Source organism: Miniopterus schreibersii, assembly GCF_964146895.1.
Source record: "Miniopterus schreibersii genome assembly, chromosome: 15".
Classification (NCBI taxonomy): Eukaryota; Metazoa; Chordata; class Mammalia; order Chiroptera; family Miniopteridae; genus Miniopterus; species Miniopterus schreibersii.
Genome location: NC_138115.1, coordinates 26,720,702 through 26,792,790, shown reverse-complemented (window position 1 = coordinate 26,792,790; position 72,089 = coordinate 26,720,702). Strand labels below are relative to the sequence as shown.

Genomic DNA, 72,089 nt, shown 5'->3' with positions numbered 1-72,089 from the left:
TGTGAAGAAATATAGTAATAACTGCCATTAGCTGAGTGCTTGCCACATGCTAAGTATGTTACATGAACATATGTAATCCTCAGACCCTTGCAAGGGATGCACTATGAGTGAGGAGACTGGCCCAGAGGACACACAGCAGATTCGTAAATATGGAAACATGAATCAGGACAAGGGTAGGTCTTCCTCCCAGTGACTGGAGCAGAGAGCTCTCAGCTGGGCAGTGCAAGGTCAACCAATCTGAACCCAGGGGATGAGTTTTAGAGGGCCACAGAGAGGCCTTCCTTACTCAGGGCCCAGGGACCAGGCCTCCACTTGAGGCATCAGTGTAACTGTAGAGTGGACCTGGGGCTGCCAGGTCTGAGCTGGTAGGGGTGCCCAGTGCATCTGATTAAGGAGGGCCCGTGTTTTCCCACAGCTGGCCCAGAAACATGTCAGCAATGTTGACCAAATGTTGGAGGCCTTTGGATCTGAGTATTGGAGGTTAAGTAGGGGTTCACCAAGGAGACCCCAGGGTAGGTGCCTATTCTCACCAAGCTCATCCTGCCTCTGAGTCACTGAGCAAGCAGTCTCCATCCACTTCCCAATTTTAGCCTTACCCATCCATCTGGGCTGAGTTTCAGGCCCACCTCCTCCAGGAAACCTTTCTTGTCTAGTCCAGCCATGTTGACCATACCCTCAGGGTGGCCCTGCCCCGGCCGGTGTGCAGGGTGATTGTGACCCAACCCAGGTGCTCCACTAGGTGGAAACACCACAAGATTAATCTCATGTTTGGCCATAACTTTATGCTGAAGGCATGGTATTCACCTGTGAGGTAATTCTTTTCTCTCTCAGAGAATTTACCATTTATCACTTAAAATCATTTTATCATTTTAAATACCCAAAAACAGAGACCTTTGAAGACAGTTACATGCCATTCCTTCCTCCCTTCAAGTGGAAAAGCCCTTGCTGCATTCTCTTAGTCTTCCACTCTAATTCCTGTGTACTCTCGAGTATGCTTCCCTTCTTCTGTGGGAGAGAGGGGAGAGACCAGGGAGGGGTTCTCCAGAAGGCCTAGTGTAGTTGATGTCCCATAGGGAGGGTACATGACCAGTGGAGTACAGATTGGTGCAAGGAGTGCCAGGTAGAGCTTTATAGACAGCCTACAATGATATTTGCTAACTTAGCTTTTGACTGTAAGTAACAACAAGGGTGACTTAGAAAATATAGATACCTAACAGGAAGACTGAAGAAAGGATATCCTAAGTCAGTTCAGTGGCTCAATGATGTCATCAAGGAGCAAGGCTCTTTCTAGCTCTCTATTTCCCTATCCTCAGCATGTCAGCATTTTTGTCCTCATCTGTGTTGCCTCAGAGTCACAATATAACTGCTATGACACCAGACATCACATTCTCATACAACTGTATTGAAGTCTAGCTCATGTGCCTCTCTTTTCTGGTAGGAAAACTTCTCCCAGAAGCTTGACCAGGGATGGCTCATGTGTCTACTCTCCAGACCAGGTTCTGCACTCACCTTCTCTAAGATCAAGACATCGGTTATCTGAAACTCAGGGTTCTATTAGCAGGGGAAAAGGTTGGGATGACTTTGGGCCAGGAAACCAACAGTATTTGTCAATGGTTCAAGTAAGACCAGGCAAGGAGAGGGAGCCAGGGTGGGAAGTTTCCTGTGGCAAAAGCTGAAGAGACAACAAATAGAATTTAAAGTGGGTAGATGCTGAACTGCAGTGTAGATGGTGACGATGGTGGTGGTGATGATGATGGTGGTGGTAACGGTGGTGGTGATGAGCTACAAGTTATGAAGCACTTACTATGTGCCACCCTTGATCCTTACTAAGCAATACACACTTAATCCTCACAAAATTCTGTTATTTTACTTACAAGGGAATTGAGACTCATTCCCACATGCTGGCAGGTGGTGGACTAAGGTCATTATGTCACCAACTTGGCTGCTGATGGGGGTTGCCGGGAGCATTTCAAAACAGCTGCTATGTGTAGATTTCTTCTTCCTTCGTCCATCACATAGTCAACGAATATTTAACAAAGTCTCCTCTGTTAGACTCATCAAATATCCTCACATTCCAGGATACAGTGTAGGGCAAAATAGACAAAGTCTCTGCCTGTATATTCTAGTGGGAAGTGTGGGAGATCATCCAGAAAGCAATCAGTCAATAGGAAAGATATTATGGCAAGGGTTAAGCAGGACATTGTGACCAGTTGGTGCCACCAGGAGTGCTTGGGGAGAGAGCCTCATTTACATGGAATGGTCTGGGAAGGGCTCTCAGGAGATGGCATTTGGGCTGAAACTTCAATGGTGAGATGGCACAGCTGTGTGACTATCTGGTGGAAGAGAATTCCAGGTAAAGGAACAGCAAGGATGCAGGCTTGGGGGGTTGTAGGTAGCATTTGAAAAGTAAAAGGAAACCATTCTGGCTGGAGCCTGGCTGGGCAGGGACTGGAGTGTCTTGGAGAAGAGTCTAGATTTTTTCCCAAGTGATGTGAGATGCAGTAGAGCATCTTCAGCAGGGAAATGCATAATCTGATTTATGCTTTTAGATGGGTATCTCTGTGCACAGAACTCCCTCTCTTCCATGGTTCATATTGACACTCCTGTTCTGTGGGCTTCCATCATGTCTCTTCAGGAGGACTGCAAGTTCTTGGAGGTGAGAACTGAACTCACCTCCTCTTGCGCCTGCCTGAAGCCATCAGCAGTGAACCAGCAACAGAGATGTCAATTGTCATGAATATATACTGAAAGTTCCTGTCTTTACCTGAAGGGGCCTGGGAAGCAGTTGTCCCAGGTGAAAATTGGAGCATGAAGGCATCTGCTTCTACAGTTCTGGACTCCACCGGTTCACCGAGCTGAGCAGGAGAGCATCTTTCTTCCCTTGGAGATATTTCTTCAGTTTGATGGGGGTTCCTCTCCATCCAGTCTCCTGCACAAGTTTGGGAGCAGCCCTGGGTCTCATTAGGAGGAAGCTGTCAGATGATCTCAGCATTCAGCAGATCATTCCTCCAATAAGATCTGATAGGTAGCAGACGTGTGTGCCGGGGGTGACCTGGTGAGCAGCTACCCCTTTGCCCCCGCCTGCCAGCCAGGGGGCTTCCCCCGCCCTCTCAAGGTGCTCTCAGAACTCGGCTCTAAATACACGAAACATGAGGCCATCCCCCTTAATCAGAGCTGACTTATGGGAAAATTAAACACAGAAGGACACACCAGCTCCAGGGACGGTTCCTTCCCTGCCTTCCTGGAGGCCCAGTCTGGCTCTGAGTACCTTCAGGGAGAAAGGCTGACCCTGCTGTCAGCCACTGAGCTGTGACCCCAAGGTGGCAGTTGCCTCCAGATGATACGTTCATATCGGTTGAACCAGGGGGAGTAATAAAAGAAAACTAAAAGGGCAAACTTTTTTTTCCTTTTGAATGATCTGTCTACCCTCCAAGTCCTCGTGGCTGGATATCATTGATTTTTCAGAAGTACTGAGTTAAAAAATCTCATTAAGTTTTTCCAGGTGTGTCAGTTACAAATTATCTAACTCCTTCTGGGGCCATTAGAAGGAATGCAGGTTCTGCTCAAGGCGGTTTATGATGGAGAGCCAAGGGGGGCCAGTTTAGAGGGATTGTTGGGTGGGTGGGCACAGGCACCTGGGAGAAAAGTGTTCAAGAGGTTGAACCCCGTGGAGGGGAGACTCAGCTAGGCTGTGACTTGATCCACGGGCACTGCTTAGACTGAAGGACAGGCCAGGAGTATCCTAAGTCTCCTCTCTTGAGCCACATTGAACTTGCACAGGGCAGCAGGGAGATGCAGAGCCAGGGGGCTTCTTTATCCAACCGAATTTGTCCAGAGACCCCTTTGAAGGCTGCCGTGGGCTCCCTCTCCATTCAAAAAGACCCTTTCTCATGACGATTTAAAGCATATGCTTGGCCAAGGCTGTCAAAATGCATCATAGAGATGGTCCCAAACCAACTGCTGAGCACCCCCCTGTCCTGATCAAAGCAGAGGAGGCAGACATCCCACTGCCTGTGGACGCTGGAGCAGAGCATGGGCGAGCCAGCTGGGGTACAGGCCAACAGCCCTGCTGCAGTGCTTTGGGGGTGCTGTCCGTGAGCTGCCCACCAGTTATGCCCCTGGACAACCCTGTGCCCAAGGTGTCAGAGATGAGTCAGTGACTCCTCTTGTCCAAAGCCAGGTCACAGCAGCTTGGGCCGGGCCAGGGAATCAGAGTCAGGTGCCCTAACTGGCAGAGCTGTGTGGGATAAGGCCATAGATGGGAGGGGGCAGGCCTGCCTGGCTAGGTGGAAAATTGGGAAGCATGGATGGTTCCTATGCCTGGGAGGTGGGTGGAGGACCAAAGGAGACCCTAGACGCCCCAAATCTGAAGCTAACTCTAATTACAACAGCTGCCTTGCTTGAGCACCAGCCATGTACCTGGCACTGTGCCAGAGTTGTCATACCTGGCCTCAGGAGGTCCTCCTAACAGGCCTCCGGGGTAGGCAAATGAGTGTTTCCCTGTTTAACAAATATCACAATAAAGTGCAGAGAGACAGAGTGCTGTGCCCAACTTATGGCACAGTTAGGGTTTGAACCCACAGCTGTGTGAGCCAAAAATTGGGACCCCCTAATTCTTGGGTGTACCACTGCTCAGAGATCAGATTGGGTGTGTCCTCAGAGACGAGAGGTGGTGATGGGGGGCCTGGGAGCTTGGGGCTCAGGACTGTGCCATGGGAGGCTGGCCCAGAGGAATTTCATGTGTGGGAAACCCTGGCTCAGCAGCTACACATCCAGGGAAAGATTGGCAGAGAGGAGTAGTCATTGTTGGTGACCACTCGGGCTGGACATGCCTGGGGACAACCTGGAGGTTTGGCAGGGCCAGGGAAGAGCAACCCACAGTCTCCATCTCATGAGTCTTCCCAACACCCTTGAATATGGGTTGTGACCTCATTCTCTAGCAACTTCTGGGTGAGAAAAAAGGACTCACAGAGATGGAGTGGTGGCTGGCTTGTGGTCATTACAACAAACAGGCTAATTTCAGAAGAAAATTGCAAATAATACAGATGTTCCATCTGGGATCCTAATGGCCTCGCCTTGGGAAGACTTCACCTGAGGAAGAGAGTGCTGTGTCTAGGAGAGAGGCACAATTGTCCAGATCCCTGGGTTCTGCTTTTCTGGTTCTTGGGAAGGAGCCCCTGGCTCAGGCAGCCAGGATGTTCTCAGGCAGGGCTGTTCGGGACCCACACATGGGTGTAGGACCCAGAGCCAGGACATCAGGTCACTCTGGATGCCTTGCTGCCCTGTGCAGGCTTCCTTCACTGTGCAAAATCATTTTAGTTTGATGTAGTCCCATTTGTTTATTGTTTTCTTTTGTTTCTCTTGCCCAAGGAGATGTATAAAAAAGATATTACTAGGAGCCATGTCAAAGAGTTTACTGCCAATGTTTTCTTTTAGGAGTTTTATGGTTTCATGTCTTACATTTATGTCTTTGAGTTTATTTTTGTATATTGTGTAAGAAAGTGGTCCCATTTTAATTTTTTTGCATGTATCTGTTCAGTTTCCTCAATACCACTTACTGAAGAGACTGTCTTACCCCCATTGTATATCCTTCCCTCCTTTGTCATAGATGAATTGACTGTATAAGTGAGGATATATTTCTGGGCTCTCTATTTTATTCCATTAATCTATATATCTGTTTTTATGCCAAAACCATATTGTTTTGATTATTGTAGCTTTACAGTACAGTTTGATATCAAGGAGCATGATACTTCCCACTATGTTCTTTCTCAAAATTTCTTTGGCTATTTGGGTCTATTGTGATTGCATACAATTTTAGGGTTTGCTTTTCTGAGAAGGCCATTGGTATTTTAATAAGATTGCACTGAATCTGTATATTGCTTTAGGTAATAAGGACATTTTAACAATACTAAATCCACGAGTCAGGTATAGCCGTTCATTTATTTGTATCTTCTCCACTTTTCTTTCTTCAGTGTCTTATAGTTTTCAGAGTACAGGTCTTTCATCTCCTTCATTGAATTTATTCCTAAGTATTTCATGCTTTTTGATGCAATTGTAAATGGGATTTTTTTCTTAATTTCTGTTTCTGATCATTATTGGTGCATAGAAATACAACAGATTTTTATATATTGATTCTGTGTCCTTCAACTTTACTGAATTCATTTATTACTTCTAATAGTTTTTTGGTGGCATCTTTAGGTTTTTCTGTATATAGTATCATGCCATCTGCAAATAATGAGAGTTTTACTTCTTCCTTTCTGATTCGGATCCTTTTATTTTTTTTCTTGTCTGACTGCTCTGGCTAGGATTTCCAATACTTTTGTTGAATAGAAGCGGTGATAGTGGCTATCCTTGTCTTATTCCTGATCTTAGAGGAAAAGATTTCAGCTTTTTACCATCAAGTATGGTACTAGCTGTGAGTTCATCATATATAGCCTTTGTTATGTTGAGATATCTTCTTTCCATGCACCCACTTTATTGTGAATTTTTTTTCTATAAAAGGATGTTAAATTATGTTAAATGCTTTTTCTGCATCTATTGAGATGACCAAGTGGCTTTTGGTCTTTATTTTGTTAATGTAACATATCATGTTGATTGATTTATGGGTGTTGAACCATCCTTGTGTCCTGGGGTGAATCCCACTTGGTCATGGTTTATAATCATTTTAATGTATTGTTGAATCTGGTTTGCTAATACTTTGTTGAGAAATTTTACATCTCTATTCGAGAAAGCACTGGTTCTCTTCCAAAGCCTTGGCTTAGGCCTGGGCCCAAATTCATTCTCTTGGTTCTGTAAAGGGGCTAATCGTTTTTTAATTTAGTTACTACCAAGGGACATTAGCAGGGAAACAGAGAGAACACAAGAGGCCTGAACCACTGCAGGTGACACAGATCAGGTCGGAGGGCCCATGGTAGCCACTGCCTGCCACACTATTCAGTATGGCTGGTGGTAGTGGTTCCTAGTTGCTACAGTCATGGCTACCACTTAACAGCTGCTACTATGCCCTCATGCTGGTCTGGCCATTTTATCTACATTATTTTATCTTATCCTCATGCCAACATCATGACTGAGACACCAATATTTTCATTTTTTAAACATGATGAAGCTGAGTTCAACAAAATTAAGTAACTTGTCCAAGGTCATATCACTTAAAACTGGCAATTCCAGATTTGAACCTGGGTCCTAGTCTGAATTCCAGTACAATATGCTGGTGTCCTTCCTTACTAATCTTTAGGTATAAAAGTTCAGAACTTGTCTGGGTGGTACCCCCACCTGTGGAATCCAAGGACCAAAAAGATCTATTTCCCAGCACCCCTAGATGCCTCAGAGATGCCCTGGACCCCAGGCCCTCCTAAGCAGAGAGGAGAGGTGGCAGCTGGCCAGGCCATCACTTCGCCTGGCCCCTAACTTTTTCTGTTCCACCTGTAAGTGGAATGGAGCCCAGAGAACTCACCTGGCTGGGCAGGGCACTTGTCCATGGCATGGGGAGCCCCTCCATGTTCCAGTTTCTTAGAGGGGTGTTGAGGGCATGTGTTGGGCTGCTTAGGTCTCTGAAATGCCATATAGTTATTTTTAGAATATATGAAACATGTAGAGTTTATGGGCTATATATAAAACGACCACCTGTGCTTGTTGCCAGGATCTTAGAAGTCCCATGTGAGCAGCCCCCTTGTCTTCTAGATCAGGGTGTGTCAAGAGTGGCACTATGACACTTGGGCAGGAAAATTCCTTGGGGTCTGTGTGGGGTGGTGGGGGAAGGATGTCTTGTTCATTGTAGGATGTTTAGTAGTGTCTGTGGCCAGTAGCACATTCCCCCATCCTCCCCAGTCATGACAATCAGATACTTCTCCAGACATTGCCAAATATCCCCTGGGGGCAGATGTACAGAATCACCCAGTGAAGAAGCTCTGTCATGGAGGAAACCACCATTCTTAGTGACAGTCAACATTTTGATTTTTAGCACTGTAACACCCATGTGCCTATCCCTAAAGCAACAGTTTTGTTTTGCTTGTTCTGAAACTTGGTAAAAGTGGAATCATGCATGTACTCTTGTGTCTGTGTATGTGAGATTCGTCCCTACTGCTGCGTGCAGTTACCTCATGTGCATTTCGTCGCTGTGTAGCGTTGTCTGTGAACAGGCCACATTCCAGGGCTGGTGGCCTTGGGGCCATTCCAGGCTGGGGCTGTGCTGAGCAGTCTGCTCCCCTGGTGTACCCATGCATGCATTTCTCCGGGAGTAGCATTTCCCTGGGGGTCTTAGGGAATGGGCATTTCCAGGGTGTGAACATTACTGTTGGTCCACATCTTTGCCAACATTTGAGACGGCCAACTTTAAAATCGTTGTCAATTGATGCATATGTGCATTTCATATTCTCCAGATCCCATTTGTCCACACACCACTGGGAGCCTGTACCCTATGCTATCCTGAGTGCCCCGAGCCTCCCTCCAGCCTGGAACTCCCTGTCTGCATCATATCTGCCTCATTTCTGTCCCTCTCTCGGGCCGAGGGGCCCCACAAAAGCAGGGATGTGTCCTTTATCTCTGTGTCCCCCACTTCCACCAGAAGACTGTGTGTTGGATGAATGAGTGAATAATTCATGAGTATTAGTCTCTCCTTCTGACAAGAGGAGAAACTGCAGCCCAGTGGGGGTAGGGATAGGCCCGGGCTCCTGACTCTAAACCCTGCCCTTCCCAGTGGGACACTCAGCCTAGACTGCTCCTCATTGTTCTCTATCCCCCAACCCCAAGCACACTTTGTCCTGACAGCCACAAGTTGTCCCAACAGGGAGGCAAAAGAGAGCTCCACTCAGGTACCTACCCTGCTTCCCTGAGGGGGCTGGGTTTCTGGAAGGTCTTGTTTGCAGAGGGAAGGAGATGGGCTGGTGCTGGGACAGAGACACACCTTCAGTGTAAGCTATGTTCGTCTGATTCTCTGCTGCATTTGGGGAACAGGGACAGTGACCAAATTCCTATCATAAGAGAGCATATCTGGGGAGGTTTGGGGAGGGAGGGACAGACAGATGGGCATTGGAGACACAGAAACTAGCAAGGTCAGTAGCCTGGAATCCTGAGTATGTGGAAATATAAGGTGGCGGGGGAGGCAGCAGGGAGGGAGAGCTTTCCCTCAGACAGAACACATCGGTGACTGCCAGTGGACCAGGCCGGCATGGCAGAGGTGGGTAAACAGGTGGTAGAGGTAACTAGCAGGTGCACTTACTTAGTGCCCACTGTGTGCCTGGCACCGTATTTGGTGCTTTATTGGCATCTCATTTCCCATCTTAAAGATGAGCTAGGGTTAGCATAGTTCCCATTGTACAGATGAGGACTCTGAGGCTCAGAGACCAGAAGCAGCTTGTCCAAGGTCTCTGCTTCCACACCAGAGCACACATTCCAGCAAGGGCTGTTGAATGGATTTTGAAACCTCCCACTGCATCACACACTCCATGAAGGCCAAAGCCATACCAAACTCACACTAAGCACGGTGGGCAGGACCCAGGGCAGAGAATGACTTCAGCAGAGACACATCGATCACTTGCCTCCTACTTGCACGCCAACCAGTGCTAGGGATTGAGCCTGCATCCAAGGTACGTGCCCTTGGCCTGAATTGAACCCGAGGCCCTTCAGTGTGAGGGCTGAACCACTGAGCAAAACTGGCTAGGGCTGGGTATCCTATATTTTTATTTGCTAAATTTGGCAACCCTAACAAGGAGGCCTGTGCTGGTATCATCCCCCTTCTACCCACAAAGGAGTAGAGGCACAGGTGACTTGTGTGGAGCATGGCTGGCACTGGCACCGTGTACCTGATCCCAAGCCCAGGCCCTTTCCACTCCACACAGCTGCCCCCTCTGAGAGCTAATTGCCAAATGGAGTTGCAACCTGACATCTGGGGCATGTGTTAAACCACAACAGAGCCCGTCTTCCCTTTCATCAAGCATGGCCGGGGGGAGCTGCCAGAGCCCTTGGAGGGAGGGAGAGTCCTCACTTCAAAGGCCTTGTCCCGAGGATTCCAGCCACAGTCTTCCAGGTTTGCTTTTGGCTTCATTTCTTGGACTCACTTGCCTCTGGGGACTGAGGTTTTACTTGTACGTAGTGAGAAGATACTGCTTCTTTTTTCCACTGGGAGGAAAATACCACCTTCACTAAGTGGTGCTTGGCACTTTTCCAAAATCTTTCACATCTATTCGTTAGTTCTCATTGCAGCTCCATGACATGCCTCCGTGTACTGTTGTTCCCATATAACAGATGGAAAAATTGAGCACAAGGCACTTCGGAGGCTGGCCAGGGCGCACAGAGGGGAGGGGGAGCTGGCTTCTCAGCTTCCTCTCTGGCTCAAAGCTTTTGCCAGGCTACCATGGGGAGGGGACAATTATGCGACACAGGGAGTTGCTCCTGGGTCTCAGAACATAAATTTCACTATGCCAGAACCCAGCAATCCAAGGCTCCCACTGTCCCAGATTCTGCTGCCTTCTTTGCCTTCTTCATGGAGGAGGCAGGCTCAGGATGCATGGAATTAAACAGATTCGAACTTTCCTCCAAAGAGGAAGCCCTCACATCCATCTTCAGGGCAACCCAACCCCTCCTGACGTCCTGCCCTTCTCCTTCTGCGGTCATTCTGTTGCCGGGGTTCAGCGTTAACATTCAGGGGACATTCCGTCCAAAGCCACCAGCAATGATAGGAACTGTGAACGCTGGTATTTCAGAAAGATTATCAGCCACAGGCAGGGAAAAGAAAGCAATTTCAGGTGCCCCCTTTACTCCCCAACAGAAGAGCCTACTGCCCCAGACCTCTGGCCAGCCAAGGTCTCCTGGCCAACAGTTCCAAGGCTTAGTGATAAGATTGCTGTGGAGGGAGACACTAAGGAAGCAGGTCCCACCACCCTGTGAGGGAGGGGCTGGCCGGCGGCAGCACCCTCTGCTCTGGTGTGTGGCAGAGGAGATAAAGCCCGGTGGCACACCACATGGCCCTGTGGTCTGTATGGCCTTCCTTCAGAGCGAAGCTGACCCTGTCCTCCATGCATTTCATTCCCCAAGGGCGTGTGTGTGTGCGTGTGTGTGTGCGTGTGTGTGTGCGTGTGTGTGTGTGTGTGTGGCGCTGCCATGGGTTCTGTAACCAGCTTCTCTCCTTGAGACAGTTCAGACTTCATCTGGGCTGCCTGCCTTGCTGGGGAGCTGGAGTTAAAGCCTTAGGGACACAACTCATGTTGTCAGTGCAGACAGGAACACGTGTGTGAACAGCTCTGGGTCATCTGTTAAGTGCTGCCTGCTGTGGCCTGGCCAGTTTTGCCCTCCAGAGACAGAACAGATGAGTGAGCCTCAACTGTCAAGCCCATTTCAATGGTCAGGAGAAGTCAGAGGACACTGTGCTTCCAAGATCGCAGTGAACCACACGGTGAAGTGCACACAGCCCACTCTAGCCTCCAGGCCGGCTCGCCAGCGCTCTCACCTCTCTGCCTCCAGGGGGTCTTGTCCAGGGCCGCCCTCCTTGCGCAGAAATGCCCTAATGCTGGAATACTGGTTCAGACACAGCAGCCAGGCACTCAGGTGCCCCCACCTAGCTCTGCCTGCTCCTGTGTAGCCTGTGGACCAGGCCCCGCTCACCCCCCACTTTCCAATCCCTGTCCTCCTGTGAACCCGGCCCCTTAATCCTCGCTGCCTGGCTCAAGGCCCATCTCTCCTTTTACCTTCCTCTGGCCTTTCTGGCCATGTTGCCCACACCAGTCATTTTGCACATGTCCCAAGGCTGTCCAAGTTTGCTATCATTTTGTGATAACCACCTCTCACAGGTGCCCAGAACTTTCCAGCGGACAAAGCACTTACACGAGACACACTCACGTAGTCCTCACTACAACCCTGTACGCGGGGACTGTGCTCCCCACTTTGCAGATGAACATCAGAGGAGTGAGCTGCCCACTCTGATTCCAAATCACCTGGTTTGTGGAGGCTGAGCCCGCCTTCCAGTTCTGCTGTTCCCTGACTCACACTCTCCTCCACCCCCCACTGAGAGGTTAGCCGCAAAGCCTGCTGGCACCAGCAGGGTTCCTAAGTGCCAGATGGGAGGAGAGTTGGTCTGCTGGCTCTATGAAACAGATCCTTTTAGAAAAGCAAGTCTTCCCAGAGACGAGGTTGCAGAGATTGATCTCCAAGCTTCCAGAATGAGAAAGAGGGGTTTGCATGCCTGGATGTGGGCTTTTGGCATTTAGGAGGGAGATGGGTCTTTGAGGCATGGCTACCCTCTCCCAGGACCCCGTCTCCTATCTGCTCCCCACCAACTCCTCTCTCCTGGGAGATTCCTTGCTTCTGGCTGGAAGGAGGGAGGGTGGAGGTTCTCTCTGTCTGCAGGGCTGGTGGAAAAGGACCTTAGAGGCTGCATGAAAACGAAGGACACAGTGTGTCATTCAGAGAAAAGCCGAAAACAGAGGCTGCTGCCCCACCTCCAGGAAGGCCAGGAGGGGAAGGCGCCTCTAGAGCCAAACTACCTGGGAGGATCTGATGCCCAAGGTCCGGGTCCTGACAGCGGTCGCACAGTGCCACCTAGTGCCATCCCGGGAGAACAGGCGTCCCTATCCCCGCAAAGTTGGGCACCAAACAGGAATGCAAAGCATCTCCTAAGGACCAGACAAAGTCTGCATCTACACAAACGAATGAAGAGCACTGGAAACGGCATACACTGGAAAAGAGATTTTAAAAATTCTTAAATTTATAGCATAAAACACCTATGTTGGCAAAAAAGATCTCAAAACAATAACCTCAGCTTCCACCTAAGAAACTAGAGAAATAAGCAGACTCTAGAGACTAAACAATAAAGGTCAGAATGGAAATCAATAGGAAACAGAAAAACAATAGAGAAAAAATCAAACTAAAAGCTAGTTCCCTGAGAACATCAATAAAATTGATAAACCTCCAGCTAAACTCATTAGAAAGAAGAGACTATACAAATTATTAATATTAGGAATAAGAGAAGCGATATCTTTAGGGAATCTACAGATGTTAAAAGGCTAGCTAGTTAGTACTATGGACAATGTTATGCTGATAAATTTGACATATTGGGTGAAATGGATAAATTTTTTGAAAGATACAAGCTACCAAAGCTCATTTAAAAAATAAAAATAAAAAGGTAACTTGAATAGCTCTATATCTACTAAAGAAATTAAAATAGATTCAAAAAACTTTCCACAGTGAAAACTCCAGGCACAGGTGGCTTTACTGGTGAATTCCACCAAACATTTAAGGAAGAAACAATACCAATTCTATTCAAACTCTTCAAGAAAATCAAAGAAAATAAAAGACTTCCCAATTTACTCTATGCAGCTAGGCACTAAAACCAGACAAAGACTACTAGAAAAGATAACAACAGGCCAACATCCTTCATGAACCTAGAGTAAAAATTCTAAACAAAATTTTATCAAATCAATCCAACAGTATATAAAAAAGTATTATGCATTCTTATCAAGTGGGGTTTATTCCAGGAATGCAGTGTTGGTATAACATACAAAATCAATTAGCGTAATCACCACATTAACAAAGTATATAAATAAAACCCTATGATCCTCTCAGCAGATTCTAAAAAAGCATTTGATAAAAATCCAAATTCCGTTCCTGAGAGAAATTCTCAGCAAGCTAGGAATAAAAAAGAACTTCTGCAACTTGCTTGACAAAAGCCATTCATGAGAAACCTGCAGCTAACATCACACTTAATATGAAAAACTGAATGCTTTTCCTCTAAGATCAGGAAGAAGACAAGGATGTCCTCTCTCACCACTGCTCTCCAGCATTGTACTGGAGGCATCTAACAAGTGCAATCAGGCAAAATGAATGAATGAATGAATGAATGAATGAACAAACGAAAAAAGTCCTCCAGACTGAAAAAGAAGAATTAAAGCTATCTCTATTCACAGACAATGTGATTGTTTCTGTAAAACATCTGATGGGATCTACAAAAAAACTCCCAGAACTAAAAAGTGGATTTAGCAAGTTTGCAGGATACAAGATCGATATACAAACATCAGTTGTATCTCCACAGACTAGCAACAATCATAAATTGAAAGTAATAATATTTACAATATCAAAAAATATGAAACTTTCAGGACAAATATGACAAAAGATATGATCTGTACGTTGAAGGCTACAAACCATTGCTGAGAGCAATTAAAGAAGACCTAACTAAGTAGAGAGAAACCTTGTTCATGGGTCAGAAGGCTTAATATTATTTAGATACCAGTTCTCTCCAAATTGATTCATTTAGAGAAAACAGATTTGATTTGATCTCAGATCTTAGATTTTTATCTGAGATTTTTAACTAATCTCAGTCAAAATTCCAGCAGGACTTTTGTAGAAATTGAAAACCTAATTCTAAAATTTATATGGAAATGCAAAAGACATAAAATAGCCAAAACAACTTTGAAAAAAAGAGAACAAAATTGGAGAACTAACATTGCCTGATATCAAGATTTATTATAAAGCCACAGTAATAAAAACAGTGTAGTGTTGGCATAAAGATATAAAAATAGATCAATGAGACAGAACAGGCTCCAGAAATAGACCCACACATGTATGCTAATGTTTTAAAAAGGTGCAAAGGCAATTCTGTGCAGAAAGGATAGTCTTTTCAGCAGATGATTCTGGAACAATTGGTATCCATATGCAAAAATATACTTCAACCCATACCTCATGTTATATAAAAAAATTAACTCAAAATGGACCATAGATCTAAATGTGAAATATAAAACTATGAAACTTTTAGAAGAAAACAGGAAAAATCTTTGGGATCTTGGGTTAGGCAAAGCACAACCCATAGAAGAACACAATGATAAATTGAACTTTATCAAGATTAACATGTTCTCTTTAAGAGATATTGTCAAGAGACTACAAAAGCAAGCCACAAACTGGGAAAAATATCTGGAAACATTTAAAATATAAGACTTGTATCCAGAATATACACGAATTCCTGAAATTCAATAATAAGAAAACAAACAGCCCAACTTCAAAAACAGGCAAAAGGTTTGCATGGACAACTTGCCAAAGAAGATCATGGATTCTAAACAAGCACATGAAATGATGCTCAACATCAGTAGGCATTAAGCTGGTGCAAATTGAAAACCACAATAAGATACCATAACGTACCTGTTAAAATGGCTAAAATTAAAAAGACTGACCATATCAAGTGTTGGTGAGGATGTTGAGGAAAAAAAACTTTCATACACTGCAGAGATATTAAACGGTATAATTACTTTAAAAGACAGTTTGGGAGTTTCTTTAAAAGTTAAATATAAACCTACCATATGACTCAACCATCCCACTTCTAGGTATTTCCCAAGAGAAATGAAAACGTACATCCAAAGACTTGTACACAAATGTTCTTAGGAGGTGTTTTTTTTTTTGTAATAGCTGAAGACTGGAAACAACCCAAAGCCCCTCAGTAGGTGAATGGATAACAGATTGTGGTATATCCATATAATGGAATATTATTCAGCAGTAAAAAGAATTGACACATGTCATAACATGGATGAATCTTAAAATAATCATGCTAAGTGAAAGAAACTAGACAAAAAAAGAAATACATGCTTATGATGTCTTTTTAATTAAAACTCTAGAAAATTCAAACTAATCTGTAGGGAAAGAAAGTAATGGTTGACTGGTAGAGGGAGTTGTGTGGGAAGAATAAGAGGAAGGGTCCAGGGGCACGAGGAAATGTTTGGGGTGATGGATGTGTTCATTATCTTAATTGTGGTGATGGTTATATGGTGTGTACATAGGTTAAAACATGAAATGATATGTTTTAAATATGTGGCATTTATTATATTCCAATTATACCCAAATAAGCCCGTTTGTTCTCTTGTTTATTTATTAAAAAACAAGTAAACTCTACTGGTAAATCCTCGAGGTCAGGGATATGTGTATTCTCTTCTATTTTCCACAAGCCTATGCGAGGCCTGGGTATGCAGAAGGTGGCCAGCAACCACTTGATTACTTTAATCTCCACAAGGCATACCAGTGTAGAAAGAAATGCACTGAGCAAGGATGTTTGCCTGTGCCTTTTAGCTGATGGGGAAATTGTGATTTCTTGATATAGCCAGATTCGCGGGGGGGGGGGGGGGGTTCGGTCTGGTCGCTCATTTCTCTGGACTGCTAGTTTAAGTCAATTCATTTCCATATGAAATGTCTTCAGCCCTGGAAGGGTTTTACAGGAGACAGAATGAATGCATGCCACGGCTCCAGGAAATAAGCCCTGGCTGCTCCGTGCCTGTTAGCCCTTACCCAGCCCAGCGTGGACGCCGTGTTCATCCCATCTCAGAGGAGAAGGCCAAGGTGGCGAGTAGCAAGGGCTCATATGCTTATAAATTGTGGAGTCAGAATTTGAACCCATGTCTGTCTGATTCCAAAGCTCTTACTATTAAACTGCCCCTGTTCCCAGGCCAGTATACATGTGTGAACACATGCATGTCCACCTGTACACACACAAGACCACACACGCACGCACACCTTACATATACATGTGTATACACATATTTGAACACACATGCACATTTACGTGCATACATATGGTCACCTATACATACATACATGCATGTATACACATATGCCACCCAAGACAAACAGAAACATATGCACATACATTTGCGTGACACAGCCACCTCCACACACACATTGCACATGCACATACACACAGGCACACACTTAGGACACCCTAAGAACATACCTTCTTCCCTTTGGTTCTGGCTTCCTATTAGTAGTGACCAGAGCATTCTGCTGCAGCCTCCCCCAGTCCAGGCCCCAGGAATCCTCAGGACCCTGCAGTCTGAAGTGAAGTTATGCTCGAGCCCTTGATCTGGGGACTGCATGCAAGTCAGGCAATCAGATGCATCACATTTTCTCATGAAAGAAATATCTGACAGGCTTATTAACCTTTGAAAATACCAGCTCTCACTCCGAAGGACTTCCTGAGTTCAGATCGAACTGAAAAATAACCTTGTGACAGACCACCCGGTTCTGAGCCGATGGGAATTACTTTTAACCCAGGCCAGCATGTCCCTCAGACAAAATGTTCCACATACCAATCCTGACAGCGGCCAGCTCTTGGGAGCAGGGGAGCCAAGTGTCGGCTGTTATAGATCATATCCACGATGGCTGTGACATGGGGTGACTGCTCTGGGTCTGCGTCATTGTGGGGGCATCTGGGATGGCAGGAGTGTCTGGAAGGAGCCGGCCTGAGTGCCTTTGACATTTATGTCCCTGTGCTGTAGGACAGAGGGTCTGCCTATCATCACTGACAGATGTAGCCTTGGCCTCTGGCAGTCATTTTCTGTTTCAAATGTTCAGTTTGGGGTAGAATTATAGTTTAGTAGGTGCTGTCAGAAGAAAAGAGACAGAGTGCCCTGTGGAAAACTGGAGATAAACTGATAACTTCAGGGTTGGAGGAGCTGACTCATCCACTCCCACCGTCTTGTGGTGGAGGACAGTCTCCCTTCCTGCTCTCTTTTGGGCCACATTCTGGGCTCAGAAGATGGCCTGTATCATTTCTGGAAGTCTCAGTGTTTTTCCTCACCCCATGAAACACATGTTTCCACCATAGCAGCTGTTAGCCTTGTCTTTGCATTGAATAAATTGGGTGGTTTTGGGCAAGACCCTTAACTTGGGAGCCTCACTTTATGCACATAGAAGATGGGAATATCAGTGCCTGACCTGACTACCTCACCAATTTGCCATGGAGAGCAACAAGACTAATGAGAAGACAGTGTGTCCTGAGTGAGAAGAAAGGTGACTGCCCCGTCACATCGTTCAACATCCTCACCATTGCTCAAGGTTTTTCTGTCCAGACACGGCTTTTCCCAGGCTTCCAGGCACACCTTCAAATGTTTCCATTTCCCTTCAAAGCTATCAGAAAAGGTTCCTGGCTTCCAGATCCTGGTTCCTCCCCCTGGCACTGCTGCAGATTGTCGCACCGCTCCATGGGCTGGCGATGCTTCAAGCCCCCAGCAGCTACTTCAGACTTCTTGCTCCTGCAGCTCCCAACACAGCCCTACCTTTTCTCAGCCAATGACTTTGGTCTCCATCGCTCAGAGACAAGAGGCAGAGAGGCAGGAAGGCGCTCTGATTCCCTCCTCAAAACCTGTCCACCCTCGACCCATCTTTTAGCTCCTTGCATCCTGGCACAAAGGCCCCTTCCCGTGCATGGCCAATGTCCCCACTTAGGATCTCATTCCCCGGAGCTTCCTTGGGAACCTCCCATCATCACTTGCCCCTTCTCACTTTACTCTTCCCCTTGCTACCCACCCCTTTTTGGAACATACAGGGGCTTTGGCCATGGGATTTGTGTCTGCAGGAACATGCTGCGCATTTGGATTCTGAACAGGGGCAAGGGGAACACACTCTGGGTAAGGATAGAAATGGGGCAGATGTGGCCCTTGGCGAAGGCTTCCAAGATAGGTTTTTGAAGACTGTCAAGGGCGTTGCTGAAGACTGCAAGGGTTCTTCCATAGTCCAGGCCGTTACCTTCTCCTCAGGTCCTGCCCTTTCTCTCTGCATCCCTCTCTCTCACTTCTACCCCCACACCCTCATTTGAAGAATTCTAAAAGCCCAGGGCAAAATCCTAGTCCCTTTGGGGAAACAATGAAGAGTTCAGACCCTGTAAAATTACTGACAGTTGGGTAATGGAAAAATCACTATATTTTTGTTTTACAAACAATAGGACCCATTCTTGCTCCACAGAGTTGGTGATCCCTCTCCCAGATTTGACCTGATGAGTCCTAGCAGTAGATGCTGGCAAGGTGTCTTTGGGACTGTCAGTCAGCGGGTCAGCTCTCCCCATTCCCCAAGGGTGAATAGAACCCCACCCAAGCCAATCATCTTCTCTCACAAGGAACTTGAATTTGATCGAAAGCTTGTAGTTGAAACCAAGTCACCCTGAAAGCAGCCTCCTGGAGAGATTTCTCTTGAGTTCCCGACTATAGGGAACCTGGAGCTTCTAGTCTTCAAGTACTTTCTGAGGCTTGGCTGCTCAACTTTCCCTTTAACTCTGTGAGATACTCAACATCTTTCCAATAACTTCCATCTGTTTTAGTCAGGAAATTTTTCTGTTGTTTACAAGAGAATATTACCTGATAAACATGTAACTCTCTAAAGGTCTCCCTCTGCAGATCTTCAAAAGCCACCAACTTGCTGCCACATGACCTTCTCTCACTCTTTTCTTGCTTCATGCATCAGATCCTGAAAGGACTTTATCTTCAAAGTCTGCAAGATAAGTACTACCATTATACCCACTTTGCAGGTGAGGGACTGAGGCTTTGAAAGATGTGGGCATCTGCCCAAGGTTACAGCTGGAACCAGGAATCTTGATTACTCTGTGTCAGTAAAACTTAGTGTAGCCCTAGTAAAGGAGTCTAACAAAAGGAAAGTGGGAGGGACTCTGGCCAAGATAGCACTTTCTTCTTTCTCAAACCTCATAGTTGGCCATCTCTGCTTCTGCTACATTTTCTTGTCTTTCTCTGCAGACTGGCTTCCTCTGCTCACTCATCAGAGAGCATATTGCTGAAAAAGGCTGCTACAAACCCAACTCTAAATAGTAGGTTATTCACTTCAAGCTTTTATCAACTACAGTTTCTTTGTTTGAAATATTGAGAGAAAATCTGCCTGGTGCCTGGACAGCTGCGTTAGGTTGAAAAATGTCCTCCCTTCCCAAAAGATATTTACCTCCTAATCCCTGGAATTTGTGAATGTTACCTTATATGGAAACGGGGTCTTTGCAGAAGTGATTAAGTTAAGGATTTTAAGGTGGGGAGATTATCCTGGATTATTCAGGTGGGCCCTAATAACAATCAGGTGTATTTGTATCAGAGTGAGGCAAAGAGAGACTGGACACAGACAGAAAAGAAGGTGATATGAAGATGGAAACAGAGATTGGAGTCATGCAGCCATGAGCCAGGGAATCCTTGCAGTCACAAGACGCTGGAAGAGATAAAGAACAGGTTCTCCCCTACAGCCTCTGAAGGGAGCACAATTCTGCTGATGCTTTGATTTCAGCCTAGTGATGCTGATTGCAGATCACTGGTATCAAGAGCTGTGAGGATAAATTTATGTTCTTTTAAGCCACTAAATTTGTTGTAATTTGTTACAGTGGCTACGGGGAACAAATACAGCAGCCAATAGATACATGCCTGCCGCATTAGGTGTCCCTTCATTATCCGACCAGTTCTGTCCCGGGGATGTTAATAGGAAAACAGCCACTGAGGCCTATCCTCTCATGAGTGGCTTTTGGGAAAGTAGGTGATTGGTTCTCAGAGAAAGGGCATGGCTGGGAAACACTGGGCATGCGTCCCGCTACCCTGACACCTGTTTTCACTTAGGTGTGAGAGGAAGTGTTGGGAAGCACAGCACAGCAGTCATGCCTGAATGCAGCACCAAGCCTGGGGCTCTCTCCTTCCCCACCCACACGGAATAAATTCATAAACAGAGCCAGCCCTTCCTGAGCAGTGGGAGAAAGGAGGTAAGATTAGAAGATGAGTCTACCTGTCCCACTAATTCAAACAAGTGTTTACTTAACGCCCTTCTTTAACCAGGCGGTGGGATAAGTTCTTAGCACAGGCAGCAACCTATAGTCCGAGGGAGAATAGGACCTGAATATCTTGGACAGCAGGAATGAAAACAACAGGATCATTTTATCATTCATCTAGTCATTTATTTGACAGATGTTTGCTGTGGACATAGATGTACCAGGCCAGGTGATGTTATAATCAAATACAGTGGTCCCTTGGTTTTCGAATGTAATCTGTTCTGGAAGACCTTTGGAGATCTGAAACATTCGAAAACCGAGGGACCAACAGCCGACAGCTGGGCCTCAGGATCTTGCCCTCGGCAGAAGCCCATGGCATGTTCGCCTTCGGAGTGTTTGAAAACCGAAGCATTTACTTCCGGGTTTACCGCGTTCGTAAACCGAAATGTTTGCCAACGGAGACTTTCTAAACCCGAGGTACCACTGTATAGTCATAGTCTTCATGGGGTGAGAAAAGTACAGATCAATGAGCAAAATAATCACAAATTGAGAAAAGGGCTATGAAGTAAAGGCCTAAGTTCTGAGAGACAGAATAAAGTGCATGAGCTGATGGGAGATGATGGATGGTGCTGGTGGCTATCAGGGCTTGGACTAAGGAATTGTATTTGGGGGCATGGGGCCTGTGACAAGTCGAATAGGAGTTGGATTTAAACCTGAGGCTGGGAGAAAAGTTTTTGGCAGGAAATGTTCATTTGTTATTTAGCGACATGGGAACGAATGGAAAGCCCAGGAAAAAGGGCACAGAGGGCTTTATGCATAGAGAAGGGCATGAACACTTTCATGTGAGAACAAGCGGTTTACAGAAACAATCTATAAAAGGCCCAGAAGCAGCGCCGCTTCCGGCTCCCTCCTCAGGACTACATTTCCCAGAATGCCGTAGGAACGCGCGAGACCGGGAGTCTCTCCCAGCAGCTTCCGGCGCTGGCGGCCCCGGATAATTATGGCGGCCCTCAGAGCGTCTGTGTTGCCTTGGAGCCTCCTGACGGGTTCTAGAGGCACTGAACGGGTCTCTTTCCGGGTCCGAGCTCCGCCCCGGCCCGGCGTTCTGCTCCAGCCGCTGCCAGGGCCATGCGGGACGGGAATACCATGCCGTCGGCTCGGTTCCAAGGCCGGTAAGTGACCTGCCCGAGGTCGGCTGGGGCTCTCTGGGAGGCTCGAGCCTGCTTCTGGCTGGCGTGCCCCACGCGGAGCCCCACCCCCACCGCCACCCCGCTCCGCCCGCAGCGCGCCCCTGCCCCTGTGGGCTCTCTCCGTAACAGCAGCGTCTGTCATCTCCCGCGTCAGTTCGTTCGTTTACCCACTTAACCTGCAGCTCCAGGCCTGCTCTTTGCGAAGCACCGCGCTAGGTTTAGGGGATGCGGCAAACTAAGACTGAAACGGGTTTCCCCCCGCGAAGGAACTCATGGCCCTTTGGGGAAGTGGCAATGCACTGTGACCCGGGCTGTGACAGGGAAACGCACCCAAGACTGGAACTCAAACTAGGGTGGAAGGGCAGGGAGGGGTTCCTGGAAATTTTTGGTTCTTGGAATGGTTATGGCCAAAGCTGAGACGTGTTTAACCATGCGAGGGCTAAACTAAAAAGCATTCCAAGTAGAGGAAACAGCGTAAGCGAAAGTCCAGAAATGAGACTGAACACAGGTAGTTCGGGAACCCATTTTGGAGGTTAGGGTTAATGAAAACGGGGGGTTATGACTTTGGATCTAGGTTTAAAAGGGGGCAGTTTTTAAAGAGGGAGGTAGAGGAGGGGAGGGGAGGGAGAAATGGCAGTAGATGAGGTGAAGAGATGGGAAAAGAGGCAAAATTCAACGTCTGTTTTTTCAATTACAGTTTACATTCAGTATTATTTTGTATTAGTTTCAGGTGTACAGCATAGTACAGATTGGTAGTTACAAAATAGTCATGGGAATGCGAAGTACAGCATGGGAAATACAGTCAATAATATTGTAATAATTAGGTATGGCACAAGATTGGTACTGGAAATATCAGGGGGAACGCTTTGTAAAGCGTATGATTGTCTTCCTGATTTTAGGTTGTCTGTTTCTAAGAATTTTTCCTTTTCTTTTAGGTTGTCCAGTTTGTTGGCATATAGTTATTCATAGTAGCCTCATGATCCTTTCTTTGTATTTCTGTGGTATCAGTTCTAATGTCTCCTTTTTTGTTTATAATTTTGTTGATTTGGGTTTTTTCCCTCTTGGTTAGTCCAGTGAAAAGTTTGTCAATTTTGTTTATCTGTCCAAAAAATCAGTTATTTGTTTTGCTAATCTTTTCTACTGTTTAGATTATATTTTTAAGAGTTTACTCTGGTTCTGTGGAGAATGGTTTATAGTGGAGTCGGAGTGGAGGCAGGGAGACTGGTAGGGAGGCTAAGGCAAGAGATGAGGATGGCTTTGACTAGGGTAGTGACCGTGGGAAATGGAGGAGTAAAGAGAACTTAGGAGGTATGACAGGCAGTATATTCTGTGTCAGTGTCCTTTTTTGTAAAATGGGGAAAATCATAGTATTTACGGGGTTGTTGTGAGAATTAAATGTGCTAAGTATGTAAAGTACTTAGCTCAGTAAGTCCTGGCCCATAGTAAATATCTAAAAAAGTGTCAGCTGTTATTATTGTTACCACTGCTGCTGCTGGCTAGGTGTGCAGGGTAAAGAAGTCAGGAATGACTATGAGGTGTCTGGCTCACATGACCTATTGGATGGTGGTAAGATAGGGAATAGTAGGAAAGGCAGGTTTCAGACAGCAGGTTGATGGGGTCTACTTTAGTAATATTGAAGTGCATGTGAGATGTCCATTGGGCATCTGGATGGAAGATGATCTTGGCTGGAGATTCAGATTGAGAGTCTCCAGCACATAGAAGTAACTTAAGTTATAGGAGGCTAGGAGATCATCTCCTGAGAATGTGAAAAGGAGGAACAAAGGACGTAGTTCAGAACCCTTAGGGGCACCAGTGTCTACAGGACTAGCGGAGGAGAGGGGGCTGGAAGGAGTGACTCTTTTTTCCTAATGGAAGTGGAAATGGATGTTAGGCAAAGGGACAGGCAAACTGCATGCGGCAGAACTGAGATCAGGGTCTCCTCTCTTCAGTGGCACCACATGGCCTCTTCAGTATCATGTCCAATCCAGGCCTCTCTTTCCTACCTGCAACCCCTCAGCCTAGAATTTTCTTCCCTTGTTCTCTGCCCTGTTGAGGACCTGGGACGCCATCTTTGACCCCGTCATACCCTACATGCTCCCATGCTATGTGTAATTCCTTCCTCAGTAGTCACCCAACTCTTCATGCCTCCCTGGTCTGTAGCACTTACACTTAGGAGCAACACAGATTGGAATTGATCTAGGCTTGGTTTAAATTCTGGCTCTATCGCTTAATAGCTAGGTCTTTAGGCAGTATCCTCATTTATAAAATTGGGATATCGATACCTATTTTGTGGGTTGTTAGAAGCATTCCTGAAAATGTATGTAATGCTGGCCGATAGGAGACAACTCTGAAAATGAAAGCAACTATTATTATTATTATTACATTAATTACTTTTTTCCTGTTGCTTCCTCCACTAGACTTTGAGTGCCTTTTTGGCAGAAACTATCCTCATCATCGTGAATATTCAGTAAATCTTAAATGAAGGAATGAATCAATAAGTGAATCTCATAGGTATTAGTATTATGTGTATTGAGGTAGACGTTGTGGTAATTATTTTATTTTTAACTTTTCTATTTAGAGGTCTTGTTGGCTTGTCACGTTTTCCATTTCTTATTTGCTAAAATAATTTTAACAGAATCTGGTAGCTCTGAGATCAAGAAACCTACATTTATGGATGAAGAAGTCCAGAGCATACTCACCAAGATGACAGGCTTGAATTTGCAGAAGACTTTTAAGCCAGCTGTGCAAGAACTGAAGCCACCAACCTACAAGTTAATGACTCAGGCACAGTTGGAAGAGGTACATGAATGCAGGAATATTGGTAGAATACCTTTCTTTAAAGGGTTAAAAAAGATTTCTAGAGATCCCTCCAGATGCTGATAGTTGCTCTTCCACTGGCACTAATGGTGGGAGCTGGGGGTGGGTGGAGTGGGTGCAGGGGAAGGAGGGGAGTCCCAGGCACAGAACTGAGATAAGAAATATGAGCAGGCAGGCGAAGGATCAGGGAGCATGGCTAGAATTAGGCAAACTGGGGCATGTGGGTCCGGAATGTCTGGGTGCCCAAGCAGAGCCTCCGCTGCTCCAAAACCATTACGAGCATCCTTCCTTTGTCCTGCCTGCTCCAGCTTCCTTCCTGGAAAAACAGTTGTCATGTGCTGCTTTGAGGCTGAAACTTTGGTGAGATTATGAGGTCCTTCTGAACAGCATCCTGCTCCAGGCAGCAGGGTCCTTCTGGAGTCATGGGTTTTGAGTGCTTTGTGGAAAAGGCTTCGATGTATGAATATGTGAAGCATAATTGCTCTTCTTTGTAATTAAAAAGTAATTTATAATCATAGCAAAAATTCAATATCTCATGAAGAGTGAAAGTTGCCCTTTCACCTCTGAGAGGCGACCGTTGTTAATAGTGTGATGTGGAGCAGTGTGGTCAGTGGTTAAGAACATGGACTCGGGGGTGAGTTGCCTAGGATCAAATCCCAGTGCTGCAACTTCCTAGCAATTCACTTAACATTTGTGTGCCTCTTGTTTTCTTGCCCATAAAATGAGGTAACAATAGCACCATAAAGTAGCTGTGGGCCAGATACATTCAGAGTATTTGAATAATACCTGGCACATAGGAAGCACCCAATAAATGAGATCCTTTATCCTATTCCAAGCAGCTTTTGTGGCCCGGCTCTGCCTCAGCATTCCTTTGCTGTTTAGAGAATGGTTGAGCCTATAGCTGGTGCTCTCAGCCATTCCATGGAGGCAGAGCCAGGGCCCAGTCCTTTGCTGTTTAGAGAATGGTTGAGCCTATAGCTGGTGCTCTCAGCCATTCCACGGAGGCAGAGCCAGGGCCCAGGAGCTCACTCACTGGTTTATTCACTGATTTATGGCTATGGTTGCTTCTCTTTGTCATCCTTAGCGCTTTTGATTAGTGTCTGCTTTTTTCAGATCATCCTTTGGTCTGTAACCATGTGGCTTTCCTTAAATATTTTATTTCATTAGGCTACAAGACTGGCAGTTGAGGCAGCTAAAGTACGATTGAAAATGCCACCAGTTCTGGAAGAGCGTACGCCAATAAATGATGTGTTAGCTGAAGATAAGATTTTGGAAGGAACAGAAACAGCCAAATATGTGTTTACTGATATATCATACAGCATACCACACCGGGTGAGTGTATGTCTAATCGTGAGATGATCTTTGTTTGAAATACTATGTGGCGATGGGACAAAGGGACAAGGGTCAACATCATGTGACCCAGCTGTCTGAATCTTCCAAACCAGAATTTCTGTGACTGGGGAGAACCTTTAGGAAGATACAGCTTAAGGAAGAAGAGAAAGGCAGGCCGGCCCCACATCACGTTACCCTTCCCCTACAGATTACGAACACAGCACATTCCCGGTTAACTGCGAAGGAGGAGACAGGTGTGCTGAGACAGAGCAAGGGCAAAAGTCTTCAAGGCAGGGGGAGAAGGGAGATTCTTTCTGCCCAGGTTAGACTGACTTCCTTAGCTGATGATTTTTGAAAAGATAGTTTCTTTCCTGTAAGTACCTGATGATGCCAAAAACCCAGATTGCCCATAGGATTTTCATTTTTAGAATTTGCAGGAAGAATGGCATATTTCCTTAGATAATTCTCAGCACCACTTCTGCTGTATTTTTATTCTCTATCGCTTCCCTCAATTGCCAGTTCCAAAAGAGCACTCTGGTGCTTATAAAATATATCAGTTTTGTCTTTGAGTCTTTTTAAGTGAAGAGTGAAAAGAGTAATTTACAACTCAGCCCACAACATGCTGTGGTTAGAAGACATGATTTGAGCAGTGTCCATGTCTGTGTGTGAACCACGCATGTATCTGATGTATACACATCACAGAGTTTCATTTTAATTACATTTTTGCTTTGGGTGTTTTCATAATGTTCGCTGGTGTCTGGGAGCATTCTGTAGCCTGAAAAGGACAAAGGAACTTGGAATTCAAATTAGCAAAATGATTTCGAGGAACAATTATGTTATTTTGACATCTGCAATTTTTTTTTATTTGCAGTTTTGTGTTTTTTTAATCCTCACCTGAGGATATTTTTTGTTGCTTTTCAGAGAGAGTGGAAGGGAAGGGGGGTGGGGAGAGAGAGAGAGAGAAACATTGGTGTAAGAGAGACACACTGATTGGTTGCCTCCCGAACATACCCTGACTGGGCCGAGGATCCAGCCTGCAACTGAGGCACGTGCCCTTGGCCGGAATTGAACCCGGGACCCTTCAGTCAGCGGGCCAGCGCTCTAACCACTGAGCCAAATCAGCTAGGGTTGATGACAGTTTTAATTATATTCTCAAAATACATTCAGAGACTCTTTACCTCTGAAAAGTCGAGTCAGTACCATCTGTTTAATTAGATATGTATCAGTTATCTGCTATGTGCAAAGCTCTGTGTAAGTAACTCTGCATGTTGCAAAGAACTATAATCCATACTTCCTGCCCTTTTCCAGTTCTGTAAACATACTAATATCTGAGACGTGTTAAGAATCTTGCACATAATAAATTGTCGGTTGAGTGGTATAGAGAGTGGGTGGAATTCAGAGAAGTAAGTGATCCCATGGCCTCGGATATGGCATTTGGAAGAGTGGAGAGACCAGAGGCAGGTGGGCCAGTCAATCTGACACATTTTTGGGTTTGTTCCTTTTATCCCCAAGACTTTAAAAAGTTGATAGATCATAAAGTGGGAAAGTCTGTTTAGCTGAGACTTTGGCATGGGAAATGAAACAATTTGAAAAGGTTTTAGAGCCCTTTTTTCTTCTAAATGCATTTAGGTGAATCTTAGATCAGCTTTTTTAAGTTGAACCATTTTATGTATTGAACCCACTTTAGGACTGCGGGTGGCACTTAGTAACTACTTTCATTTTAGATTTCTGCTTGTCAGAGGCATAGCAGTGATTTCTGAAGGAAATATCAAATCTTAGCCAGATGTAAAATTATCACTGAAATCATGCACACGACTGCATTTTATGTTTTCCAGTTGTACCTATATTGTTGATTGCAAGTTATTCTCATAATGGTGTTTAGTGGGACACTGGAACTAAAAGTAAATCCTCATAAACTCATCCTTGATTACATTTTCTATTTCAGGAGCGTTTTATTGTCGTCAGAGAACCAAGTGGCACGCTACGCAAAGCCTCTTGGGAAGAACGGGACCGGATGATACAAGTTTATTTTCCCAAAGAAGGTCGGAGAACTTTAACACCAATAATTTTCAAGGAAGAAAATCTTAAGGTGACTTGGTTTCATAGTCAGTGGTGATGGTTTCTTTGTTGAAACAGTTGGCTCTGGAGCTGCCAGGCTTTTTGCTTTGATAAACATTCCTAATGATAACTCAACTAGGGTTATTTATCTTGCAGCTGGGATTTGAATCCAGGTGTAACAGATACAAAGCTTGTGTTATTTCTGCATATCTCTTGATGGGCACAGATGTGGCCTGTGTGTGGATGGGCAGGCCTGTTAAGGCATCAGGATAGGTGTTGAACTTTCATGTTCTTCTCGTCTAATTCCAACTCTCCTGGGTGGTTTTAGACCATGTACAGCCAGGACCGGCATGCTGATGTCCTCAACCTCTGCATTGCCCAGTTTGAGCCAGATTCTGCTGAGTATATCAAAGTGAGTATATTTTCCAGCTTCTGAAGTGTGGGCTCAAGTATGGTTATGAGTAAGATTTTCAGTCTAGCACAGTGAGTTAAGTTATAAGTTCGATACAGAAGGAAGAGAAAGAAAATACCTCAGCACCTGTCAAGGACCCGATATTTACCTGATAGATATTTTATCCTTTCAACAATCCTCAAGTTAAGGATGAGAGAATTTGAGCTTGAAGCATTACGTAGCTTGCTGAAAGTTGCACAACTACCAAGTGGTAGAGTTAGGACCCAAGCTTGATGACAGAGCCTATTCTTTCTTCGATTTATCATACAGGAACAAAGTTACTTACTAAAATTTACCAAAATGCAGTGTGTCTTACATTTCAATTTAATAAGTAATCATGAAGTGCCTTCTGTGTGCAAGGTAGTGTTGTAGACAGTGTAGGTGACATGAGCTGGGGTAGGGGATGCTGTGTCAAAGCTTGCAGTCCAGAAACGATTGTGGGGAAGGCTGCTTCATAAGTATACAAATTATCACCTTAGTCTAAGGTGTTAGGTGCTAAGAGAAGGTTACCAAGTGCTCTCAGGAAAGGCTTCATAGGTTTCTTAAAGAGGGTTCTAAAAGGGCAGGGAACATTGTGGTGGGTGGAGTTGGGTGAGGTGTTTCAGGTAGAGGGTACAGTATGGGAACAGGCAGGAAGCAACAGTGTATGCTTGAGAAATGGCCAGTCACCTGGGTGGGCTTGTATATGCAGTATATATGTAGGGGGTGGTTCAGGGTTAAACCAGAGGGGTAGAAGGGGCCCTATCACCTGTGATGACCACAGATGCTAGGCCGAGGAACCTGGACTTCAGTCAGGTCTTTGAAAGCCTTTGAACGCAGGGAGGCCTCATCAAAGTCTTCATTTTGGAAGAGCAAGAACTCAAGGGATGTTAATAGATGGAAAGGAATAGCTGATGGGATAGGGTAGTTGATGAGATGGGGGGAAAAGGGAGTGAAAGAATATCCTTGATTTCTTTTTTCCCCCCTAGTGACCAAGAAATAGTGGTCCATTGTTTCCAGTGGTCTGTACTATCTATGTGTGCTTCATAAATAGTGCTCGGCTGCTGAAAGAATTAATCTGGCTATAAATGTTTAGCAAACGTGTGCCAGGCTGCCATTCAGTGGAGGGTTGGTCTAAATCATCATCTGGTTAATGATAGTGGAGGCAGGTATATGCAGATCTGATGTTACTGATACTTTCTTGGGCAGTACTCAGGCTAGAAATGCCACTCACTCTTTATTTTCATGTTTCTGAAAAAAATTGCATCTTATGTGGATAGGTTCATCATCAGACCTATGAAGATATAGATAAACATGGAAAGTATGACCTTTTACGTTCAACGAGACACTTTGGTGGAATGGCTTGGTATTTTGTAAATAAGAAAAAGATTGATGGTTTACTGATTGACCAGATACAGAGAGATTTGTAAGTGTGACTTTAATTCGTAAGTACAAGAAATCCTTACTACCAGTATGGTTAATCTGTATTTAAGCTTTGTTATTTTTCCAGTGATAACAGTGTACTTTCCAGTGATAGCTTTCACTTGCCTCAGTTTATTTATGGCTTTGTTATTCCAGCATAACCAGTTTTCTGTTTGCTTTTGTGTTGTGTAAACAGAACTAGATTCTTTGAAAGAGTAAGTGGCTTCAGATCTGTCCTGTATACCCTGGATATCGACTTATCCCTGGTGTGGCCAATGCTCGTGGGTATCAGTGAACTTTTTTTTAAATTTTTTGATTTTTAGAGAGAGAGAAAAACACTGATGTGAGAGTGAAACATCGATCAGCTGCCTCCTGCATGCCGCCCATCGGGGATTGAGCCCACAACCGGGGCATGTGCCCTGACCTGGAACCAAACCGGAGACCCTTCAGTGCATGGGTCGATACCTAACCAACTGAGCCACACCAGCCAGGTTCACATAGCTTGGGGGGAAGAGGGGCAGTGTGTTTGTTTTCTGGTAGGACTACTTCTAGGGCTTTACAGTAAAAGTCATTTATGAAAATACTCTTGCTTTTGATATTCCTTGCTTTTGCAAGATTTTTTTAAGGCATTGAAAAGGTTGTATTTTTCAAAGTCACATGAAACGAATGTCTGTTGTATTTTAGCATGCAGACTGGTGTGCTTCCAGCCTTCTAGCTGAAGTAATAGGGTACTTTACAACTTGTGATAGAACCAAAGAGAAATTTGGTTCTGGATATCTCTGTTGATTGGGTTAGAAAGGCCAAAATGAGAAGGAAAAGAAACCAGCATGGCTGTACTAAGAAAGTCAACTTTCCACAAAAAGCCCTTGCTGGACCCAAAAGTCTGAACTACAAGAAGGGGGTTTAGTGATTATTGTCACCTTCAGACTAAGGTGTTTTGACTCAGAGTATTCACCACGTAATCCGAACCATTCATACAAAAGGTAAGGCATTTGTAACCAGAAGGTGCCATAGGGATTGTCTAAGAAACACAGCCCATACTTGGAAACAGCGTCATTTCTCATAGAAACAGTGTTCCTAACAGTAGGTGACATCCACATAGCCCACTTCAGCATGTGTTGTGTAATCTAGTGAAGAGGACGTAAGCAGGGGGCTGGCTGGTGGTCATGAGGACGCTCAAAGTGAGTTGCCTTTCGGTGCATTAGCATTGACATCACCTGTGAGTGAAGTTTCTTAAAGTTTCTCAAATGTAATCATTTTGAAATTATTTTACTATAAAAATGTAAGGTTTTTGTAAGAAATTAGAAAAACACAGAAATGTTCTTGAAAATTAAAATTCTTTATCAAGGCGTACTAATATGTAATACAGTAATATTATGACATGTAAGCTTTACATCTGAAACTGTATTTGCATACGGGGTAGAAGCTTTGTGTACTGAGTTCACCTTTCCTGCTCTGCATCAGTTCAGAATTCCCACAGGAAGTTTTCCTTAACAGCTTGCTGCAAGTCCCAAGTTAGCCAGTAGAGGGTGCACATCCTCACTGAAGGGAGCCCAGGCCAGGATTTGGATTCAGCAAGCATTTCAGATTTAAGTTCCACTGTTGGTTTTGTTTTTGATCCTTACCCGAGGACATGTTTATTAATTTTGAGAGAGAGAAACGTTGATGTGAGAGGAACATCTGTTGGTTGCCTCCTGCAGCCTAGGTATGTGCCCTGACTGGGAATCAAACCCGCAACCTTTTGGTGTAGAGGATGATGCTCCAACCAATTGAGCCACCAAACCAGGGCCCACTGTTGCTTTTGAGGTTCTTTCAAAATCTTTCTGAACGTATATATTTTTTTCAAATATAGGCTGTGTGTGCAGCTAAATTGGTCTGTGGGACATAGGCATTATACGTTAGCATGAATGTAATGAAGCCCTAAACATGATTCTAACACATAGAAACCCAGTTAAACATGATTCCAACATACAGAAACCCAGTTAAGCTGTTTACAGGCTACCTGCCGAAGCTTTAAAGGGAATTATTTTTATATTTTGAGATATTTTGTTGCCATGTTTATTGGACTTTGTTAGATTATAACAAGCACAGATTTATAATGAACATTTAAAAAAAAATTTCCCCTGGAAAGTTATTTATATGAGGTCTGTTCTCTCAGTTCCCCCAAGGGATGGCCTTCAGGGTGGGTGGACCTTGGGATAAGCCCTGAGCATTTCTCTGAGGCTTGAGAAGTTCTTTACCTACTCCCAAGTCTGGCCACCCTTTATCCCCCAGCTCGGGTAATAGGAAAACAGGGCAAGTCAAAGAGTGATAGCTGCAGGAGCACTGAACTAGGGTGTCCTCACTCCATCTCAACCAGAAGCCAGTACACAGCAGAACCTCAAATGCACAAGCATATTAGAAGGGTTATTTTTAAATACCCTCAGCTTTGAGGTGGCACATATTAGGAAGGTACTGACTGTGTCAGAAGTTAGTGATTGTTTGGTGAAAGATAGGGAAGTTTTAATGTTAAATATTGTTTATAGTTTTCTAAAAATTTAAGTACAATCCTGAATTGTATTCTTGTTCTGGCTTCATCATAGACAGTTGTGTGACACTAAGGTTATTAGACTGCTGAAGTAGAACCTGGCTTTCCTTCATCTGATGTGGATAATTTCAAATTTGCTTCACTAGAATGCTAATTTTTTAACTAATGGGTTTCTGTAAATACACAGGTAGCCTGGGAGTCTCCTTGGGCTCCTAGGATGCCTCTTGTACAGGCATTTATCCACGAATTCAGAGTCTCAATGAAAATTTTGTTAGATGTCAATGCTAATACCTAAAGGCAGTGTCTTTGAGCATCCGTGACCACCGGCCTCTGGCTTATGCGGGATGAAGGTGTACTCCTGCCCTGAGTTGGATTACATTATCTGTAGGTGAAGGGGGCTGGCCTGGACATCTACCATTAGCAATGTTGTTTCTATGAAAAATGCTGCTGCTTCCAAAAAGGATACAGCCACCTTTAGACTATATTTTTGTAAGCTGGGCATTGCCTGTAGAGATTCCTGCCCTACCTACTGCAGAGTTGGTATGAAGCCTAAATTAGCTAATTTCCCTGAAAATGCCTTTGAAAATATATAACTGAAGGATTGAAAGAACTTTTTCTGGCCCAAGGGAAACTTGAAATATAATTTAGTTTTAAGTGGGCACACCCTTTGATAGGACTGAGCAAATGGAGGTAACAGTAAACCCTTTCACTCTAGAGTTGATGATGCCACCAGCTTGGTCCAGCTGTATCACCTCCTCCATCCAGATGGCCAGTCAGCTCAAGAGGCCAGGGAGCAGGCTGCCGAAGGATTACACTTAATTAAGGTAAAGGGACTTTTCCACATTGGCTGTTGTGTGATGGTGATTAGGTTGGGAAGGATTCTGAAGTAGGTCCTATTTAATGGTAACTAAACAGATTTGTGGTCTTGAAAAGTGATTAAAGCCCCTGTATTTCTTCAGCCTGGACGGGGGTGAGGAAGCTGCAGCAGGTGTCATAGAAGTTCAGATAGTAGGGTAGCTGCCCCTTTGTTCTTTGAGTACTGTCATCTGAGCTGACCAAGTCACCAGCAGGGCATGGCGGAGGACTAGGTGGTACATTGTCCCCAGTGCAGCTTCCGGTCCTTGGCTATGGTCACATTCTTTTTCAGATGTCTAGAAGGGGAGACGGTGGTGCTAGTATATTAACCAAGCCTTAGGTGCATTATTGTTTTGAACTGCAGGCCTCTCAAACCATGGGCTCACCCACATTCCTCTGTAAATGTTGAGTTGGTAAGATTTGTTTTAGGGAGGGAAGGGGAGATCACTGTATAATTCTCATCTCTACCAATGATCAGAATAAACACGGTTTTGTGGATTTGGCTTCTATCCCAGTATCATCGTATGCATTTGCACAGCAGTTACAAAGCTTACTGAGACTAAAACGACCAATGCTGAACACTGTAGGAGGAGCAGAGAGAAACTAGTGTTCGTACTGTAAAGCAGAATGCTTTTGGAAAAAACATTCTTTAAAGTGAAAAATTTGTTTGCTGGTGCTAATCTTCCAGATTTCTCATGAACATAATTGGTTTTCATTTAGCAGGAGGTGCAACATCAGTTTTCTTATTTTTTCCCCAGAAAGATGGCAGCCATATTAGGGTACTTCTGGTATTTAGAATTAGTATTGCCTTGAACTGTGCCGCATACTGTTTTTCTGTCCCTGTAGTATGCTTACTGCTTTATGATCAGGAAAAAAATTGTGAGACTTGGAAGGCTTTTTAAACTAGTAAGTACTCTGCTACTACAGAAATGTTAATGAAGTCTTAAAACTAAAAACTTTTATAAATAGTATATGTTCTATTGCTTTAAAACTTTTTTTTTTTTTTTTAAACAGGTATTTGCAAAAACAGAAGCACAGAAGGGAGCATATATAGAATTAACACTGCAAGCTTATCAAGAAGCTTTCATTAGCCATTCTGCAGCTTCCTGAAAATATTTTTCAAATAAATTTCATTTTGCTAAATACTAACTAGTTTTCTGTTAATATTGACTGAGCTGAGTGTTCAAAATTAAAAGGTACTTATGATTTGGAGTTCCCCATACATTTTTGGGGTTAAGTTCCAAATAGTACCACTAACAGAAATACAAAGAAAATTTGTTACCCCACTCACTTTCCCAGGCTACAGGAGATAATTGAGAAGTGCACTTGAGTGCCTGGATGTTAGTTTATCTAATCACATCAGGTAAGTGCAGTGTAAGAAGAAAAAGTACTATGCCTTTTTGTGTTACAAAGCCCAGCTTAAGGAGGTCAGATGAGCTGGGGTTTCAGACCCACAAACAGGTACTAGACAAAATCAGGGCAAAGCAGAAGAGCCCAAGCCACACAAAACTGAGGGGAATAATGCAGTGAGGTTAAGAGAGTTATAGTATGGTTGATGTGACTATATGATTTAGTGGTGCAAAGAATGTGGGCTGATCGTATGGTGAGGTGTAGTTTTGGTCCAGCCTTCTAAATCTAGATGCTATTTTCTTATTTAGAAAGGAAACTTTGAAGTGTCATTAATTCAAAAGATTTTATGAGAAATGGTCTGACAGTATGAAAAAAATCAAAGCCCACGTCTATTTTCGTTAACAAGGAAACACAGTGATGTAGATGCTGCACATAAACTTCCTAAGACAAGGAGGGCACAGTGTTTACATATTAAAATTTGAGATTCTTCTCGGAGTCCCAAAGCACTGCAGTCAGGGTGACGATTAATACCTGTCCATAGTACTGATCTGTTTAGTCGAGTAAATGGGAAACATTACATTCAGTCATCCAGAATATCTTCATCCAGGTTGATACCCGTTGTGTCAATATCTTCTAATTCCAAATTATCCAAATCTACCTCCAGTTCGAGTAAACTCTACAAAAAAAAAGAGGGTGAGTCACATAGGACTGTGTTAAAGAAAAGTTAGCTCTGATTCATGCTCCAAAGAGAACTAAGACAATGCAGGCACCCCTCGGAGCTGTGGGTTCAGTTCCAGACCAGCTCAGTAAAGCAAGTCTCATCAGTTTTGTTTCCCAGAGCATATAAAAGTTATGTTTACACTATACTGTAGTCTATTAAGTTTGCAATAGCATTATGTCTAAAAATGTACATACCTTAAAGACTTCACTATTAAAAAATGCTAACCATCATCTGAGCCTTCAGTGAGTTGTAATTTTTTTGCTGGGGCTTACCTTCAATTTTAAAAAATGCAGTAACAAGTGCAATAAAATGAGGTATATAGCCTGTAGTCAGTCAAAAAGGGCTTCTTCCCATTTCCAAGCCCCTGCTCTGAAACTGATTACATCACTTAAAATGCAGAGGCCTGCACCCCTTGCAGACGTGCACAGGGAGGGAGGTGAGGCTGGGGTTCCAATGGGAAGTTTGGGGATGGTGGCCATACCTTTTCTTCTTTGTTGGCTGTGTAGGACTCCATGATAACTGGAGTAGGAGAAGCAGGTTTCTCATCAAGTTCCTGAAAGCCCAAGTGGAGATACATGTAAAAATCGGAATTTGTTCAGGAATTTAAAATTTCCCCCAAGGGAAGGCTGATATGATTAGGAAGTGTGAGAGAGTACTTAACAAATTTCAACCAGATTATTCCATGTAGCATTTTACTGACCTGCTGAGCTGCAGATCTTGAGGGCTGAAAGCCTTTTGCCTCTTCCATAACATTTCTTTCTTCATTTGGCTATCAGAGAATAAAGCAATAATAAAATGGAATATTTTGAAGTTGTAATTCATCTATGAAGCTGGCTTAAATCCCAGACATTAGCTCTTATTCCACAATAATATATGTAGTACTGTTCAAAACCCCGAGTCGTGAGTGCAGTCTCACCCTGTAGTCACAACAAATGAGGCCTGGCACCCCGGCCACTCACCGTGACAAGTGGGTACTGTTTAGCTGGCCACAGATCAGCATGTGTTTCCTTCACCCATTCTTCCACAACAAAGGCTTCTTTTAATCCAGGAAAAAGGTTTTCATACTCTGTTGGATCAGCAAGGGATTCCGCTGCTTTCTGATTGACTTTTGAGAGATTTTCTCTCCAGAGTTTAACCACCCTAATATAGATATCATGGAACCAAAGGGAGACTAAATAAGTGTGCTCTGTTTTTATTTGAAACATTTCTTCCTAAAATTAAAAGTCTGTACCTTGAAACCTGACTGGGTAAGTAAGTCCGGGCCAGGAAGGCAGCTTCTGGCAGTCGTCCAGTCCTGATCAAGAGCTCCAGGCAAGCATCAAGCCTGAAAATAGGAGAGGCACTTTACCAAGAATAAACGCTGTCACGCTGGCATTTAACACATTAAAGAAACATGGATTTAGTGTTGCAAAGTCAGCATTCCCTCCCCAACTCCCACACATACGCCTCATTTTGTTCACTGAGCCATTAACCTGTCATCCCCGGTGTGTTCCACAATCAGTGGACTCCAGGAGTTGTGAAGGGTGAGAAAGCTTTTGTGACCATTTTCCATCTCAACTTTTTTTAACAACAACTAAGAGGAATCAAAAGGGGCTTTTCAAGACAAGGCAGCTGAGATGAGCACCTTTGAAAGGCTTCAGGAGATATGGGAATAAAAACCAGGTTCACAAGTGGGAATATCGAGGGCAGTATCTCCAACATGGGCCGTGCCAGACAGTCCAGTGGTGTCCAGTAGGAAAGTACATAAGTGTTTTGTTTTTTTCTCGTTTTTGTTTTTTATAAGTTTGATAAATGTTTAGAATTAAGAATTCTTTGGATTTCAGAAAGGTAATACAGTACATTTATACATTACCTAATATCAGTATCAAATAAAAATTGTAAATGTTAATATTCTGCAGTAACACAGATACTAAATGTTATAAATACATACCTACTGGCATAAAAGTAACAGTATTTCAGAGTTCAGGTCATGTTTTGAAATCAAGTTAGTTATAAAAATCTACTTTCAGAATATTTCTGGATTTTTGAATTATGGGTAGGTAAGGAAGGTGGACCTATTCTTACAGGTATATAAATTTATAAATATTACATTGTCTATAATATATTAAATACTAAAAATAAACATCAAATACTCTGAGGGGTGCACATTCAAAGATTTTATGGTAATGTGTGGAGTTTAAAAAGAGAGCATGTAGGGCAAGGTTAATGAATACTTTTGTGTTTTATTTCATAAAATGGTCTACTAATGTTGAAATGATTTGGTTTGCACTAACTGCCAGACTTAAAAATGTGACATTTTATGCTTTACAGTTGGACTCAAATCTAAAAGTAACTGGCACTTTCATCTCCCTTTATTCTTCCCATGAGCAGATCAGAATTACCCAATTTGGGTAAAATCATCTGCCATTCAGGTACCAACTGGATCAACACAAATAACCTGCCACCATAAAATAAAATGCTTCAGCCAGTAAGTGGCAGGGCGGTCGGAAATTTCTCCCAATTGAGCCTTCCTAAATAGCTCACTTTCCTCAAACCCTTAGACCAAATGTGCTAAGCATCATTTGCTGAAGGTGAGTGCCGCCAAGGTAGCACTGTCCTCCTGAATGCCCGCACTGGCAATCCATTTGGCCAGGCATCAGCTCTCTAGGGTTCATGCTTCACAGTCCTCTCCAAAAACCACCCTCAAAGAAAATGCAGAAGTAAGTGCTTTTGATTACTATGCCCACATCTTTCAGACCTTGGATTAATACTTACTTGCCCTGTAAGAAGTAGCTCATGAATGCCACATTATTCTTGCCATCTCTCTCCGCGCCCTCTGCTAACTTGTTCACCATAGTAGCGTTTCCAGAGGCAGTGGCCAACAGCAACAGCCCCCCATAATCCTGTGCATGGTGCAGGCACTCCTGGGCCAGGCCAAACTGACATTTACTAATGGCAAGCTCAGCAAGTTGTTTCCACTTCTGTTCCGACTGTAAGAAAGTTTCCAAGTTTAAATATCTTCAGAAATAAACATTTGAATTTCCAACATCAACATTAACCTGAACAATTCTGTGCTGACAATGGGAGACATAAATACTGTATTGAGCTGTGCTTGTTATCAAAATAAAATGGAATGACAAAATGTATAATGAGGAAATGGAAATTATTCACATATACAAAATTAATTCAAACAAATCAATTTTAATAATACATGAATAATTATCAACTCATTATATTTTTACACAGTGAAAATAAAAAAACCATCTAATAGAAGTTTTAAGGTAATTAGATTGCCATCATTTTAACGAGTGATTTAATTCCATTTTTTTTAAAGTTTAGAAAATTGTTTCTTATGTCCTTAAATATTTAACAATAAATATCTGTCATCTGTAGCTTCTCAGAAATAAAATACTACACATTTGGATGCTCTTAACAGGAGCTAAAATTTATTTTGGACACCTGAAAAGAATTTACAAGTACTAGACTTAAACCACACTGGAAGCCCTCAATATACAAAAATCCATAAAAATATCACTAAACTATCAAAATGTCAGAACCTTTCTTTAAAACCAACATCTTTCTCACTAGTTTGGGGTACTGACAAATTACTGCTACATCTGCACTCTTAAGAGTTCCCAGACTAGTTTACCTACTACCTTACATCTTTCCTTCTCTTCCAAAACAGATCTCCTGTAAGATATGAAAACACTTTTTCTTAAAAAATTAGAATGGTAAGAATATCACCAATATAATCCATGTAATTTATGCAAAGATTAGTAAAATACATTTGTTAACAAGACCAAAGAGGCAATAAGCTCAGCAAAATGAGTCTAATTTGCAATTTATACTAAACACATAAAAATACCTACTGACCTATCAGTTATCAGTACGTACCTCTGCTTCCACTGCTAACTGGTACGCAATTTTTAGTTCTCCAAGCTGAAGAGCAAGTTCAAAGCGATGCTCAGGATCTGTGGATACTGTAAGAGCTTGCTGCTTGAAGCCCTAAACAGATTAAAAAACGTGTGTATTTATGTCCATAAAAACGTGTGTGTGCAGCCTGCAAACAGTGCCCACGCACTCAGCAAATCATCCACTTCCCTCTCAGACTAAAACAGATGTACCTGCTGACACAGAAAGGCCATTACTTGAATCAAACAAAATAACAGATAACAAAATACTCTAATGAGAGACAGAGAAAAATGACGGAGTCATTAAATTAACCAGTATGAACCCCAGCAGAGAAAATTCAGTCGCACAATGCCTACTGTTCTCTAAGCAGTGTAAGCTGGCCAATGCTAGATAAACTCAAGTAAAACAACTAGTAAAATCAGAAATGTCAAAAAGAGAAGGATTTTCAAAAAAAGACAGTGGTGTAGACCTAGGTGTTCATAACCTACGCACTAAACTGTGTCTTAGGGATCATCCAGTTCAGTCCCTCAGAGAAAATGAAGTCAAAGGCAAACCTTCCTATTTCCTACCATCTGCAGGTCATGTAGCAAACACCTGCTTTCAGCTCCTGACACTGAGTGTCATTACCTATGCTGTTAGTGCTGGGTCATGTTCAATTTACTCATCAGCAAGTATTCTCACGCTCGACACCAGTCATGAGAAACAGGCATTTAAACCAACTACCGTGATTCCTAAATTAGCTTCTCTCACAAGACAAATAGTACTGGTGAGGTGTGCCCCATGGGCAAGTTCTTCAACTCTAAGGAAGCGGTGTGTCAGACGCAAAGCTCAGACTTCATCAGACGGAGGGGGAAGGCTGTTACAGCGTGGTCAGGACGGAGAAGTACACAGCTTCCAGAGTTGTTTGGCTGGACCTTCAGAACGGCTGTACCATCCTGTCTAAAGCATTTAAGTCCCCAGGCTATTCAAGCTCCTCCCTCATCACCCAAGAGTACAATATAAACCACGCATCCCGAGTAAGCTGCCCTCCTCTTCCCGGGCGCTGATGGAGACAACATGAAATCTAAGAGTGGAGGGTGGAAGGTCTACAGAACTAGCCAGGTACAGGCAGGGACAAAGCAGATGAAACCAGCTGAACTAAATACATTTACTGCTGTTTTCCTCCAAATCTCCACGGAAATGACATTAAAGGGCTTCTTTTTTAAAGGTATAAACTCCCAAAGACACACAAAAAGGCAGAGGATTCAAAAGGTAGTAGCAAAATTTGGAAAGCTGGAAAACTGGTAGAGGGGTATAAAGTTTCAGTTAAAGCACTAGAGAAAATTCATCCTAAATCAGGAGTGAAGACAGCATAGAAAACCACCCAATTCACACCTCATAATCCCCAAAGATGTCCTGTGAAGGGTAGTGCTAAAACAAATGAACAAAACTGCCTGAAAGGCTAAATAAGAAGCCTCACTCCTCTCCCTCACACCCCTTGACCCACACATGAAACACAAGGTTTATTCTTTGACGAGGGTCTCTGGTCTCAGATATACCCTGCATACCTGGAGGAGAGAGTCCTGAGTTAAAAAACCCCACCAAGAACAGGAAGTTATGAAAATGGATGTTGAGACTAAATGAAATACTGCATACTGAGACACTATGCTGTTTTCTACTTAGCCTCCAGAATGGTGGTGACTGGGAAACTTATCTGTAAGCTCTAACCAGCCCAAGGGGTATGATGTAAAAATACTAAAATGTCAATGAGGGCTACATGTCAGCTAGAACAGTTCCTGGATAATGCTAAGTGCTCATTAAATGAAGAGTCATTAAATTCATTAGATAAAGATACTGACACTGAGGGCCCCCAAACAAATGGCCCAGCCACATCACATATTGTGAGTCCATATCCAGTAGCCCAGCCACAAACTCAGACTTTTTGATCTGCTTCTTAGATCTCCCCTCTTAAATGAGTACCCAAGGATCATCAGACACCTGAGAAAAATCCCTAACAAGAGAGATCACAGCCGGTTGTCATAGCTTAGCAGTTGAGCATCAACCTAGGATCCAGGAGATGAAGGTTCGATTCTGGGTCAGGGCACATGCCCGGGTTGCGGGCTCGATCCCCAGTGTGGGGCGTGCAGGAGGCAGCCGATCAATGGCTCTCTCACTGATGTTTCTAGCTTTCTCCCTCTCCCTTCCTCTCTCTGGAATCAATAAAGACATATATAAAAAAAAAAAGATCAAAATGAACCAATAGCAATAACCGGAAAGAAGCCTACCATGTAGGGGGGTAAAAACCTTCAAAACAACAACAAAACTATCACTCATATCCTCAGAGAAAGAAGAGAAACTTTACCCATAAACAAGATTTAAAAAGCCAAGAATAACAAAATGAGAAAACCAGTTCAGGAGGTCCAACATATGAATAACAATTCCACAAAGAGAGACTATATAAAACAAAGGAAGGAAATCATTAGGGAAATGATTTTTAAAACTCAAAAATGAAGGATGTGAATTCCAATTAAAAGAGCTCATCTAATACCCAGCAGAAGTAATTATAATGGACACCTTTCAAGATCCACCATCCTATCTCAGAACAATAGGGACAAGATCCAAAAAAGCTTCCAGGGAGGAAAAACAGATCATGTATCAAGAATCGGGAATACAAATGGCTTTAGACTTCAATAACAACTAGAAAGAAGCTAGAAAACAATAAAACAATGTCTTCAAAATTCCAAGAGAAAATCACCTCCAACCTCGAATTTTTATCCAGTTAAGTGGTCAATTATGGTACAGGGTAGAACAATTGCACTTTCAGATAGTCAAGGTCACAAAAAATTTATTTCCCACTAATAACCCTTTTCTGAGGAAAGTAATGAAGGGCATGCTCCAACAAAATGGGAAGTAAACCAGGTAAGAAGAAGGGGGGATATCCGAGAACAGAAAACCAGTTTCAGACTGAAGCTGACTAAACATACTGAAAGGAGATTTTAAAGGAAATCTGGAGAACCAGCAGAGTAGAGAATAACCATAAGTACATAAGACACACACACACGAAACAACAAAGTTTAAAAAAAGATAATTATTAACTTCAGGGAAAACAAAGTGCATAAAGGGAAACATACAATACACCACAGGGCTCAGTGTGGACAGTGTTCACATGGCCGTAATAACGTAAGCATCGAATACTGCTCTAGTCAAACTCGGAGCTGCTCTGGAAGAGTAAGGAACAGGAAAGTGGCGCGTATGTGGTAGAAAAGGGGGGAAAGGTGGATAAATCCTCCTCTTCTGTAGAGTGGGAAGTCATAAAAATGCCTAGAGCTGAGAAACAGCAATCTAAGCATGCTGTGCAGAATGTGGAAATAAACACCAAGAGTCAGCTAAAAGAATTACAAGTGCTTACCTCTAGAGAGTAGGAATGAGAGAGGGAAGAGAGGACTGTTCTTTCTTTAAGGCTCATAAAACTTCATGCACATACAACTTTGGTTAAAAAACATTAAGAAAAAAGTGTCTCACGGTAAATTTTATGTTATGTATATTTAACCATAAAAAAAAAGGCTGCTAGGAGAGATGCAGCATAGAAATGAAAATACTATATTAATAGAATGGCAAATAAGTCTACAAAAAGGAGACTGATGATCACCCCCAACATTTAAATGGGGTACCAGGGACACTGAAAGGAGAAAGGAGAAGGAAGAGTATAACAAGTGACTTAAATTTGTAGGAAAACTCCACTGCCACAAGGAAATCAGTGGCAATCAAGAAATAAAGTTTTTCAAAATCATACTAATATTCTTTTGAACTGATTTTTAAAAACACAAAAATAAAATAATAAAATAAAATAAAAAACCCTCTTACCTGCTTTTCCAAAAAGTGTGCAACTCTGGTCCTTTGTTCTTTTGGAATGGTAGGAAGGACCTTATCAGCCATGCTGAAGTCCCTCCGCATGACAGCCGTCTGGTATTCCAGCACTGAAACCAGTAGGGAGTAGCTAACGATGTTTAGTTCTTTATCCCCCAGGTAAAGCCTGTTGTCTTTAGGAATATAGCCCAGGAGATACATCGTTCTGCGTTAGAAACAAAAACTAACTTAGAAGCCCATATCAGTACACACACACACACACACACACACACACCCCACCCCCTACCCCCCCCACCCCCGCTCAAAAATCTTTCCATTTGATTGATGTAATTTTGGTTAGCAATTGCCAACCTACTGAAAACTGTGACAACGAAAAATCAGGCCTATCATTCCTACAAGCCAGCAATAGGTTTTGTTTAAAAAGTATAGTTTTAAATTTAGGACACTTAAGGCAAAAGCAAAACAATACTCAGCTACCTGTCCAAGTGGGCAATGGTGACTATTTCTCCTCCAACATAATAATTTAATCTGTTCACAGAACTTGTGTAAATGAAGCAGTCGCCTACCCATAGCCCTGTTTTCACGATTTCCTGAATCTCACCAAGAACCTACAAGAAGAAAGAAAGTCTATTATTACCTTAGTCAGCATTAAAGATCTTGTCAGTAACAAAAACTGAATACAATTAAGATAAGGCAGAGAGAGGAATGCAAAGCAAAATCCTATTTCAAGAAAAAAAGTCTATCTTTGGAATATCTATAATCTTCCTTCATTTAAGAACAGAACCCTGGATGAGTATTTGTAATGTAAAATCTCACTGCTGTGTCAAAGCTGTGATTTAAAAAGTGTTGATCTAAACTCCTAACACACATGAAACTGGCATAATAAGTATTTCATAAAATGTTCCAGAACATCTCCACAATGGATGATTTATCTACCATTTGAGAGCTCATTTAAATCACTCTGGCAAAATTGTTTTAAGACCAAAACACCTTCTAATTTCCTTACTTAAAATAGTACAGTTAGTCTGAGGATTTCCTAAAATCAAAGCTCAAATTTCTTTTAAACACAAATACTTTTAGACTCTGATCTTTGAGCCAAGATTTTAATTTTGGCATTTTACCATAATTCCTTAAATGCTATTTCCCCAAACCTAATTTGTACTAAAATGTTAAAATGACTGAAGTTCTGTTATAAGAATATAATCACTTAAAAATATATCTAAAGTTGTGCTGATGCAATTACCTCAAAGGCATCTTCAATGCCATCTTCAGTGACTCCCTCATGTGTTTCCTGAGCAGCCAACACTTTTTCCGACAGATACTTAAGGATAAAAAATGACTCCTCAGTGGCAATACAGACTAACTCTCCAGAATCAGACCAGAAAATCTGTACATGACAAAAACACAGACAAATGATTTTGGATTTCTGAGTGGATATGATAAACTGCATACACTTTGCTTCTTACAAGATTTATATTACATTAACAAGTATATACTTAACAATTTAATGTACATACATATACATATATTTGGGAAGATGGGCAGGGCAGTTCTGTTCTATTTAGTCCAGAAATGGAAAGAGGTAAGGGAGACAGGAAGGACAGCTGTCCACGTTCACTAGATGTGCTATAATTTAGAGGAGCAGCAGCCCATTCCCTATTGTTCTAGAATAGTGTTTCTCACCCTTCCCCCCATTATCAATTCAATTCCAACCCCCCAAACTTTTTTAGACAGTGTTTTCATAATCACCTTCCCCTATGAAATTTTAATTCCACAGATACTTTCTGTATGTTTGTCCATATATAATACATAAACATACAGTATATACATTACATGACATATATATACATATGAATACTTACACATTCTAGATAAAAAGTTAAGATTTTTTTCACCCCTCACAAACTTTTGTCCCCTTTGCTCACTGAGAGTGCATGCTCTAGAAGACAGAAACAGATCCCTAGGGAGGTGGATTTGTCTCCAAAGATAATCTCCTAACAATGAAAGCTCTCAAAGCAGAAGGCAGTTCCAAAGGTAGAAAACTTTCGTTACTGGAGAGGGACGGTTACCTAAAGTTTAAACAGCCATTATCAGGTGAAGTATGGAAAGACTATCTGAAGTGAGTGGGGCTTTTTGGGCCTTTCCAAGTGAACTCCCTGACTTCTTGTCTTCAAAGAATGCTTTGTCACTCAGTCAGAAGCCACTGAAGATATGAAAAGCACTTGGCATTTGTATGACTTTTTACATTTTTCAAAATGTAAACATCTATTGCCTTATTTTAATACAACTCTGAGTTTCTAAGTAATACTGAGGTATTACTGCGCTATGTCCAAGACAATGGAACAGGGACAGTAGGGTACAGGGACCTTTCTTGGCCTCAGGGACCCAGAGCTCATCACAAAGATGCACATTCTAAAAACTATGGAGGGAACTCACATGTTTGGGCTGAATTTCAATTCTGCGTATGAGTTCTGTATTGTCCCAGTCATAGAAAGCTAAGCCATTTACAGATCTGACTCCCAATAAGAAGCCTCCATAGATACCTAAAAAGAACAAAAAGGTTTTTATTTAGATGTTTTTCGAGCAATTAAAAAGCTTCTAAAAATGTATCATATATAAATAGCACTCACTTTCAGCTCCAAAATCTGGTTTAAATGATTTTTTTTCCTTAAAATTCTTAAATATCTTTACAACACTGTTGCTCTCTCTTATTGCATATCTGGGGGGAAAAACGAAAGGCAAACAGCATTATTATATACTAAACCATAATTCCACCAAATATTACAAGTATCCTCAAATATACTTAAGTAGTGATTAAACAAAAATATAAAATATTTAAAGATTTGCTAATATAATTTTTCCTTAAGAATTCAGTGAACTCATTACAGTTGGAAAAATTATGAATGGGTTTCACACTATTACACAAATTACTAGGGCTTACAAATTATTTTAGAAACTAAAAAGGACCTAAATGTCTATCAATAGGTGAATTACTAACCCAACTGTAGTATATTTGTACAGTGGAATACTACTCTGCAAAAAAGGAACCAGTTGCTATCCATGCAACAACACGGGTAAATCTCAAAAACATTGCACTGAGCGAAAGCAGCCAGACAAAAGAGTGTATACCATGTAACTCCATTTCTATAAAACTCTAAAGAAGACAAATCTAATCTATATGGTGACAAAAAAGTAGATCAGTATTTCCCTAGGGCCAGGGAGTAGGGGCAGAGTACTGACTGTTTAAGGAAAACATGGTGATTTTTTTGAGGTGACAGAATGTTCTTTACCTTGACTGAGTTGGTGGTTAACGTTTGTATACATAAGCTTAAATCCACTGAAATGTACACTTAAAATAAGTATTTTGTATAAATTATACCTCAATAAAAGTGACTTAAAAAATAAAAAACAACTTTTATAAGTGGCTTACTAACCAGTCATGTTTGGCAAAAACTTACAAAAATTGCATATATTCAGGCCTCTGCCTTGAAAGGAGGAACTGCGGCCATTGCTGAATATTCAAGAGTATTCCTGACAAGTGCTGTGCTCAAGACAGAAAAGATGGTGAACAGTGTCTTGGATGGATAAAGCTGAAAAAGGGAACTACCAAACCAGAGGCAGCGGTATGCTGAGGAGGGCAAGGCAATGCATGAACTATAATATTGCTTAAGATGATAACAAAGTACCCTTTAGCATATGGAACTGTGCATGAATGAGTGTATTTAGGAAATTTATAAAAAGACCAAAATAATTTGTTACCTCTCAGTGAATCTTTTTGTTAATTTTTTTAATGCATCTTATTACACAACACTGAGGCTTAAATTACCCATTGTTGGAGCCAGAGGCAACACAAAATTTGGGAAAACAAAACTAAGAAAACTGAAGATGTAATTCCATGTGTGCTGTGAAAATTACCAAAGCCCTAATCTAATGTTTATTACATTAACCAAACTGGAATCAAAAAGGAACCAGTCACAGGCTTTCTGGTATAATAATTCAGAGTTAAATGTTTTTTTCCTGATTTTAGTAAGAACATTTTATGAACATTATGAATTCAGATAGAATTTGTTTTATTAAAAATGGGAGGTAATAGCAAAGAAAATGCATTTTTAAAAAGACTCAATGAAGTTCTCGTCAAGATGACATCAGAATATAGCATCTCCCCAGACTGCTCATAAAGGAGCAGCAGCACTTCAGGACATCAGGTCAAAGGGTCACCCCAGGTCACCTGCCAAGGACCTGATGTGAGGGCTTACTTTGCTTTGAGCCCATAAGCACCAGGCCCTGCCATGGGCTCCCATCAAGGAAATGGGTGCTGAGGCCCCAGTTAATGGGATGGTTAGATCAGTTTGAGGGAGCCAGCTCAATACTAAATATAGAAAGAGCGAAGGCAGCTCACACTGCATAGCTGCCTCTGACTCTAACCTTGCAACAGGCAGCTCTGTTGAGAGCTGTTCTTTAACATGGAGAAGCACAGCATACACTGGGCCTCAAGAACCTCTTTAACTCAGCCACACACAGAACAGCATTTGCAATCAGGGCAAGCTGGATATCACCGAAGCTACTTACTCTGAAGAATCATGGGCCCATGCAAACTCCTGGGCAGACCCAAAGCTCTTGTTTCTCAATGCCATTGCTGTGTAGATGATATACTCACCATCACCACAAACCACAACAAACCTGGAAATTATAGAAGCCAAGGAGGGAATCAGAGGAACAACGACATGTACAAGAAACAATGATTCATATTCAGAGTAAAATATTTCCAATAATAAATGTTATTTCAGTTAACTGTTACAATGGAACCTAGTATCTTTTAAAGTTACACATTTCTTTGAATACAAACCTAGATATAAATATTCTACCCAACAAATCCAAACGCAAATTATGAAAATGGGGTCAATGCTGTGGTGGCCTTCTCTTATAAAAAGAGGAGGCTGGGAACAGGAGGATGAGAATGGCTGGAGATGCACTGGGAGGACTCCGACAATTCAACCAGTATTTGTTGAACATCAAGATGCCTAGCATTTTGCTCATTACATTTACACCATAAGAAGGCACTATTTTGTTACAAGACTATCTTCATCTTAAAGCTGATCATTTAAGTGAGTAAAAATATTTCACTCCAGTTTTCAATGACTGTTAAATTTATCATAATAAACAGGATATTTTAGCATTTAAATAATGAGTATAAATAGAATGCTGCAACTAGTCAAAATTTTCTCAAGACATAAAGCAACTCTCTTTGAAAGTTCTAATTTAGAACACTGTGTTGGCTGCTATTGGATTGCCAAAGGTAAAATGCAAAACTTACAGGAAAAACATTTTATGAAATTAATGAGAAAATATGTAATGTGTTGTTAATCTTCATAAAAAGACTTTATTACAAATAATTGTGAATATCATTTACTAAATGAGGCAGCATAGTTGGTTTATATACTTTGCCTTTTTTTAATACTCAGGACAGCATTACAAAATGCCCAGATCTACTGTAAAATACTTTTTAAAGCTCCACAGGCTTAAATTCACTGGCTAACAACTCTTCTCTCACAAGATGTTTGGTGACTTATAAGTCTTAAGGGAGGAATAGTACTGATGGTTCAAATACCAGGAAAGAAAAAGGATTATTACCAATCCTAAAACTTTTGCAAAAGACATATATGTATCTCAGAGTCAGCAAATATTGAGAGGGCACCTACTGAGCCTCAGGGTAAGACACGATCCTTGCCTTCAGAGGAGCGCAAGGACACAAACCCAACACATTTGAAATAAGAGTAACTGTTCAAAATTGTGTGGTGGGACCAGACAAGGAAGGCAAATATGCTTTACTTGGCATGCCAACTGGATCCAGTGATGCATATGGCTGCCTGCAGCTGTGCTGAGGATTGTGAGGCCAGGGCAAAAGCTCAATGAGGGATTCCCACCACAGCGCTGACCCTGTGGCTATCCAAACCCTGCTCTAACATACGTAGAAGCTCATAAAGAGATTTTGGTGATGGCTTACCGCCCATTAGGATTGTGCTGAATAGTCTGAGGGTATATTTCACAACTGCCCATATCCTTTACTGCCAGTGGCAATCTTTCTCCATCTTTAATTTCAGCATCTCCCATTGCTTTCAGGTTGGCCTGCTGGACTTCTGAATGCTTGGCCCAAATTATCTTTCCATTGGCATCCATGGACATGGCAGGTTCCTCTCTACCAAGCTGGAAGAATGACAAGTGACTCTTAGCAATGAAAAGGAAAACCCAAACCACAACAAAATAAACATTTCCTATTTCCTTTCTTCCACTTCAAATCTCCAGTGCTTAATCTCTTGCACTTAATAATAGCAGAGTCCAGTTTAACAAAACTGGTGACTTGGAAAATGACTGTGCTAAAACACAATGCTTCCCCAATGTCCATCTACTCAGAGAGACAGTATAATTAGCAATTACCTTAACAATGATACTCCCTTCATCATAGCCCAAAGCGACATTATTGGACCCTCTCAGACTGGCCACACACCACACTCTCTCCATTCCATAATTCAATGTGCTCTCAAGGCGATACGTGCTTGAATGCCATATACGCACGGTTCCTGAAAGGAATGTGAATACTCCTTTTTAATTTCAACATCCAACAATGAACTGTGTCAGGTGAACCAGAAACATGGAAGTCTTTACATTCAAACAGAAAACACTTCCTGGCAGCTTAATCTTTTAAAATCTATAATCTATAAGTGATTTTATAAAGCAACATAAGTAAATTAGTAATAGAAAATTTATAAGAAACTAAAACTAAGAAATGTAATTTTATATGTGAACTAATAACAGGATTTCCTGACTACAGTGCCTACTGTGTGCCAAGTGCTTTATACATGTGATTTCTTCTCATACTTTCACTACGATTCTATGAGGTAGATATGTCTGTTCCCAATTCATAATTTGCTCAAAGCACACCATGAAGTGGCAGAACCTGAATCTGACCCCAGGTTTTAAGCTCCAAAGCAAAGGCTTTTTCAGTTTTTCTCTAGGACTTCTAGATGTCCTCTTATTTAAGTAATTGAGTCAAAATACATTAGAATGATGATGATAGCCCTTTATTCTTTTATAGTTTAAGTAGTCTACACTAATAAAAATATTAAAAATCCTTGGAAAACTCCAATTACAATGCAGGGCTCTACCTGACTTAAATATCCACTTAGTAACTGTTAAGCACAGGAATAAACATACATTTGCAACTTACCATCTTCTGAACCTGTGATGATGATTGGCAACTCAGGATGAAAACTGGCACAAGACACATTTTGGGCATGTCCCTCCAGTGTCTGCACACATGTTTTATTCTGTAATCAAGACAAAGAAAACATTTTTATTAGTGAAAAACAAGGAACTCATCCTAAATTTTGCCAGTGCATAGGTATATTATAAATTATAGTGGTTATAACAACCTAAACAGTATTCAGTACAGACATTTTTAAAATAGAGTTACCTTGTGTGTACATATGTCCTCTAATTATTTCATAGTACAGGTAAATGTAAATATCACATTCAAAGAAACACAGAAACACACACACACACACACACACACACACAAGATCTCTGGTTTGCATCTAAGAATTGCTTCCCCAAATTCCTAGATAATGTCTTTAATGCTTTTATTCCGTATTTAAATAAAAAACTGGTTTTCTAGGACTCATTTTATTAATTGCTTAGAGAAACTTTTAGTGAGAAACAAAAGTAAATTTTAACAAAATCTTGAGGATAAAAACTATAGTAACAAGAGTTCACAACTAGGTTTATGAGTCTATGTGGCAAAATGGTTGTACCATGGCTCCTTCATGACATTATTCATTGATCTGCTAGCTTTCAAATATAAATGGAAGTCTGCCAATGACACTAGAGGATGTAAGAATTCACTTTAATTAAAATGTTAAAATTTTCTTTTATCTCTTAACAGTTTTATTTTTTTATGTTAAATACCACGGGACAGGACTGTAAAGATGAAAAAACTCAGTCAACAACTGCCTCACAAGGGATAAGAAAAATTCTGTCATGATATTGGCAAAGGTAAAGGAAAAAATTTACTCTGTAAGAGGTACCATTTCCCCATAGAATGCCTCTTGGCACTTCCTGAATGAGTGGGGTTAGCAATCTAAATAAATCATATTTCAAGAAGAGCAACAGATAAAATTTAATGGGATTATTAGATTAATATTTACAAGACTCTGAACAATTCTTGAACTCTTATTAGAACCACAAAGAACGAACAATTCTTTATGAATTTCATAAAGGACTAAATGGGCAACTGACATCTCCTAGTGATGATCTGGTCATATACAACTCGTCCAGTAGCCGAACATTTGTTTTTATTGTGCTTTTCTAACCATAAGAGATTAAAGGCAAAGCCTATATAATAATATACATGCAAAACAAACAAACAAAAAAGGTCACTGTGGGCCATACTGCCAGTGAAATAATAGGTAAAGAAATATATTTCTGGTCAAAAGAAAAATAAAAGAAATAGCACTGTGCATGCATTACTCTATAAGATGAATTTCCTGAGAAAGAATACAATAAAAGTGGCTGCAATTATAAGTGAAGGAGGAGCACTGGTGACGTTATCTCTGAAGGACATAGTGGAGGTCGATTGGGGTTTATCCAGACCTACCTTTCTGAGCCTTAAGCCTTTGTCTCTCAGGTGTCAATTTTCTCCTGAGAGCTTCATCATTTCTCCCTGAAGTCTTTTACACTCTTCCATAAGTTTCCCTGTTTCAGCATCACTGAGTGAAACACTATGTGGTTTTGGTGTGGGCCCATCTTGTTTAGATGCATTCAGTGGAACAGCTTTGCTAGTTCCATATCATTCAAGTTATCATTTTCCTTGGGCATTTCAAAAATACACCTCAATTTAGAATTAATTCATCAGCTTTTGCCTTTTTCCACACAGCTTTCATATCTGAAATGTTCGGTGGAACAAAAATTGTCTGTACCATAAACTTGTGTTCACTCTTCATTGGGATCATAGTCAAAAGGCTGGTAGCATTACTGAAACAGTCACAGTCAGCCTGGGTCAATAATTCCACTGTCAGACCTCACACGGTACCAACAAGGTGCTGTAGTCTTCACTTTGAAACATACTTTTCTATACAATGAATTTAGCAACTTAAGGTTTGTAGTGACTACATCTGTAAAGGAGCCTTTGAATTTGAGCTCTGTGGGAGGGTCAAGCACCAGGATCTGCTTGTGCTTCACCATGGCCCCAGAGGCAATTGCCATTGGAGACAGTGCAAATCAGGATACAAGTCCACAGCGGCAGTTTGCTGGCTGGGGACAGGCTACGGCTCAGCCGAACTTTATGATGGGGCCAGTTCATGTCTCCTGCACCCCAATGTCCACTGCTATGTTGCAGGGTTGATGGGCCACCAGCTGGGTCAGCAGCTCTGGATCTCACAACTGACTCAACCCCACATCAGCCACTGGGGCCATACACGGTGGTGCGCCATGTAAGACTTTTGCATGCTTATGAGTGCACCCCAGCAGCCAGGAGCCTAAAATTTCTAATTTCTACTATTAAATAAACATGACAGCATTTCATTTTTAATTGTCAGGCATTTTTTTTCATTTTTATGGGGAATTCTGGGACCATAGTTTAGGTACAAATACTGAGGCCTTAAGTTATTATGCTATGAACAGAGGTCAATAATCCAAGTTTTAACTATCCTGTAAGAAACAGTAAGAAGCACATCTAACATATGGCAAATAGTTATAATAGAACTGTACCTGATAGTCCCATATTTTAACCAGACGGTCATCTGCACCTGAAATGAGGTATGGTTTGTCACCACCACTGTAGTAATCAATGCAATTCACACCTTTCTCATGTCCCTCCAAAGTGAAGTTTGGTGATGAAGAGCCCAGCTGCCATACCTTCAGAGAACAACAGCATCTACCAGTCAATATGGGGTCTTGCTTTTCAGAAGACACCTCTGCCACACCTCTGACATATACATAAAATGTGAAAGCCCAGGAGAGAGAAGCTAAAAAAATGTCCATTTTTCCGCCCATGTGTTTTTGTTCCTTCTCACTTTACCTGAATTTCCAGGGGGCAGAATCACTATGGTGTAATCTGAAAACACCAATTTCTAGGCTTTAATCCCTAGAGATTATGATTCAGTGGATCTAAACCCTAAGATGTTCAGGCATATAACATTTAATACTAAATTGTCAAACAATTAATGTATAACATTTTTTATAAGTTAAAGGAAAAAGATGTTATATAACTATAAGCATATATGTGTAAGCAAAAGTTAATGCAATATATCATTTTAAATCTATGCACAGAGATATTTTAAATATTTTGATGGAAAAAGGAATATGCCTACAACACATATTTGGCATCTAGTACAGGAAAGGCACTGTGCTGCTTGCTAATGAATGTCTGCCTCGGGGAGGAGGGTGACACACAGTTCCCGCTCCAAACATCAACATTTGAGGGGATAAAAATTTCCAAAGGCACATTATTATTCAGTGTGAAGGCCACTGAGAGGCAAAAAGCAATGGATGAATGGGATGAGCATGACTGCCTCTGTCTAAAGGTGAAATGGATGTCTGAAAAGAGCCTCTCAGAGTAAATAATTGTGCTAGGCCTTGAAGGATGAGTAATTCACCAGAGGAAAATAAATAAAAAAGGGAGAATAAAGAGTATTGCAGGCAGGGGGAACAGCTAAATACGGTGAGATTTTCTATGAACATTCATGGAATCTCTAGAGAATGGTGACTAGACCAGGGTTCTAGGAGATATCTCATAATATTAGCTGAGGCTAGTCTTCCGCACTAGGCATTTGAATTTTATCCTTAGGTTGGCAACTGATAAGACAGAATCCATGTATTAGAAAGATAACTGGCAGCGGTATGGAGAAATGGAGTAAGTAAAGGAGAATGGAGGCAGGTAAAATTTAAATAAAAAAGATTCATAATCAGCAGAGGTCAACAACAAACATACTAAAAGGAGAGGAAATAGTAACCTAGAGAAGATGTGGGCATTTTTTAATTTCTGGGTTTGCAGGAGTTTAAAAGTCTTACAAAATATTGCTTCCACATGGAAAAACACTCCTTCATTAAGAAAACAGAGTTGCCACAATATTTTTCCAAACAGACTATGCCTTTCTGGATCAAAATGAGAAGTCCTATTTTGACTTCAAAATGAGCTTTCGAGAGAAACTTCTAAGATGGGAACAACTTTATGGGCAGCAGGTAATAAAATATCTGAAACAACTGTATTTTACCAATAATCATAACTAACAAATAGGAAACACCCTACCTTGATAGTTCTGTCCAAAGATGCGCTGGCAAACTGATTGTTATCTTTGGGATTGATCACAATCTGCATAACATAATGGGTGTGTCCTTCAAACACTTGTGAGCAAGACCATTTTTTATCCCAGTCCCAGAGCTTAATAAGCATGTCATCTATGCCAAAAGAAAGTCTCAAGTTAGTTGCAATTTCTATTTCTTTCATTCAGAAATAAGAAGTCTCTCTATGCCCTTTAAGACAGATCTAACATAAACCACACATTTCATGAATTACAGAAATAGTATCAGAATTGAGATTTTTCAAAATCCTTATTTACTCTAAGAATAAACTTAACACTCTACAGAAAAGTGGAGATAGAGAAATTACTAATAGCAAATATAAAAATTTCATGGAAAAATTTAAGAAAGACTCTGGGCTTTACAGAATGAAAAAGGAGTGATGCAAGTTTAATTAGAATACAAGTAAGACTGAACAATGATGGCAATGACTGTTAGAGAATAAGCATTTCTCTTACACTACAAGATCAGTTTTAAAAATTCTGAATGGCTTCTCAATTTTTAATTTAAAAATGTTTCAAAGAGCTACTACCAATTCAGGGCAACTTGTTTTAACTGCCCTCCAAAAGGTCCACTGTTTTACACATAATACGAAGGAGCAAACTAGTCTGAATATAAAGGTAAAACTGACTAGGGTATATACAGCAATCTGCCAAAAGCTCGCTCATCAGCATGTAAATGAGCTTTCAGCATGTAAATGAGCTTTCTGTTCAGCAGATGTTTAAGCATCTAGACCTTCAGGTGTTCCCTGTCAGGAATTGAAGCAATTCTGCTATACAAATCCTAAATAGAGCTGATATTTCATTAAAACATAAAAGCAAGCAGCATCGATATCAAGTTAATGGATTTAAATAGTTTAAAGGATGCTTGGAATTAGAACTCTACTTCAAACAGTAGTTAAGAACTGCATGTCTCACTGAATGAAAATAAATTACTCAGAGATGCACATGACCAAAAGGAGTCACCTCTTACCGCTGCTAGTGAGAATGAAAGGCTGGGTTGGATGAACAGCGATACAGCGGATGTAGTCTGAGTGAGCTTCAAACATATGAACTCTCTCCAGTGTATTGTAATTGAACACTCTAATCTGCATGTCATCCTAGAAATGGAAATTTTAAAACTATCATTACTGTTATGAAGTAAACTGCAAGAAAAATAATACTACAGGCTTGAGGTATAAAGCCCATGCTTCAAAACACTGCACTAATTTGCAAAACAAATCAACAATCAAAATTCTGCAACTCATTTATATAATCTTTGGCCAATTCAGAAAATGGAAGTAGAAATTCATGTAATTACTTACTGCTCCTGTCACAACCCAATTCTTCCTTGCAACAAACTTTGCAGCTCGAACAGGAAGATCACACACTTCAAATGTTTTCACCAGCGTCTTTAAAATTTAACAAGAATATACACTTTGAGTTATGGGAAAATAACTGAAAAATCTATTCTGTTATATTTTAAACATCTAATTACTTAGATCACTTCTAATTTAAAAATATTCTCAGGCTAAAATACAAAAGCTCAAAATTCAAGTTAAAAAAATCAATCATTTATTTTTCTTTAACAGGTTCAAAATTAAAATACTTATAAAACATAAAAGTGAATGTCCACAAGATGGAATTCCAGATCCTGTGCTCCAGTCCTTCCCTTCTTCTCTCTCTAGCCTCATCCTTGGCTGCTCCCAAACTTACCTTTGCTCTTGTTCCCTCTGCCTGAAAACCTGCACACAGCCTTATACTTCCCTTTCATAACTTAGCACCTTCATAGTTACATGTTTAATGTCAATCCTTGCTGCTAAGCTCCCTGAGGGCAGAAATCTTGTTCACCACTGTATTCACAGGGCCTAAAATAGTGACAGGGAAACAACCAGTGTGCTATAAGTATTTGCTGAATGAATTAGCTCCTAGTTACTTCTTTTTAAAATAAAACCCATAAACTCATACACAAGATACAATTCTTTTGTACACTTTAGCGTATGCTTCCATACAAATGTTACTTCTTTTTAGTGAAATATGACAGTGATATAGATGTTCCCTCAAGCTGCTCCAAAAGGAGTGATATACACAGGATAAAGTCAGAAACTAGGAGACACTCCTAGAAAGAGCAGGGATGAAAGCATTTCTTTGCTCTCCCACTGAAATTCCTTGTTCTCAAACTATCATTTTTCAATCTCTCTTTTCGTACCATAGAGTAATAAAAACAGTACATCTTAATGATTGATTAACCATGTGAACTAAACAAAAAGAATAGAGACTATTCTGTCAGAACTACTGAGCCTACTACTCTGGCTTGGGAAGCTTCTTCAGACAAATACTGAATAATTGGGGACATTAGCTCCAGCCTGTATAACTGCTACCAGTCTGAGAACAGAAATGCAATCTATAAGATGACAGACAAATCCACAAAAGCTCATGAGAAGCCAGTAAATCCAGGGATCTGATGAGCAGTAAAAATAAAGCAGCTGTAGAGCAAACAGTCGAGGTTCAGGTCCACATTAATGCTGTTGCTGATACAAATGACATGAGAGCTGGTCTCCACACTCTAAAAGCTAAACAATCTAAAGGGAGGGAAATGCTACATACTCAACATATAAACACCCAATGTAAGTTAGGAAAATAATGACTAACACACCCATCTCACACACAATTTTACCTAATTTGATTTAATCCTTTTGATAATCTTGTGATGTAGGGAAGGAAACAATCTCATCTTCATTACAGATAAGTAAACTGAGCCTCAACATGGTTAAAAGACTTGCCCATGTTATTTAATTAGCAGGATGGCTTCAAATTCTAACATACTGATTTTTTTAATCATTGTAGCCACCACCTTAAGTATATAGTATCTCCTTATTTGAAATTCAAGTACATTTGAATTTACTTCCAAAAATCTTTTTGCCTTTTTCAAGAATTTTGCTCCCAATATACATGAGTGGTAAGTAACTCCTGTTGGTGACAAATAGAAAAAAATAAATAAATCAGGGAGAACAAAAAAATAGATCAACCATTCAACAAAGACTGAGCATGCACTATGAGCTGACTGCCAGCTATGTGCTTGAAGCAATAGTGGGAACTAAGACTAGGGTAATCCCTGCCCTCACAGTACCTTCTTTCTAGAAGAAAAAAGAAAAATTAAACAAGATATTACCAATGAGATAAATTACAAAAGTGCAAGAAGATGGCCTCGCAGGAGGGCACAGAAGGGTACAAAAGAGAAAAACCAAGGCAAAGTAGACGGCCCAGGTAAAGTTAAGTTATGCTACAGTAAAGCCTAGAGAAAAATAAGGGAAATACACCAGGACTTTAGAATATACCACAGTGAAATGACAGAGCTGAGAGATGGCTAAATGGAGCTGACAGAGGGGATCCCTAGAAAGAAATAGCAAGTGTGGTGGAGGTCAGGGGAAGCATCAACATATCTGCTAAGCATAAAGTCAGACCGGTTTCAAACACTTGAATGAAGAATAAGACCAAAAAGAAAAAAAAAACCCACCACCATAAAACAGAATGCATATTATCTGCATCAAGGCAAAGGAATTCACAAGGTGAAGATTTGAAATTGCAGAGGACAGAAATCCTGAAACAGAATATAGTAATAAATGGAATGTTTACTATTCATTAGTTCAGCATATAATTATTGAGCACTTACTATGTGTCAAGTAATATTATAGGCACTCAGAGCAGAAAACAAAGTCTTAATGTGTATAAAATGTCACCAATGGGGTCTTGATTTAATGTGCAGTTATTACTGTTTCATTGATATAAGACAATGACATAAGATTATAAAGATGTTTTTAGGTTTACTTCTGACTTTGGTTCCCTAAGCCTATTTTTGCTATCTTAAATTCCTCAAATGTGAATTTTATCTGTATTTCAATAACTTAACCTTGGGCATTGAGGATAATTACTGTATAAGCAGACACATAACTATATGATATAGTGCTGACTATATGTTCTCTACTTTGAAAGAAAAAGATTAACGATGGTCAAGAAAGGCTGGAAAATATGAGATAAACTAATTTGAAGGATACATTATTTACTCATGTGAAAAAGAACAAAACAAGCATTGAAGGCAAATACTCTGTAAAATGCATATTCTCAAATGTGTAATCAAAAGCTGACTACAAATATTTCTCTGATATAATTTATAATTTGTATAGCTGATTGAAAGTTATCTACATATCATATTCAGCACTGGGGGAAAAATAAAATTAAATATCCCATTCTTAAGACTTGAAATATTCAATGAATGGAAAATTAAGTACTATTAAAATATGTTCTCTAGAGCAAGTACTCTTTATATTGGTGTCGGTTTCCTTAATCTCAAAGAAAAGCTAGTACTACCTACATAAGAATTTAACACTTAAATACTGTATAATACAAGCCCAGAACAGTGTCTTTCACAAGCTATGTTCCTTTTTATTGAAAATACTTCATACCAATTTGAGAAAGCAGTCTGTATATAGCTTCTGGACTCTGTTATATCTCTTCTCTCTCATTATAAGCACAGTCTAACACAATATTTCTAATAAAGTCCTTAAAAATTCCTACCTGGGTTTCATGATTCCAAACGCACACACTGCCATTGTAAAGGCTCGCCAACATCCATGGCTCTGTGGGATGCAAATCCACACTCTTAACTCGATCAGATCGAGCAGTTAGCTTTCTTTTGATATCAAGTCGTAGAGGCTAAGAAGAAACATTAACAAAAAATTAAATTGCTACACCAAATAAAATGCTTGAGATTGTAACTAAAAACAATGTATTAACAGGCCTACAAAACAATTTAGTTTTTGCTTTGCTAAATTGTAGATAGCATCAAATCTAAATGTTTGGATGGAGAAGTAGACCAAAAACAACAACAAAACCCCAGAATGCATATTACCTGTATTAAAGCAAGGAATTCACAAAGTAAATTCTTCTACTTCTTCACTCAAATACACAAAAATATGAATATTTAAAAAATTTTAATTTACAGCAGAAGTTGTCACACATTTTGGTCTCATTTATATTCTTAAAAAATTTTAAGGACCCTAAAAAAGCTTTTTATATACGTTGCATCTATTGATATTTACTATGTTAATAATAAAAACTCAGACAACTTAAAATATTTGTATTAATTCATTTTCAAACAAGAATAAACCCATTTCATGTTAACTTAACACTTTTATGAAAAATAATTATATTTTCAAAAAAAAGTTAGTGAGAAGAGGGGCAATGTTTCACATTTTTACAAAACTTTAAATTCTGATTTAATAGAGGATAGTTGGTTTCTCAGATCTGCTTTGGCTTTACATATGTTGTGATACGTTTTGTTGATATATATGAAAAAAACCCACAAACAACAACAACAAAACCCACCTGGCATCAAAAAGATATGGTTAGAAAGAAAGAAATATTTTAATATATTTTTTCAAATAACTGTGGATATTCTTCTTTGATACACACCAAAACTTAACAAGTGGTAGTTTCTTAATGGTTAGTTGAAATGTGAAATCTGAAACCATACAAATGAACTTTTTATACTTTGTTACTTAAAATCCACTGGTTTATTCTCTATTTTGAATTCATGGGTCCATTTTTTATAACATCATGCATTAGTCATTTGGAAAATGTTGGTTCACTGAATTATGCAGATCTTCCAAATGCTGACTTATTTTATTATACAGTATCAAAATCTCATTCATTAATATCACCATCAACCTCAACTGATAAGTTTTTAAGTATTAGAAACCTGTTAAGGTCAGTGATAGAAGTTTTCTAAAATTCTAACTTTCATTGGAAAGTTCTAATTTTATTATCAGCAACAAATACTGTTAGGCCCAAATAACTTCTGTCAGTTTTTAGAAAATGTATGCCAAATAATCAAGTCTGAACAACCACAGTTTGTCAGCCATTGTTTCAAGTAAAGCTAGCAACTTAAACAGTATGCAACAGAAGTGCTTTACACATTCTCATTTCATCACACAGAATAACTAAAGGATGTATACACAAGTGTTCAGATGTGATAAAATAATTTTTACTGCTTCATCAATGACATTCTTTCTTTAATGGGGGCTGGGTGAGAGAAACATCATGGATTGGTTGCCTCCTGAACGCACTCTGACTCAGGATAGAGCCTGCAACCTAAGTATGTGCCCTGATCGGCAATCAAACATGCAACCTTTTTTGGTATACGGGACAATGCTCCAACCGAGCCACCTGGCCAGGGCATCTATGACATTCTTAGTGAATCTGGCTTTTTTAAAAAAATTGTGTGGCAGTGAAGAATACACTATCAGTACAATTTGGTGACACTAAGCTGACAGTTTTACCTTTCATTACTTTTACAGCATCAGTACAAATATCAACACAGTGAAAAAGGCCCAGATTGTCTATTAGGAAAATAGTTTTAATTTGTGGACCTTCTGATAAAATATGGGGGACTCCTATGAGATCATGGCCACATTTTGAGAAGCCTTGGTTATAGACTACCTAGTAAAGAAATATAAAATATCTACTAAATCACAATTTCTGCCCATGTTATTAGTGTCACATAAGAAAATATTCTTAAGAGTGACTCATAAAGTCTTAGTAACCCTAAATTATAGTATTATTCAAAATAGTATGGTATTGGCATAAAAACTGTCATAGATCAATGGAACAGAAAACACAGGCATAAACTAGCACATATACGTGGTCAAGTAATTTATGACAAAGCAGCCAAGAATGCACAATGGGGAAACATCAGTCTTCAATAAATGATGTTTTATTGTGTACCAGGAACCATGGTGGAGGCTTTCACTAAGCCAGCACATCTCATACTTTTCCTCTACTAAATAAGGGAATTGGACACTTACAAACTGTGTATATTTTATCGTAAAATATTTTAAATAATTAATTAGTGAGCAAAAGTGATGCTCTAGGAAAGTGGGTCAGGGGACACTGAGCAACCCCAGTATACCTTTACCTACCCCCAATGCACAGATCCCAGTTTCAAAAACACAGCCAAGAGCTCTTGCTCTATTTCTCCCAACACTTAAACGACTGCTTTGAATGAGACATTGTACTAGGCACCCTAGAATACAAAGATGATTAAGATACTCATACTCTAAATGTCTCCCTTCATCTTCCAAAAGCTGAATTTAGGACTCAGCTGAAATGCTACTGCCACCAATTTGATCTTTTGATTACCCTAGCCAGAAGTATCCTTTCCTATGGGATCCTATAGATTAAATTTTAACCTTTAAAAATGTGTACACGTCTTTTTTTAATTTCTACAGTAGATGTTCCTTCAAGGGCAGGGTCATTGCTTATTCATGTCTTTATCTCCACAGCACCTTCATCGGTATACCATGGAGATACTGAGAGCTGGTTCCAGACCACTGCAATAAACCAAGTCACAAAAATTTTTTGGTTTCCCAGTTTTGGTTTCACATAAAAGTTATGTTTACACTATACTGTAGTCTATTAAGTGTACAACAGCACTGTGTCCAAAAAACAATGTACATACCTTAATTTAAAATACTTCATTGCCAAAAAATGCTAATCATCTGAGCCTCCAGCGAGTTTTAATCTTTTTGCTGATGGAGGGCCTTACTTTCAATTTGTTAAAAAAACAGTAGTTGTGAGGTACAATAAAGCAAAGCACAATAAAATGAGATATGCCTGCATTTGGATACGGGGATTTAAAAACAGACAGTACCATCCAGGTCTAGAGAATCATGGTGAATTCAAATCTGTTCCATCATTCATTTGAAATGTGCAATAGTGGGCAAGTTTAACTTCTCTTAGTCTCGACAAAGAGAGTGATAATCTATCTCTTAGTGTTATGAGAAATAAATTTAGTGTTAAACAGAACAGTGCCTGGCCTGTTGTTTATTTATAACTCTCTCCCCCAGGTGTTATGAGAATTAGGAGGCAAAAGTTTAGCAAAATGCATGGAAATGAGTAAATGAATAAATTCATTTATGGTAAATGAGTAAATGAATGAATTCATTTTGTATCTCACACAAAAGATGTAAAATGCGTTAAATTAAGGAAATATTTCTTTATAAAAATATATTCTTAAATGCAAAAGAAAACTAAATTAGGCAGAGCCAAGGGACTTTTCCAAAAATATCCATTATTAAAAGCACAGCACACCCCAGACCAGAGCAGGTCATTGGTAATATGAGGGGTATAATTAAGGAGACCTGAAGTCTTTCTCAGGGGCTCATAACCTGGGGACCTAAGAAAGTTCACGGATGAGCTTGGGGGATGGGGTCTCTGTGAGCAAAACGACTGAAATTCAACGGTGTGCTTCTCTATGCATTTTTCTGGGAGTACCCATAACTTCACCAGGTTGCCCAAGGAATCAACCTCTGTTGTAGTTCTAACTGCCTCAATTAGCCTCATACAAACTTAATTTTAATTGTCAGATGAGGAACTTGGACTTAATTCCTAAGGTCTTCAAGTTCCAAAATCTTTTAACCTGAGCTTTATAACAAGAAAAAAAAAAAAAAGACAAAAATGTTTAAATATAAAATACTGTCTTTCTTACATTTTTTCAGAAAGGGTATTTTCACACTACTGTAATTTTTTTTTCTTATAATTACACACTTGTAAAAAAGTATTTCGAGGCATTTTTGTGGGAGGGTGAAAATAAAAAAAGTTCTATCGAGACTGCCATCCTTACCAGCCACCACACTTGCAAGTGCAGAAAAGCAGCCCAGTTTTATACAGTCTCTCACCCTTCTTTCCCCCTCAGGAACCTAAACCAGAATCTCAAAGCATTTGAAATTCCATTTTTAACGCCACATACACTTTCTTTCTTGCTTCTCTGCTTAAATTCGTAGTTTGTGGTCAGCACACACTACACCAGGAATAAGTTCAACCTGAGCGCAAGGCCAGCTGTCACCGTTTTAAGGGCAGAATGAGGGAATTTTGCCAAAGCCTTCCACAAAGTCCGTTTTCGGCCTTCTGTATTTCCCTAACCCACGGATCCCGCTGCAGATTTCAGGAGCTCCGCCAAACGCCCCAGGCACCCGAGCAGTCAGGGACCCCTCAACTCCAGGTACTGCTTCCCCAAACCACCCCGGACTCCTGGGTCCCACCACCTCCTCACGCATTCAAACTGGACCAGGACCCCACAAGGCCTGAGGCGGTGGCCGCGGCGGGACCCCAGGCCGCTTCTTACCGCGGCCCCCCAGTCCAGGACTCCCACGAACTGGCCTCAGCCGAAGAGGCCTCGCTCCCTCCTGCAGGGTCTGCACTTACCATGGCTCCGTCGGTCCGAGCCCAGACGCCCTCACTTGCAACCGGCAACACAGGCCGAGCCGACCCACGGACCCGCTGACCAACCGATCCACCGACTGACGTGGAACTTCCGGGAAGCGATTCTCGCGATAGAGAGGCCGAGACTCGAGCGCCTGCGCAAACTCGAGTAGGACTGACGTTTCCCAAGCCCCTCCTCCGCTTCCTCGGCAACAGGGCCCGCCCACCTGCGCCGAGCCCCTCTAGGCGCCGCGTGAGCAGAAGGGGTGTGGCCTCGGTCACCGAGGGCTGTGTCCCCGCAGGGCTAAACCTGTACGAGAATCTGAAAACCGAGAGATAAAAGGTTGGGAAAAACGAAAAAATTCATTTCGGCTGGACGCTGAAGCAGGGGGCGCTCCCCGCACATGGGATTTGTGCGCAGAGGCTGAGAAGTGCTGCGGGGCCTGCTCGGACTCTGGCTAAGGGGGGGCGGGGGGGGCGGGGGGGCGGGGGGGGCGGGGGGGCGGGGCGGGGAGGTGAAGCTGAGCTCGGAGCCCGCAGCGATCTGATGGGCTCGGGAACGCGGCTCAGAGATTCCCTGCGGGCCCCGGACCTGGCGCGGAGCGAGGCTGGGACTGCCTGGGCCGGGCTCTGGGCGGTGCTCCAGGCCTCCGAGGTCAGAGGGGAGCGAAGATGGGACCACCCAGCTGTACATGATTACCTTTTATTGAGCATCGACTGTGTTAGTCATTCATTTAACAAATGTTTAATCGGTCTTCGGCTGTGTACCAAACTTCCCTTTCAAATCCTCACATCAAATCTGAATTATCTCCATGTTACAGATGAGGAAACTAAGGCTCAAAGAAGTTGTGTCCTGGCCCAGGCTGCATACTAAGTGGTAGGAGAGTCAGGATTTGATACCAGACTGATACGTCCTCAAAGTCCTGTGATTTCTACAATATCAAAGTATCTTTTTTAAGGCAGTTGAACTATAAGATAAAGGACTGTGCCATAGGGGTTACAAAATAAAATACGAGAGAGTTTGCCTACCACCCTTCATCCACCTATATTTCTGCTTTAGAAAAAAAGAAAAAGTAAAAACATCGTGGGCCAAATAAAACTTGCCCCCTGGCTACATATAAATGAGTACCTCTGGCCTGAGAGAAGCCTTTGAGTTTTTTAAACCTTTAGATTTTCAGAAAGGCAAAAATAAATAAAAATGTGTGTGTTTAAAGTGATATTCAGAGGAAGACTGGACTCTGCATCAGGTAATTTGGCTTTTAGTAGGAGCTTTGCTGCTGATGTGACCTCTTTGTGGGCCTCAGTTTTCCTTATTTTAAAAAAAAAGATTAACTTGGATAATTTCTAAAGATCCTTCTGTTTCTATCAATCTGTGTTTCTGTTCAATAGTAGAAAGAAGAGTGGGTCTGGAACTTGATTTTAGTTGCAGCAGTGTGATGTTATGATATGTAAATTAAGACTTAATAATTGAATACTTTGCTTATGCTTTGGAGTATTTGAGGATCTCAAGAGCTGAAAATTTTACAAATATGAACTATACTTAATTCACTTGAATGGTGAAGCTTCCAGTATTTCTGATTCCTGAATTCTTTTGCACTTGAACAAGTATCTTCAGGCTTGGCATAGTACCAAGTAATACAAAATAAAAAGATTAATCATCTCTACTCTCAAGGAATTCAGTTGGGAATACCTAAATCCGTGGGTACCAGTACCCAGGGATTTATCCAGCTGGTATTGATGAGGGGCTGAGCCCCCAAGTGTCACACTCACTTTGACTTTTCCTTTCTTTTTTTTTCCCCACTGCAGTTAACCAACATTGTTTTGCAGTTGTGCACTGTAAATTCATTCTATCGACCATTACATACTGAATTTGTACTATATCCAAAGCACTACACTAGGTGTTGCCTGAAAATTATACCTATAAAAATCTAGTCTTATATTTTGGTTGAAAGAAATTTCATTTTAAAGAAATAAAATTCTCAAATATGAAATAACACATAAAATAACATTCAGTATATGTGCATATATTCCTGTGCATTCAATTGTGGGTTTAAAATAAAATATTTTGATTACTCTTTGGTTTAGAGGAGATTAGGAAAATAGCTCTGGGGAAGAAAAAAAAATATGGACAAGCTTAGCAAATTGGTAAAGGTTTCCCAAGAGGTTGATTGCAATTGATCCACAGATCTTAGTCTTACCTGATCAATTTCTAGGATGACTGTTTCAACCCTGCCTTTTTGCTGCTCCTGGGAGAATTCTAAGTGGAAGTTCAGCCTGCAGTGCCTCTGTCAGTACCCAATATACTCCCTTCCCTTCTCATTCTATTCCCAACTCTTCATAAGAACTTAAAGAGGTAAAAAGAATTCCTAAGGAAAAGTCTACTTGGTATTTAAAAATACATATATACATCCCTGGCCCTGTAGCTCAGCTGGAGCGTTGTCCCAATATGCCAAAGTTGTGGGTTTGATCACCAGTCAGGGCACATCCAAGAATCAACCAATGAATGCATAAATACGTGGAACAACAAGTCAATCTCTTTCTCTCTCTCAAAAATCAATCAAAAAATTAAAGAAAAATGCATATATACATGCCACATCACTTAGTAAAGTGGTAAGAGCATAAGAATCTAGTTTCTCTTTTCGAAGAGGTTACAATCTATAAGCAGGATGGGTCAACTGAGCACAAATAACTGAATACCACTCAGAATATGAGTACCCGTAGAGAGAAGTACCAATAAAACACCTGGCTGGGAAGGTAACAACTTTCATAAAGGAGGCAGAGCTTGAGCTAGTCCTTGAGGTAAAGAATGTATGGTGTGTTTGAGAGCTAGAAAAAGTCCAGTTTGCTTGGAGAATGGTACACATTGAGAAGGACAGTGAGGGAGAAGGCTGGAGAGAAAGGATGGGGCAAGATCCTGAAGATTTTTAAATAGGGAGGGATTGGACTTTGCTTCAGTAAGGAATTGGGAACCGTTAGGTCAGAAAAGAAACCTGTTCATATCTGAGCCCTATAAGATACACCTATTGTTGACATGTATGAAGAAATGGATTGGGACAGTGAAAAACTATACAAGTTTTGGGGAAGTGGGTGTGGAAATAACAGTAATAAAAAATAACTTTTATTGAGTGTCCACAATGTACCCAGCATTGGTACCTAGCAGCACTTTGCATGCTGTAGTTCAAATAGTAATAGCAAAAGATAGGCATTTTCTCCAACTTACAGGTGCACAACTAAGGCCTGAAAGGATTAAGTGATATGCTCTAAGCCACACTGCTCAAGAATGGGTGACAGACTTGAGATCCGAACCCAAGTCTATCTCCAAAATGAATGCTCTTTTACTAGAAAGTGACTTCTTCCTTTTTCACTGAGAAGCTAGAATTAACGGGATACACAAATATTTGAGTTTGTTGTGAGTTAAAGGATTGGAAGGCGTCCTAATGCTAATGTTTTGAATCTAAATGAACCCAGAGGAATATCTTTAATTAGAGGAAGAAGTGGAGCCAGTAATGACACGGAGAAGGAACAATTAGAGTAGGACAGCTAGGAGAACTGTATGCCACAGAAGGAAAAGGGAGGGAGGACATCGTAGGGTAACTAGAAGTCTAGACGGCTTTGGAGGAATTCAGGAGGCTTGGTATTTAGGAAAAAATCAAAACTGTTGCTAATGAATTAAATGGTCATGAGGACACTAGTAGCCTTCGAAACATTTTCAGCTGAATTATGCTCTGGAAAGCAGGTTTGCAAGGGATTAGGAAATGATAAAGAGGTGGAGGTGGTGGGTGTAAACTATTTTACCAAAAGATTCGTAATGAAAAGGCAAACGTTGATGTCTCACTGACAGTGGATTGATCGTTCCCATATTTAGGTGTAGTTGACACTAACTGCTTTATGACAACACTCCAAATGGATGTATGCAACTAAATGGACCTTGACAGTGTGAGTAGGAACTAGCAGGCAAATGTCATAAGGGTATATGCAGGGCATTCTGAGAAGAGTGAGAGTTTGATTTTTCCAGGGAACTAAAAGTAGTGTAGTGTGCCTGGGCCAGAGAGTGGGAGGAGGAGGACTGAGAAATGGAGCTAGAAAGATAGGTGACGCTCAGATCCTGGAGGTCCATGATTGCCATTTTAAGGAGTCTGGACTTCATCCTGAAGCCTCTCGGGAACCACTGAAGACTGTGAAGTAGGGTGATCTTTATGCTCCATTACTGAGTCATCACTGCATGTGAGTTACTTTCCCCATTAATGGAAATGTTAACGTTATCCGCCGGATTTCTGCGTGCAGTGAATGAAAGTGAGAATTTTGACCACATAATGACATACCAACCATCAGCAGGCTAAATTGAGTTGGAGAACTACTAAGCTGTCATCCAAGAAGAATGAAGCTTATGGTTGCCTGACACTTAGAGGCAAAAGCTTTGACTTATCGCAAAAGCATTGACCAACTGCGATGTGCTATACACTTCATATGATTACCTAAGAATGTAAAATTTGTTAACACAAATTTAGTCCATGTGAGTTTGATGTGGGATTTAGGATGGAGGGAATGTTCACTTTTGTTTACCTGAAAGCATAAAAATCCAGATTTTTAGTCATGGTTTTGGTGTGGGTATAATTTTACCTCTTAAAAAATTGCATTAATTTTATGTTGCTTTAATAAACATTTTTAGAGGAGGCATAGTGTAAAGTGAGCTTCGAGTGAAATGGAGGGGATTTCACAGATGGGAATGATGAGACATGTAAATTGGGCAGTATAGTTTGGGGAGTTGGTCATCTAGTGACCTCCACAATGTTCCACACACCCAGACATTCCATCCCGGGCTCTTCACACATGGGGTGCTAAGGCCACCTATGGCAAATCATGACCAGCAGGCCCTGAAGACTTCTCTGTCCCAGGGTTGTCTTGTGGAATAACCTCTCTGCGTCCCAGTCTCATTTCCTATAAAATAATGTTGGATAAAATAAACTCTAAGGTCCCTTCCTATTCCAAGCTTCTGTAGACTTCCGAGCCTGCGAGTCCACGTTCTTGTTAAATGAAGTGGGTCAGGGGCACGGCTGCAGGATGTATTAATAGACACTTGCTTTTATGTCACTCATGTGCAGGCACAGTTGTTCTTCCTGCATATTCCACAGCGTGCATTGCTCCTTTTCTCGGGAAGCCACCTTAAATCAGCACATTTTGGTTGAAGCTTCATTATGCTTGGAACAATACTGTACAAACCCGATCGTCCTGGGCCTCAGGGCCGAGAGCCTGTGAGTGTGGGGAGGCCAGGAGCAGAGGCCCAAGTGAGCACTGTATGCGGAGGTCCCTGGTGAACATTCTCTGACACCCGGGGCTTAACTTTCTTTCCACAGAAAAGGTTTTACAAAGTTTTACGTAAGGCAGTTGATAGGTTCAAAGCAATTATGTTTCCTCAAGAATTATGTCCTTGCAAATGACAGTGCTGCATATAAATAAATGAATAATAATGACAAATAGCCTGTATACCTGGCTATTTTTTCAAATTAATTGAAAAAAATTTGATGTAAAAGTGAAATATCTGGAGTGACAAGGCACTGCACAGTATAATTTCCATCAAATTGCCTTATTCCACTTTCTTCTAAAGAATTTGTCAGCTCAAGTTGATCTAAGGGCATTACTGAGTTTGAATTCAAATGTAGCTCAAGCCCCAAGGTCTGGAAATGAAGTCCTTGGGCTCTGAACTTCTGGTGTGTTTTTGTAACTGAAGATAATACAAATCGTATCGAGTTGCGGGACTGCAGGATTTTTTGTTTGATGTCAAAGCAACTTCACATTGATCGAGCTTGACCCATTCACTGGAATCCAATAAGGGTATTGTCTCCAGGAAGAATACATTGTTTCTTTTGCTAAATATGGTTGCGCTGTGGCACATAGAACATTCACAATGAATACAGGTATAACTTTATCCTGAAAAGGTTTCTATATAAAGTGTTAGCTAATTGGAACAGATACACACACACACACAGGAAAAGTCAATATCTGAGGGAAGCGGAAGGAGATTACAGGTGCTTTTGTTTATTTGTATTTTCTAGCTTTTTATATAAACTTATACTGTGTAAAAAGAAAATAAATTATTTTATAACTATAAAATGTAGCAAAGGAGCTTGTCATTTGAAGGAAGAGTATTTTGAATCTGACTATAAAGCAAAGAAATACCTCTTTTTTCCTGCATAAATCTGGATTTTCATTTATAAAGCCCATTTAAAGTGCAGCAAAATGATACAGTCATATCCAGGAATGAGTAGGAGTATGCAGGAGAGAATATGCAATCTCCGTTGAGTGTTCTAAGGGAGCCAAGAGCCAGGTTTTGAGATAGGGAGTTGTTTTATGGCTTTTCGTTAAGGCATATTCCTGGTAGAACTAGACAAGGAAATAGCTTTGTTGGAAGGTTTAAGTTTGCAAGGGTTCCGGAAAGGTGACCAATGGCAGGGAACAGAGGAAGAATGGAAGCTGCTAAGGAGCCTGGTGGAAGGGCTGTAAGCAGGGCTCATCTTCAGCTGGTATGTCTTAGTACTGCTAACATGAGCATTAGGATACCAACTGTTAGGCGGCTGCTGCCTTGAATGTCTCTACCACCCTACCTGATCAGGTCCCTTTTCTGGGCTTCTCCATATTCTACAACAGCCAGCAGCTGGTCTGATGCAACTGGTCTGCTGGTGGGAATACTTTTTAAAAATTTTAAATTGTCACCCGAGGATATTTTTCCCATTGCTTTTCAGGGAAAGTGGAAGTGAGGGGGGGGGGAGGGGAAAAGGGGGAGAGGGAGAGAAACATCGATGTGAGAGAGACACATAAATTGGTTGTCTCCTGCACTTGCCCCAAATGGACCGGGGATTGAGCCTGAAACCAAAGTTGGTGCCCTTGGCCGGAATCAAACCCGAGACCCTTCAGTCCCCGGGCCGATGCTCTAACCACTGAGCCAAGCCAGCCAAGGTGGTGGGTATACTTTTTGATTGATGAGTGCAGGTGCCTTAGCATTGTTAAATATTCTATCAACCTCGCCTGTAAAGTAAGGCTAAGGAACGGGTCCTCGATGCATCATCAGCTGACGAGGAACCAATGGAAGGAGTTGGCAGGCCTTTTCAGCAACAAGCTATATTCACAGTAGGGCAAATTATAAGGTAGGCCTGGTTGACCTTCTGCAGCCAATTCCAACTTCTCAGGCACTCCCTCCCCCTTTTCCCACCAACTGTGTGTGTTACAGGACCCTCTTCTATAAATTTCTCAGACACCGGTCTGATGAACTCATCGCAAGCCCATCACTTTAAAGTGCAATCAACCAACATAGGTTTTTCAAGCCTCTCCCGGAGTGCCTAGAATTTTATAGGGGGCTACAGACTAAGAAATGGGACCAAATTCATTTTTTAATGTTTTGTGTATGTGTATGTGGGTAGCTGTGTATAGAATTCTAGGTTAGCACTAATTTTTGAGCACATTAAAGCTGCATCAGCCTACGCTTTTCTGACTTGCTGTTAAAAGTCCATTGTCAGTTGCTCCTTTGAAGGCAATCTTTTTTTCTCTGGCTGCTTTAAGATTTTCTCTATGTGTTGGTTTTCTGCAGGTTCATTATGAGCTGTCTAGGCATGGTTTTCATTCTATTCTGCTTGGAATCCACTGAGTCTCTTAAGCCTGTTCCTAGATGTCCACCAGTTCTGAAAAATTCTCTATCCTATTTCCTCTTTCGTCTCTTCCTGGCTTGCCAGTGTCCGAACTTTGTACCATGTTCTCCACATCTCCTGCAAGTTTCTCTGGATTTTCCCCCATTTTCTTCTCTTAGCACTGCATTCTGTATAAGGTCTTCTGCCCTACCTTCCAGTTCATTATCTCTCCCTTATCGTGTTAATATGCTACAAATGCGATCGTTGAGTTTTTAACCTCAGTTACTTTTCTTTGTTTTTAGTTTAGTTCTTTCTCAGATATGGTATGTAACTTTAAAAAAATGTTTTTATTAATTTTAGAGAGGGAGGAAGGGAGAGGGTGAGAGATGGAAACATCAATTGGCTGCCTCCTGCACGCCCCCTACTGGGGATTGAGCCTGAAACCCGGGCATGTGCCCTGACTGAGAATCAAACCGGGGACCTCCTGGTGCATAGGTCGATGCTCAACCGCTGAGCCACACTGGCCGGGTGGCATGTAATTTTTATAGTCTCCTTATAGTTATTTTCAAGGTTGTCATTTCCATAAACATATAAGCATAAATATTTTTATTTATTTAAAAATATGTTTTTATTGATTTTAGAGAGAGGGAGAAAGAGAGAGGAACATCAATCAGCTGTCTCCTGCATACCCCCTAATGGGGATTGAGCCTGTACCCGGGACATGTGCCCTGACCGGGAATTGAACTGGAGGTGCATGGAAACGACGCTCAACCGACTGAGCCTCACTGGCCAGGGCCATAGTGATTACTCTTTGAGGAGAATTTATAAAATTATTTTGCATGCTTAAAAATCAACAACAACAACAAACCCCAGGAAGTTTGGATGAACTGCAAATTCCAGTTGCAGCAAAAAGAGCAGGAGGCTAGCTACAGATTTTAGTGGCCTGTAGCCACATGGC

General features: G+C 41.4%; 2 protein-coding genes and 1 pseudogene across 3 annotated transcripts; 1 reads left to right on the top strand and 2 right to left on the bottom strand.

Annotated features, from left to right (window-relative positions):
* The first annotated feature begins 21,456 nt into the window (after window positions 1–21,456).
* Window positions 21,457–34,259, top strand: MRPS22 (mitochondrial ribosomal protein S22). Its single transcript, XM_081159326.1, has 8 exons — window positions 21,457–21,657; window positions 24,311–24,474; window positions 25,660–25,824; window positions 27,770–27,913; window positions 28,211–28,294; window positions 29,593–29,738; window positions 32,977–33,085; window positions 34,131–34,259. The coding sequence occupies exons 1-8, from the start codon at window positions 21,486–21,488 to the stop codon at window positions 34,224–34,226; spliced, it is 1,080 nt and encodes a 359-aa protein (XP_081015452.1). The 5' UTR covers window positions 21,457–21,485; the 3' UTR covers window positions 34,227–34,259.
* Window positions 34,260–34,795: 536 nt separating this feature from the next.
* On the bottom strand, window positions 34,796–63,628 carry COPB2 (COPI coat complex subunit beta 2). The gene is made up of 22 exons (XM_081159325.1): window positions 63,516–63,628; window positions 58,830–58,967; window positions 55,580–55,666; window positions 55,249–55,375; window positions 54,227–54,375; window positions 52,687–52,833; window positions 50,150–50,249; window positions 49,360–49,502; window positions 48,929–49,128; window positions 47,494–47,604; window positions 45,555–45,643; window positions 45,361–45,467; window positions 44,168–44,311; window positions 43,402–43,532; window positions 42,922–43,129; window positions 39,061–39,171; window positions 37,942–38,156; window positions 36,419–36,511; window positions 36,147–36,327; window positions 35,888–35,956; window positions 35,669–35,740; window positions 34,796–35,142 (listed from the first exon to the last, which is right to left on the bottom strand). Exons 1-22 carry the CDS (start codon window positions 63,516–63,518, stop codon window positions 35,047–35,049), a joined length of 2,721 nt encoding a protein of 906 aa, XP_081015451.1. The 5' UTR covers window positions 63,519–63,628; the 3' UTR covers window positions 34,796–35,046.
* On the bottom strand, window positions 51,449–52,182 carry LOC308567669 (vesicle-associated membrane protein-associated protein A pseudogene; annotated as a pseudogene). Its single transcript has one exon. The product of its transcript is annotated as a vesicle-associated membrane protein-associated protein A pseudogene (transcript).
* Window positions 63,629–72,089: the final 8,461 nt, after the last annotated feature.

Bases quoted from the DNA above. Each gene is read 5' to 3' on its own strand.
- COPB2 (XM_081159325.1), bottom strand. The intron at 45,468-45,554 runs GTGAGTGCTATT...TGTTCTTTTTAG, and splicing joins ACCAGATTTTGGAGCTGAAA to GTATCTATGGAGGCTTCTTA. The intron at 38,157-39,060 runs GTACGTACTGAT...ACTTTCTTACAG, and splicing joins AGTTAGCAGTGGAAGCAGAG to TCGGAACAGAAGTGGAAACA.
- MRPS22 (XM_081159326.1), top strand. From the start codon at position 21,486: ATGGCGGCCCTCAGAGCGTCTGTGTTGCCTTGGAGCCTCCTGACGGGT. The intron at 21,658-24,310 runs GTAAGTGACCTG...TAATTTTAACAG, and splicing joins TCGGCTCGGTTCCAAGGCCG to AATCTGGTAGCTCTGAGATC. The intron at 28,295-29,592 runs GTGAGTATATTT...TTATGTGGATAG, and splicing joins ATTCTGCTGAGTATATCAAA to GTTCATCATCAGACCTATGA.